Raw genomic sequence first — 72,089 nt, 5'->3', positions numbered from 1 at the left:
AATAAAAGCCATACAAGACCAGGAGACAAGGATAAATCACCTTGAGGTAGAATTATCCTCTATGGCTAACAAAATATCTGATTTGCAGGATGTTTCTCTCAAAACACATGATGGAGTTAAGATTGTTAAAGCCAATCAAGAACAAGATTCCAAATCCCTTGGCTTTTTGATTGATAATGCCATAAGGGGGGAAGAAATTCTCAATCATCTGGCTTTACAACAACACGAATTCATCATTAGAAGTCAACCGCAACAGCCAGTTTTGATCGCCGCACCAACGAAAGGCAGAGGCCGAGGATGTGGTCAACAATCCCAAGTTGGTTTCGCTCAATTTGCAAATCCGAGTCTTGGATCAAGCTCATCGAATGTGGCCGAAACTCGAGGATGGCTCAAATGCTCAAAAGGAACCTTAACACCGCAAAAAATCTGGACATCCGAAAATGTGCCGAGTATGGTGAAAAGATGGCCAAAAGCTGATCAAGCTCAATGGATTTCAGACAAGAATAAAGAAGAAGAAGCAAAAAGGAAGCAAACCGAAATGTGGTATGAGCTCAGAGACTATACCAACAATAATGGTGAAAGTTTGGGACTCCAAAGAAGCTTTGAAGAATGCATAATTTGGTGGGAAGCCGGAGCTCTTCCGGGCACCAATATTAAAGAGGCCTTTGGACACTACATGGCAGGGAATGTGACTAAGAGATTTGAATGTGAAAAATTCAAGAACGATATCTGCAAGATGAGAGAACATATCAAGGATATATTGAAAGCTGACATGGGAGTCAAGAAACCCAGAAGGTAATCAAGCATAAATTACTCAAGAATATGATGTTTTGAATCTCTATGATTTTGGCAACAATAATATTTCCTCTAAATCGACTAATATGAATAAATATTTCCCATGGTCTGATCTAAGTCTGTTTTGATTTATTTTTTTGGCTATCATGTAATTAGTTCGTGAATTAAAAGACAAGAATTGTTAAACGCATGCAAAAAATTTGAAAAGATAAAAATTGATTAAAAATTAATCAAGGATGCGTATAGGACTTGTCTAAATTAATTCACAAGTATTTTCTTTTTCCCTAGAATTATTTTTGTCAAACTCATCTTGGCTTTGTCAAAATAAAATTGAGCAAAATGAAAATATTATTCAAAGACTTAAAGCCAATGTTTGAGTATAGGTTATGGCATTATCAAAAGGGGGGAAATTGTTAGGAATAAATTGTAATAGATTTTGATAAGCCATATTGTAAAATCGTAGATCCCCAATTTTATTTTATTAGACTAGTCGAGTCATAGACCAAGAAAGGGAAAAAATAAATTCATTAGTTGAGGAAATGGATGAAGAAGAGATAAAGCCAAAAATCAAGAATTTGCCTAGTGAAAATGGCAAACAGAAGAGGAAGATGTATGCGTATGAGACTCAAGAAGAAATCCCTCAAGAAAATCCCTCAAGAAATCCCGAAGAAGAAAGAACGTGACTTGAAGTTTGCATGAAGCTATTTTGAAGATCAAACATCTATGGAAAGAAAGGAGTACACCAAGTGAAACCAGAAGATGATTAAAAGGTTGTACGGACAAGATGGTAGAAGCTTGAAATATTATGTGCAAGGTCACAGGTTCGAATCTCACATCCCACATATTTTTAAGAAGCCAAGTTTAATTCCATCAGTTAAAGTATGAGACGATGGTTTGGCCGAAGGGATGCAATTTGCAAAGTCAAATAGGGATGCAAATTGACTAAGGGATGAAGTTTCCCAAATTGGTATCCCGAAAATTGACATAGGGATGCAATTTCATCTGAAGGGTTGAAGTTCAAATTGATATCTCGAAGGGAAGGCAATTTCAATTTGAAGGGATGAGATCTACAAGGGCTTCAATTCTCAATTGGAGATATAAATTGAAAGGGATGAGATTGCAAGTCCAAAGGATGAAATTTCAATTGACAAATCTAGCAAGGGATAGAGATTTCATTTTCCAAAATAGCAAGGGATGAAGTTTCACAAGGGAAGAGAAGAGATTTCCCAAGTCAATTGAAGAGATGAAGTCTGGAAGCAGTCTACAGACCCAGACACGTGAAGTACAGAAGAAGTTGCAGAAGCAAAAATACTAGTCTAACTAGTAACTAGTAAGGGATTATATTGGAGATTATATTTTGAAGATAAAAATCCCAAGAGGCGTAGATTCATGGGACGCCATTTTTGCGAAAACCTCAAGCTTAACTTGCAGAGAAATCTCTGACATATCTGCAACGTTATCTTATCTTCTGATAAAAGGCTATACAGCTAGGAGAAATTCAAAAATGAGAACGTTTCTCTCCAACGAAAATATTCTCATTACCAGCTATAAATAGATGAAGATTGAAGTAGTGGAAAGCAGGGGTGAAAGAAGAAAAGAAGAAGAGAAAGCAAAGAGCAAAGAACAGAGCTAAACAGAGCATACAAAAATCAAAGAAAGCTTTCCATCTCAGGAGCTTAAATTGATATATCTTTTGTGAGATAAACACTCAGAGTGATACAGAGCTTAGAAAAGAAATATCCATGAGTGTTAAAATCTTCATCAACTTCAAGAGACTCAGCGCACCATTACTTTGCAAACCGCATCTCTATGACTTTGCAAACCGCATCTCTAACTTCATCTCCAATCTCTATGATTTCCTCTGATTTCGAAACTGATCTTGAAACCTCTGCTCCAACCGCATTAACTTAGTCTCGAATCTCTATTATTTAATTGATGATTTCGAAACTGATCTTGAAACCTCTGCTCCAACATAGTCTAGAATCTCTATTATTTAATTGATGATTTCGAAATTGATCTTGAAACCTCTGCTCCAACCGCATTAACTTAGTCTCGAATCTCTATTATTTAATTGATGATTTCGAAACTGATCTTGAAACCTCTGCTCCAACTTAGTCTCGAATCTCTATTATTTAATTGATGATTTCGAAACTGATCTTGAAACCTCTGCTCCAACCGCATCAACTTAGTCTCGAATCTCTATTATTTAATTGATGATTTCGAAACTGATCTTGAAACCTCTGCTCCAACCGCATCTCTTACCTTGTCTCCAAGTTCTATTATTTAATTGATTTTGAAACCTCTGCTCCAACTTCATCTCTTCCTTAACTTCATATCTTCCTTATTTTCGAAACCTGTATTGAAACTTCATCTCTTGGAATTGATTTAGGGCTTCTTTATAAAATTATAAAGAGTGAGTTTTAAACCTGAGACCTTACAATTTATACATTAAGCTTTCATCCATCTCGGCAGTACAAATTATTTGTAAATCTTGCATTCCTCTTGATGTACTTCTTTCTTTCCATAGATGCTTGAACTTTAAGATAACTTCATGAAATTTGGTTTGCTTCTCGTTTCTTCGTATGAGATTCATCAGTATGACTTCTTCTTTGATTTGGGTGTGTGGGCTATTTTAGTATACATATCATACACATACATCTTCTTCTTCGTATTTTTCCCTTTCTTCATATTTGTTATGTGTTTTACATGCTTGTCTGTTAATTCACATACTAGTTACAAGGTAAGATATTAAAAACAAATATAGACCACTTTAGGAAATTAACATAACTTGTACGATCATAATAAGGGAAAATACTTCAAAATTTCGAAACAGTAGTTTTACAGAATGTTTCAAAAAATAAGATCAGATTACCTCTTTTGCCTCTTATCACTTCTTTCGTTCTTCAAAACATCTTTGATGTGTTCACTCATCTTGTACACATCATTCTTAATACGTTCACAGAAGAATTCTTTGTTGACATGTCCGGCGAGGTAATTTTCATATGCTTCTTTCAGAGTTGATCCCGATATAACTCCAGCTTCAATCCATTCTATGCACTCATTGAAGCTTCTACCGTGACCAAGAGAATTTCCTTTGGTTCCAGTGAGTTTTTGTAACTCAAACCACATATCCATCTTCTTTCTCTTTCTCTGTTCTTCCTTATTATTTTCACTTACCCAGTGAGCTACTTCAGCTGGGGATTGCTTCTTGATCATGGCAGGTGAGTTCTCTTTGGTCCACACGATAGATGGTATATCAGTATTGGAGCAAGTGAACCAATAATCAGCTTTTCCTTTGGATGAACCTGCACCTAATCCAGAATTAGAAAATTGAGCAAAACCTAAAGCACTTGGAGATGTTTGGCGTCCACGGCCTCAGCCTCGGCCACTTGGGGGCGTAACTTGTGTTTGCCCAATGAAATATTCTTGTTGTTGAGCGTCCATATGACTGAGATATTCTTCCCTCCTTTTGGCTTTATCAGCTTTTCCTTTGGATGAACCTGCACCTAATCCAGAATTAGAAAATTGAGCAAAACCTAAAGCACTTGGAGATGTTTGGCGTCCACGGCCTCGGCCTCGGCCACTTGGTGGTGTAACTTGTGTTTGCCCAATGAAATATTCTTGTTGTTGAGCTTCCATATGACTGAGATATTCTTCCCTCCTTTTGGCTTTATCAGCAAGATAATTAAGAATACGGGCATCTCGGTCTTGGTTGGCTTTCACATGCTTGATTCCGTCATTAACCACGTCAGAAGTATTCTGCAAAGTTTCCAACTTCTGAGTCATAGAAGATAGCTCAACTTCTAGTTGATTGATTTTCCGTTCTTGTTCTTGTATGGCCTTCAGTTGCCTGATATGTCTTTCATAATTTATCTTCTCGGCTTCCTCCTTCTGTTTCTTCAAGTTTTTGATCACTTCAACTAAACTGGCAGTGATATTAGCCTTCAAACGATCTTCAGTTCTTTCAATCTTGGATTCCAAAGAAACATGCTTTTCAAACATTTGCGTGAAATTTGACCTTGTGTTGTCAAATTCTTGCATTGCCAAATGTCCTTGATCTCTCAAAGTAGTTCTGATCTTGTGGCAGATTGTATCTGCAGATTCGGATATTTTGGCAAATAAGGTTGTCAAAAGATCATTTTCATCTTCTTTAGGCCGATGGTGTGTTGTCCAGTTCAGATTATGTAAAGATCTGAGAAACTTCCTTCTTGAATCTGCTAGAACTGGAGTTTCCACAAGTTGTAGGCTTCTTCCTTCAGATGATTCGGCCATAGTGTAATTTTCTCGACAACTGGCTTCTTTTCCAAGATTTTCTCCTTCTGTATTGACTTCCTCTTCTCCTTGATAATTGTCAATATCTTGGGAAAAGCTGGGTGTAACACCCCGTGTTACGGCCTTCAATCCCGGATTAATTATTTAATTAATCCCGTTAATAATAATTAAATATGATTTAATTCGGTTAGGTTTCCTTTAATTAATTAATAAGGTCCACCACGAACCATGGACCCTTGCCTAAATTAGAGTCTTAAGCCTATTAGGAATAAAGAAAGTAAACCCTTTACTATTCAGATTCTAATTAGGAATCCTAGACCTAGTTATCTATTAGAAATAAAGGAAGTAGGCCTTTTACTATTCAGACTACGATTAGGATTCCCTTTAATTAATTAATATGGTCCACTATGGACCATGGACCCTTATCCCTAAAATAAGCCCTTAGTCCTATAAGGAATAGAATTAGTAAACCCATACCATTCAGACCCTAATTAGGAGTCTTAAATATATAAATAGGGATATAGGAGGCACCTAGATCTTTGACCACCATAATCTCTCACCACAGAAGAAGTTTCAAGAATCCCCTTAGGAGAAATAAAGAAAGAAGAAAGCTTAAAGAAAGACCCTTCATAGCCAAGGAATTAATTAAGGCTAAGAGGTAACCCATGTCTCAACAAAACCTACTTTCATAGCTATGATTTTCCCCCGTACGATTTCCCCATATTATTGTGTATTGATGATTGGTGATATTATTATTGATGATTGATGGGATAATTCCATGGGTGATCTTGATATTAGGAGATTCTTGATAATTATGGTGTTCTTGATGATTATGTGGAGTTCTTGATGTTTATATGTCGTTCTTGATAATTGTATGGCTTTCTTGATGCTTATGTGTTATTTGTACCGAATCTTGTAATTAGAAGATGAACCGTATTCTTGTTGATGCAAAAGTAATTAGAACCCTAGGTTGATGTTCTTGTTGGCGTTCTTGATGCAAGTGTGATGTTCTTGATGCTTATGTGATATTCTTACCGAATCTTGTAATTAGAAGACGAATCGTATTCTTTTTGGTATAAAAGTGATTAGAACCCTAGGTTGTATCGTATGATATTATTCTTGGTGTATCGGGTGGGAAATCGCATGTTTGGGTGTCGATTATGTTTAGAAAAGCATGATAGGTTATGTGCCGTACGTTTCTCGTATTTGATCCGTTAATTGTCTACGTGTTGATCGTTAATTGCGTTGTAAAGTGTCTAAGCATGGTTTCGGGTTCAACAATGGTTCCCGGCGCGTTTTTCTGTGATGAAAGAGTCAGTGGGGTAGGTGGGGGTAGGGGACCCGCCAGCTACCCGCGGCCTTCTTGGGCAACGCCGACAGCGGGCAGCCGGCGGGCGGGCGGCTGCCCGCCGGGCACCCGCTGCCCGGATTTGCTACCGCCGGCGGGTGATCCCTCACCCACCGGCTACCCGCTGGTTTGGACCCCACCTTGGGATTTTGGCTTCCCAGTTTGATGTTTCCCCGACCCCCGTGGCGTCCCAGCGGACTCCGTCTATCGTGCCTATGTCTAGTTGGATATTTTGGGTACCGTTCGTAGGTTGTATGAGTCTTATATATTGCATGCTAGTTGAATTGGTATCCCGTTGACCTAGGTGGAAGAAGCATGAACCCCTTAGGATTATTCTTAGTATGTGAAGGATCACGCATAGGTTTTGTTATACATTTTCTCCCCCTTCCCAATGTGTTAATGTGGGTTGCCTGTGCTTGCTATGTGTTATGTGTGGATGATACCCCAATTCGGTTGCGATCGGATTGGTTATTCCTGAGCTGCGGTTCAGAAGCTGGCTGCGGTCAGATTTACACTCTTGGGCTGCGGTCCACCGTTTGGTTGCGATCAAACGTTTCTACATGAGCTGCGGTTCATACTTTCCTGGCTACGGTCAGATGACATACTCTTGGGCAGCGGTCCACTGTTTGGTTGCGATCAAACATTATGATGAGCTGCGGTTCATCGGTCGGTTGCGATCGACCCCTCCGTGTTGCGATACGGGGCAGGGTGCTGCGGGGCCGTGTCAGAGCTATATGCGCTGACCCTCATGTATGGGCAGGCGATTGGTCCTGTGGCATCAACAAAGTGTGCTATGTGATGAGATATGGATGAGTTGTGATTATGAGTATCCTGGGGGATGTGACTATGGGATTTATGCTGGGGATTGTTTATGTTGGGTTATGATTATTAATTGTGCTCAGCTTTATCTGCGTTGCCTGTTGTGGATTGTATACGCTTGTTATAACTGTTGCTTGTGTCTAGCCTTATCTGTCGAGTCATTCCCGGTTTTAAAAGCTAGAGTTCGTAGGATATATCTTCATGCTCAAAATGGTTTTCGTATATCTATATATATCTCTATATGTATTGTATTTCAACACGTTGGAGTGGGTTACCAGCATCTCTCGCTGAACAGATATATTTGGCTTTCAGGCACAGAAGAATAAGTCACTGGAGCGCGCTAGAACTTGGAACGTAGAAGTAGATAGTTTCCCTTTCGGCCTGCGTGCCATGCTTATGCATTTACATTATTGAGGATATTAGTTAGTTAGCCTGTGCACCTGAGTTCTCTAGCTCAGGTGTGGCATGACACCCCGTACTCTTGTATTATGTTTTGGGATTTAATGAGATTTCACCTTTATTTTATAAGTTTTAAATGTCTTGAAAATCTGGGGTGTTACAGTTGGTATCAGAGCCTAAGTTTGACCCTAGGATAAGACTCTTAAGACCGGACTTTAGGACATTAGGCTTGAACTCTAGGTATTAAGGAACATAGGATTCAAGAATCTTAGGACGCGCAGTGAGATTGTGAAACCTACACATAACCTCCCCTCGCTTTATCCCTCTCTAAAAGAACTCCCCCTACGCTTACCACACCAAGGTAAGGGTGCAGCACACTGACTCATCATTACAGTAAATATTGACCCTGAATACCAGCAGCATGGCGCCAATAAGAAGACAGTCAAGGATCCCACACTCCTCGAAGAATGAATCCGAACCTTCAACAAAATCCTCGGGTTAGGAGAATGCCCAGAGGAACGCCACGTAGAGATAGCCTCGTTCTACTTCAAGACACGAGGTTGATCTTTGATAGGTCCACAAAGAACTTATGAGCAACAACTGGGGGTTCAACTAAGAGTACCTAGGGGCATGGCTACAAGGACGACTCCACCCCGCACCCATGGACCGCATGAACCGAGTACTCCGACCCCACCTGGATGACTTCATCATTGTATTCACTGACGACATCCTAGGCTACTCCTGAAACAAGGAAGGACATGAAAGGCACCTCCGCATAACCTTACAAACTCTAAGAGAGCATCAGCTATACGCTAAGTTCTCCAAATGCGAATTCTGGAAAGACAGCGTGACCTTCCTGGGCCACGTAATAACCAAAGAAGGAATTAAGGTGGACCCCACCAAAGCCCAGGCCGTTAAGGAATGGTCCACACCGAACTCACTTTCAGAGGTCCGAAGCTTCTTGGGCTTGGCTGACTACTACAGGAGGTTTGTACCCGACTTTACCAAGATAGCCCAAACCTCTCATTAAACTCATGAAAAAGGAGACCCCTTTCCGATGGGACGATAACTGCGTCGCAGCCTTTCAGGAATTGAAGGATAAGTTAACCACGGCACCCGTACTAGCCATCCCCTCCGGGGTGGAAGGGTTCGAGGTCTTCAGTGACGCGTCCAAAAAGGCGTTGGGGTGCGTGCTAATGCAAAAAGGCAAGGTAATAGCATACGCATCTAGGCAACTCAAAACCCACGAAGAAAATACCCCACCCACGACCTCGAGCTAGCCGCCATCGTATTCGCACTGAAAATTTGGAGGCATTACCTATACGGAGTGCAATGCAAGATTTACACAGACACATAGAAGTATCATACAACTAGAGCCTCCCGGCAATAAGGGCCTTACCTTGGAACAAGGACCTTGATGGTTTTAAGGCACCGTAAGAAGTACATGTAACACACAAAATCGCCAAAACACCATGCGACGTCAAAAGGCAGTCAATGAAATGCATTCCAAAGAAGAGAAACGCATCACCAAGCACTTGGTCACCAAAGGATTGAACAAAGAATGAGCGACAAGCCAAACTCCAAGAAAAACCAAGAAGGCCTGTCATCAATCAAGCAAGGAAAAGACAAAGTTGGCTTATAACCAACTTCCCGGTGAAGGTGACAAGGTTGCTAAATTGGAAACCGGACCCGACCTACTGAACGGAAAGAAAATGCGAGAGTCTTGACTCATCTATAACTCGTACTTAAGGATCAATAAAATTGTACGATGGGTCATCCTATGTATTCGAGTACCTTTTTATTGTGCACATGGGCATGGGGCTTGTCGGGACTTGAATCGGTGCATTCTTGGGATTTTTCCCGAAGAAATTCACTCTTCCTAGTCACCTTCCCGCGGGTCCCCAACGGGACCTTGGCGGGACCTTGACGGGTCCCTGACAGGAGCTTGGCAGGCGGACGACCGCCCACCTCGCGCCCACTGGTACAATGTGCTGATTTCTTAACCCCTCGTTTTATTGATTCGTGGCGCACTCGTGTGCCTCGATTGATGAACGCGAGTCTTGGGTAAGGAACCATGGGTCACCCAAACATGGTGTCATCGGTAAAAGACCTTGACACGCAAGACACCGTCGGAAAAGCACAACCAATTGCATTACACGTGGAGTTGAAGTTGGATTCTACAATGCAACCGACTAGGGATTATTGGCATAAAGGATTGTGCAGACCAAGGAGACGAGTTGGGAACTCGTGCTAAGGACTCACAAAGGCCTTAAAATTCAAAATGCTAAGGATAGATTGGGACTCCTCCAAACCATGGATATCGTTCAAGCAAATCAGAGGACTCCTTACAAGTTGTATGGAATCAAGAACGACGTAGCCCGTGGTGCTAGGCAAAAAGTAAAGAGCACATTTGTGCCAAGATCTCAAGGGTCATTAAGGACCCACAAGGAAATGAGATGACTCGTAAAATCACCGAGTCATTCCACAACAAGGTTAGGTAACCAACTGCGCTTCAAAAAGAAAAGGAGCATGCAAGGACACCTTCACCATTAAAAGTAACACAAAAAGACACAACTAGTCGAACCTTGGGGAAGACATGAAGTCTTACTAAGAATTTCATCCACTAAAGAGGAGATGAAATTCAATAAGAAGGGAAAATCAACCCAAAGTTTATAGACTCCCAAGAAACCTTGGGAAGAATTGGGAAGTGCGCCCTAAGAGATTGGCTTGGTTGACCAAACTTGGTCAAGACCTTGGACGCATTAAAGAAGTAAGTGTTAAATCATCACGGGAGATTCCCTCAGGATAGGGGAGAAGGATGAAACCTTAGCCTGGGAAGAAAGGTCTAACAAGGATCTTAAAGTCAAGAAAGTGCCAACACCAAGGAAGAAGGATCATCAGTTCGTCAATACGTCGTGATCAAAGCATCAAACCAGAATAGTCACTTGAAGATCGAGAACCCTTAACCCATCCTAGCCGAATTCCCTTCCCTCCCTCGGAAAATCGGCCCCCTCCTTATTTCAAAACCCTTTCTACCCTTCAACCACACTCTTGATCCCCTACTTTAACGATTCCATACAAGGTGGCAACCTCACACCCTAAGTTGCAAGCTTGAAAACTTTGATCCTAATTCCTAAATTCACTTGTCCTCAGGTTTGAAACCCACTCTCTTAGCACTATAAACCTAATCATTCCCAAAAACCTAGCACACATAAACATACAATTATACAGTTTCCCCGTAGAATGCTTTCGCTATAGGACCACCGTACTACTTTGGACTCGTTACCCCCGCAATGATTTCCAAGCTTCGGGGACGAAGCTTCTCGTAAGGAGGGGAGAGTGTAACACCCCGTGTTACGGCCTTCAATCCCGGATTAATTATTTAATTAATCCCGTTAATAATAATTAAATATGATTTAATTCGGTTAGGTTTCCTTTAATTAATTAATAAGGTCCACCACGAAACATGGACCCTTGCCTAAATTAGAGTCTTAAGCCTATTAGGAATAAAGAAAGTAAACCCTTTACTATTCAGATTCTAATTAGGAATCCTAGACCTAGTTATCTATTAGGAATAAAGGAAGTAGGCCTTTTACTATTCAGACTACGATTAGGATTCCCTTTAATTAATTAATATGGTCCACTATGGACCATGGACCCTTATCCCTAAAATAAGCCCTTAGTCCTATAAGGAATAGAATTAGTCAACCCATACCATTCAGACCCTAATTAGGAGTCTTAAATATATATATAGGGATATAGGAGGCACCTAGATCTTTGACCACCATAATATCTCACCACACAAGAAGTTCCAAGAATCCCCTTAGGAGAAATCAAGAAAGAAGAAAGCTTAAAGAAAGACCCTTCATAGCCAAGGAATTAATTAGGGCTAAGAGGTAACCCATGTCTCAACAAAACCTACTTTCATAGCTATGATTTCCCCCGTAGGATTTCCCCATATTATTGTGTATTGATGATTGGTGATATTATTATTGATGATTGATGGGATAATTCCATGGGTGATCTTGATATTGGGAGATTCTTGATAATTATGGTGTTCTTGATGATTATGTGGAGTTGTTGATGTTTATATGTCGTTCTTGATAATTGTATGGCATTCTTGATGCTTATGTGTTATTTGTACCAAATCTTGTAATTAGAAGACGAACCGTATTCTTGTTGATGCAAAAGTAATTAGAACCCTAGGTTGATGTTCTTGTTGGCGTTCTTGATGCTCGTGTGATGTTCTTGATGCTTATGTGATATTCTTACCGAATCTTGTAATTAGAAGACGAATCGTATTCTTGTTGGTATAAAAGTGATTAGAACCCTAGGTTGTATCGTATGATATTATTCTTGGTGTATCGGGTGGGAAATCGCATGTTTGGATGTCGATTATGTTTAGAAAAGCATGATAGGTTATGTGCCGTACGTTTCTCGTATTTGATCCGTTAATTGTCTACGTGTTGATCTTTAATTGCGTTGTAATGTGTCTAAGCATGGTTTCGGGTTCAACAATGGTTCCCGGGGCGTTTTTCTGTGATGAAAGAGTCAGTGGGGGGTAGGTGGGGGTAGGGGACCCGCCAGCTACCCGCGGCCTTCTTGGGCAACGCCGGCAGCGGGCAGCCGGCGGGCGGGCGGCTGCCCGCCGGGCACCCGCTGCCCGGATTTGCTATCGCCGGCGGGTGATCCCTCACCCACCGGCTACTCGCTGGTTTGGACCCCACCTTGGGATTTTGGCTTCCCCGTTTGATGTTTCCCCGACCCCCGTGGCGTCCCAGCGGACTCCGTCTATCGTGCCTATGTCTAGTTGGATATTTCGGGTACCGTTCGTAGGTTGTATGAGTCTTATATATTGCATGCTAGTTGAATTGGTATCCCGTTGACCTAGGTGGAAGAAGCATGAACCCCTTAGGATTATTCTTAGTATGTAAAGGATCACGCATAGGTTTTGTTATACGTTTTCTCCCCCTTCCCAATGTGTTAATGTGGGTTGCCTGTGCCTGCTATGTGTTATGTGTGGATGATACCCCAATTCGGTTGCGATCGGATTGGTTATTCCTGAGCTGCGGTTCAGAAGCTGGCTGCGGTCAGATTTACACTCTTAGGCTGCGGTCCACCGTTTGGTTGCGATCAAACGTTTCTACATGAGCTGCGGTTCATACTTTCCTGGCTGCGGTCAGATGACATACTCTTGGGCTGCGGTCCACTGTTTGGTTGCGATCAAACATTATGATGAGCTGCGGTTCATCGGTCGGTTGCGATCGACCCCTCCGTGTTACGATACGGGGCAGGGTGCTGCGGGGCCGTGTCAGAGCTATATGCGCTGACCCTCATGTATGGGCATGCGATTAGTCCTGTGGCGCCAACAAAGTGTGCTATGTGATGAGATATGGATGAGTTGTGATTATGAGTATCTTGGGGGATGTGACTATGGGATTTATGCTGGGGATTCTTTATGTTGGGTTATGATTATTAATTGTGCTCAGCTTTATCTGCCTTGCCTATTGTGGATTGTATACGCTTGTTATAACTGTTGCTTGTGTCTAGCCTTATCTGTCGAGTCATTCCCGGTTTTAAAAGCTAGAGTTCGTAGGATAAATCTTCATGCTCAAAATGGTTTTCGTATATCTATATATATATCTCTATATGTATTGTATTTCAACGCGTTGGAGTGGGTTACCAGCATCTCTCGCTGAACAGATATATTTGGCTTTCAGGCACAGAAGAATAAGTCACTGGAGCGCACTAGAACTTGGAACGTAGAAGTAGATAGTTTCCCTTTCGGCCTGCGTGCCATGCTTATGCATTTACATTATTGAGGATATTAGTTAGTTAGCCTGTGCACCTGAGTTCTCTAGCTCAGGTGTGGCATGACACCCCGTACTCTTGTATTATGTTTTGGTATTTAATGAGATTTCACCTTTATTTTATAAGTTTTAAATGTCTTGAAAATCTGGGGTGTTACACTGGGATTTAAGAGAATGGGTTGCTCAGACAAAGGTCCGTATTCTAGTGGGGATTGGAAGATTGTAGTAGCTTTGACAGTGACATTTTGTACTGCCACTTCAATTAATTATTCCCCCCCCCCAATTAATTCTCTATTTTCAATCAGAACTTCTTCTCTTACTGGTTCTCCCATCTCTTCTATATTCTCATCTCCAACATCTGCTCTAATTTCTTCTCTTACCACGTCAACATCATCTTTGGCAGAGTCATTCAATTCGGCTTGTGGACCATCATTATTCAAAACTTGGTCATTATTTAATTCAACATTTGTCTGTGTTTCGGCTTCAGTGACATGAATATTGACCAAATTTAAATCACCAATCACAGTAGTAGATTGGTCATCACCAACATTATATGACACCGGTGCACATACAGATATAATATCTTCTTCATTCCTTTCTCTTAATGCATCAAGAAGATTATCAGCAATATTAAGAGAAGGTTCACCTGGATTGTGATGAGTGTCCACAATGGATCTTTGTAGCACAATCTGCAACTAAGTTTCATTGATCTTTTCCAATTGAGCCGGTGAGATTTGAGTTACGTTTTCTTCGGCCATAGCTGCAACAACTTTGCCTCTTGCATTTTTCTCTTCAAGTTTTAATATGTAAACTTGATCGATGTTCATTTTGAGTGCCTCATGTATAGAGTCTGTTCTGCACCACTCCAAGGCAAATTCTTCACTTTCTATCAATTCTGAAGTGGTCTTTTGAATGAATGAATGATATTTTTCAGTTCTCCAATTTATCCATTCTTGGACTCTGTACTTCTCGTTCAGCAAATGTGGATCATCTTGGATAGTGTTGAACACTACCGGTCTGGCACTTGCTTCTCCTGTTGATTGACTTGAAATTATTCTTTGCAGCTCGTTGGAAACTCGCACTTCAACTCCTGCTAGTTCCATCCGTGTTGTGTCATCAATGGGTTCAGTTGGCAATCCCGGATGACACATATTTTGAGCTTCGTTCTCAATCACACCTTGGAACGGTATAACTGCCATGGCTGTGCTCGTGGCTTCTTGATCTCTGATGGTTGGATTACTAGACCCCATAAAATTACTTGCAGTTGAGGCGGCCCTGTTGCTTCTCATTTGAGATCCTCTTGATTGAGGTGTTTTTGTGCTTGCAGAAGTTCCTCCTTTGGATTCCTTTCTCTTCTGACTTTTCTTCTCATAGTCTGGTGAATACTTCCAGAATAAATACCTATAGATTCCAACACTTTTGTGCTTTCTCAAGGGTATTTTCTTCTTCCTCAAAATTTCTCCAATGACAAGTCAATAGCCTACACCTTGAAGAAATTGATCTCCTTCGAGTGAACTTCCAATTGGCTTTGCGGCGAGAATAAATCCTATGATTTTTGTGAAAATATAGTTCACCCAATTGAACTTGATTCCACTCATGATTCCATTCATCAAGCAGATATATGGAGAAGAATAGTTATCCAAAGTTCCCAATTTGTTGTCCAGAGCTTTGTAAATAACATCCACTAGCATCTCATATTCATGCTTCAAAAGTCTCTTCTTATCACATGTATTTGGTATTACTGGTGCTTTTGGTCCTCGAATTTCATCCCAGAAATCTTGAAGATCATAGTGATGATTGTCTGCCAAGATTTGAGAATTTGTAAAATTGAAACAGCTTTTGATGTCTTCTTCTGAAATTTCAACTTGTGTTCCGGCAACAGTAGATAGAATTCGGCCATTGTTCACATTTGCATGGAGGTAGAATTCGGCCATTGTTCACGTTTGCATGGAGGTAGAATTCTACTACATCTTCTTTGAATGGTCCAAAATATTTGTAGGTGAGAAAATCATACAGTCCACAGTCTTTTAGTGCTTGGGTGATTTTTGCGGCTTGAACTTTATCTTGTGCTCCATTCATGAAGTATTCTTCGTTGAGAACCATTCCTACCGTGAGTTGTTTCACAAGCACGGTCAAATCCATGGATTGTTCTATTTGCGCCATTGTGATTGATTCGGACAGATTGAGTCGGTTGGTAGAGAGATTTAGGCTTTCTGAGTGATCTGAGATTTTCTTTTGGTAGAGAAGATGAATAGTTTTGTATGAGAGAGGGTTTTAGAGGGTTTTTTCGAGAGAGAGAGGGTATGGACGATTAAGTCCTTTTGTGTAAGGGTTCTAAAGGTGACTCTTTAAGGATAGATGTGTCCTTTTAAGTGAGGGTGGGTTAGGAGAGAGAAAAAACAATCATTATTTGGACACCATCATTTAATGCTCACAAATTTTTAGAAATCCTTTAAGCACGTAAGAGATTTCTGAAGAGACACATAAGGTGGACATTGAGTAGGAGAGGAGGTTTAGGATTTGATTTTGAGAGGAGATTAGGTTGGAGAGTCGGTATTGGAGGAGGATTCTCGAACGAATAGGTTAGTTCTCTCACAAAATAAATAATATAATATAAAATATCTCCATCTTTCAGAAATTGAATTTTCTTTAAAAACAAATAGCAACCACACGATAAATAAAATAAATTTAAACACTTTGGTGGTATCAAATGTCTTTTGGGATTTAGTTACCAAAAACAATTAGGAAACAAACACATTTATACATTTGTATATATATATATATATATACACACGCACACGACAATACATATATAAACAACACAACTTTTTGGTAAATAATTAAATTTGTAACTTCTTCCCAAAAAAACAAATTTTAGAAACCAAAAATAACTTGATACCAATTTTGAAAAACCTTTTCGTATGGCAATTTCCAAAATAACACAAATAATAATTAAACACATATAGCACATGCGATTTACGTAACAAATATTGATCATGCCACAAAATATTTTAAAAACATCTTAAGAACAATTAGGCATGTAAATAAATTATTCAAGAGGATTAATACACATATACGAAAATTTACTTGTATTTCAAGTAACGATTTAAACCATCATGCGGTTAACCTCAAAAATTCCGAAAATTGCATATTTATCAAACATCACATGCAAATATATAAACAAATAGATAACACATATTGCAAAATTATTCACATAATTTTCAATTAAAAACATGAACAAACAACACTAAATAAATCAAATTGAGCATACATATCAATTAAAATACAAAAAATAAGTCCAGTGATACTTAGCTCAATTCGATCATTCCCAATTCGTGCCTTAAGGTAGCATATCTCGTTTCGCATAAAGGCTTTATGAGAATGTCTGCAACTTGATTCTCCGTAGGGATATACTCGATTTTTAGATCTTTCTTTTCATCATGATCCGTTATGAAGTGATGTCGAATGTCGATTTGTTTGGTTCTTGAGTGAAGCACCGGATTGTGAGTGATCGCGATTGCACTAGTATTATCACAATAAATACTAACGTCATCACAATTTACTCCGTAATCTTTCAATTGTTGCTTCATCCATAATATTTGAGCACAACAACTCGCTGTATCAATGTATTCGGCCTCGGCGGTACTAGTTGCGATGGAATTTTGCTTTTTGCTAAACCAAGAAACAAGCCTTCCCCCCAAGAATTGGCATGTTTATTTTACAACCTGCAAAATCCGCATCTGAAAGACCCGTTAGAATAAAATATGTACCTTTAGGATACCATAATCCTACATTGACCGTTCCTTTTAGATATCTTATGATCTTCTTTGTTGCGGTGAGGTGGCTTTCTTTTAGATTTGCTTGGAATCTCGCACACACTCCTACAGCATAAGATATGTCTGGCCGGCTAGCAGTTAGGTATAGAAGTGAACCAATCATTCCTCTATATTTTGTTTGATCGACATCTTTTCCATCTTCGTCCTTGTCTAGCCTCAATGATGTACTCATAGGAATTTTGATCGATGATTTCCCATCAAGGCTAAATTTCTTGATCAAGTCGCGGGTGTACTTGGCTTGATTGATGAAAATTCCTTCTTTCATTTGTTTGACTTGTAAGCCCAAGAAGTAATTTAGTTCACCCATCATGCTCATTTCAAATCTTTTCTGCATAAGCTTAGAAAACTTCTCACACAAAGAATTGTTAGTGCTTCCAAATATAATATCATCAACATATATTTGCACTAATAAAATATGTTCACCATCTTGAATTCTAAATAAAGTTTTGTCAACATGGCCTTTGGTGAATCCACAGCTTATCAAGAACATTGACAAGTTATCATACCAAGCTCTTGTTGCTCGTTTTAACCCGTACAATGCCTTTTTAAGTTTGTAGACTTTGTCACCATCGCCTTTTACCTCAAAACCTGGGGGTTGTTCGACATAAACTTCTTCTTCAAGTAATCTATTCAAGAATGCGCTCTTGACGTCCATTTGATAGACGGTGAAGTCCTTGTGTGCGACATATGCTAGGAAAATTCTTATTGCTTCAAGTCTTTCTACGGGTGCAAAGGTTTCATCAAAATCTATTCCTTCTTCTTGCGAATATCCCTTTGCAACGAGCCTTGCTTTATTCCTAACAATTACGCCGTCTTCGTTGGCTTTGTTCCGGAAGACCCATTTTGTTCCTACAACATTATGATCACATGGTCTTGGAACAAGTTCCCAAACCTCATTTCTTTTGAATTGATCAAGCTCCTCTTGCATGGCGTCAATCCAGCTTGGATCACTTAAAGCTTCGTCCACTTCCTTTGGTTCGATTTGAGATAAATAGCACATGAAAAATGCTTCCATGGTTGAGGATCTTGTCTTCACTCCATCGCGTACATTTCCAATGACTAAATCTGGAGGGTGATTTTTGAGGCATCTTAAATCTGGTTCAAATGGGTGCATGATACTGGATGGGTTCGCTGGTTGAGAATTGGAGTGATCTGTTCGAATTTCAGCTTTAATTCCTTGGTCTCCAACTTGATCTTCAACCTCATCTCTAATTGGCTCTCCAACTGGATCTCCAACCTCATCTCTAATTGGATCTCCAACCTCATCTCTATTAATATTATAATTAATTGTGCCACATGCACTTTCTGGATGAGAGATGGGATTTTCTAGAGAATTGGTTTCCAGCTCATCTAAACCCTGCAAAACATCTTCACACGTATCATTAATATCACCAAAATCAATTTGACACTTGTTACCATTTTATATGTCTTCCACGTCCAGTGTCATATTTTTGACGTGCGATTTTTATCAAACACCACGTGTATGGACTTTTCAACCACCATTGTTCTTTTGTTTGATATTCTGAATGCTTTGCTGGTAGTCGAATATCCTAGAAAAATTCCTTCATCTGCACACTCATCAAAAGCTTTTAGATGCAATTTATCATTAATATGAATAAAACATTTGCATCCAAAAATATGAAAATAATTAATATTTGGTTTTCTCCCTTTGTATAATTCATATGGCGTCTTTTTGTACTGCTTGTGAATCATGCTTCTATTTTGTGTGTAGCAAGCAGTGTTGATAGCTTCCTGTGACACCCCAAAAATCCACACTCCAATCCATGAATTAATTGAGTAATTAATTCTAATTCTTTTGAGGAATTGATTCCTAAAATCCTGATTTTTAATACTCAAGGACTAGTATTTGACTAGTCAACCTTTAAGTTGTGTTGTACCTTGTGCTTTGAGGGGAGTTCCCTTGTTCCTTACACTTTCTAAGGGTTAGTAAGGGTAGCCTTGTCTTTTCACCAAGAGTTAGTATTGTATCCTAACCTAGTAGACTTCTTCATTTCATTCCTTACAATTCCTAGAAAAATAACTCTACCTTCTCTCTAGAATAGAAGTGTAGCTTATTCTCCAAACCAAGTTGAGACCCTTGTCAAGATTCCAAGTTTTTCTTCCAAAATTCAACCTTTCACCTATTTGGGCATCTAGAAGGGTAAGATCTAAGCTTGTCTAGTCTTTTTGGTTCTATCTTAGTTGTCTTTTTCTTAAAGGTAGGATCTTTATTATCTTTTGGTTTGATCTTGAAGTGGGTTTGAGAAGTGAGCCTAGTGGAGAGCTTGTTGTGGTGTAAGAGAAGTCTTTTGGTCTTCAAAAGGTAACCCAGGCTCTACAAAACCTATTTCGCTTACCTATATGTGATTTCTTGGATTCTACTTGTTCTTTGCTATGAAATGTGAGGGTTTTATGCATTTATCTTGTGATATTGCATATCTAGAGCTTGTGTTTAGGGTTCCTTTGTGCCATTGCTTGGCATTTTCCTTGGTTCAAGTCATTTTGTTGTGTTTGGTGAGATTTGGAATGTTTTGGACTTGAATTTGTGTTTGGAGAAGAAAATCCCCGAAGGGATTTGTTGTGGAACAGGTATGTTCCCGCGGGCGGAACGGCGGGCGGGGCACCACACGCCGGCCTAACCGCGGGTACACAGCCTTGTGGGATATTGATCCCGCGGGTGGAACCACGGGTGGCGGGCAGGTCCACCCGCGGGTACATGGTTGTGGTGATGTTCGGATTTGTTCCCCGTGATTTGGTTGTCATGGTGTTTGATCTTTTGGCTTCCCGATGTTCTTTTGTGGAACTATTTGAGTGTCTTCTTGATGTTTCGTAGGTCCAGAACTATATGGTAGGTATCCATGTAGGGTCTTTGGTGTCTTAATTCGTGCAAAGTGTTCAACATTGTGCTTCGTTGGACCAAGAGGTGTCTTGTGTGTTCCTCGGAACTATCTTGAGTTTCCCCGTTGTTAAGCATGCTAGTTCGTCGTCTTAATACTAGCGTGTGTGTGGTTTGTACCTTCCGTTTGGTTGATGATAACTTGTGTTATTCATCGTTGTGGTTGTGGGCTGTGACCCGTTCCTTGATTGAGTGTGTTTCATACATTCCTTGCAATCCGTTGATTAATTCGTGTGAGTGGTGGTGCGCGTGTGGCTCTACCTGGATTGCACGATTAGTGGTATGGGACGTGATGTGATTATGGAGGTGTGGCCTGAGTGATGGGTCCACGTGATTGGGGGATAACATTGTGTTATCCGGGCATGTGTTGTCGTGATTGGTGGTGGTTCGTTGGTGGTTATAGGTGGGGGACGACGGTCCCAGCGAAATAAGGTTGGACTTGGCTGTACAGGGGATCCTGGAGGTAATGGTTGGAAAGAAGGTACAAGGTTGGGGGTAGCCATAAGGTTGGAACAGGGCATAAGGAAGGCATACCAAACTCGTGATGGGTGATGTTGCGAGGGCTTGTAAAGCCGGCGTTGTGTGATCTTCTCTCGTGACGAGTGTAGTCACGGAGGCTTGTGGTGTTTTGGCATGTGTTGCCATTGGGTGAGTCTTTATCCTTGTGTGTGGTTAACCTTTGTGGTTGGGATGTGTTCCGGGTGTTATCCTTGTGAGTGGTGAGTCTTGTGTTGTCTTTTGATCTTGGCTTTCGACTTATATATATGTATTCCATTTCGAAAATGGTTTTTATGTCTTATATCTACCTATTTATGATACTTAATGGTATTGGTGGGTTACCAGCATTATTCGCTGACCGGGCGTCGTCCCAATGTTTATCTTTGTATCTTTCAGGTGGTGTTTAGACGAGAGCGATGTCTAGAGCCTGGTAGCTTAGCACCGTTGTGTTTTTGTGGCCTGTGCGCCAATGTTTTTAGACTGCTTTAGATTGATGTATTGGGATAGTATTATACACTTGCAGATTGTTGCCTTAGCGTTACCTAGTGTGGTATACGTGGCATAACACCCCTTTTTGGATTTCTTTTATCCAGTTTTCGTTTATCTTCCGCTGTGCTAATATTGTTGTTAATCTGCTTGTGTTAGGGCTTCAATTGGGCCTTGTTTTTTTTTGGGGGGGGGGGGGGGTGTTACAGTTGGTATCAGAGCCTAGGTTTTGAGCCTAGGAAGTGTTAAGTGTAGACTTTCTAAGTGGTTAAGTGTGTTTTGAGACCTCTAAGCGACCTTAAGAAACTAAGTGTTAGGCTTAGGACTCTAGGTTGTGCCGTGAGATTTGTGTTGCTTTCTGTCTTGCTTGTTTGCTCTTTTTGGTAATCTCGCTGTTGTTGTAGAAGTTTGCGATCCCTCCTCGTCCCCGCGCTGGCACCCCAGAGACCCCGACCAACGAGCAGCTCGCTCAGAATCTCGATCAGCTGACGCAGACGATGTAGTCGCTCAGTAAAGCCTTCCTGAACAACAATCAAGCTGTGCTGCCTTCGCCTCCTGCTGGGCATCGCGATGTAGGTCATTTGGTGTCAGGGCATCGGCCGCCATCCTTCGCTGGTGAGGAAGACCCTGTAGTCCTTGAAGAGTGGCTACGGGTGTTTGATAAGATCTTCACCGTGGTGGGCTGTCCTGAAGAGAGGAGAGTAGAACTGGCAACGTTATACTTTTGCCAAGAAGCTGATCTGTGGTGGGTTCATGAAGGTCCGACCTTCCTTGAAGAGCCTGGGTTTGATTGGACCGCGCTCAAGGACAGAATGCGCGAATGCTTCTACCCAGCGCATGTGCGAGCCGCCATGTTTGATGAGTTCCTTCATCTGCATCAACGAGCTCTATCTGTGGTTGAGTACCACAAGAAGTTCTTAGAGCTGGCGCGCTTCGCGAGGATGTTGGTGCCTAAAGAGCTTGCCAAGGTTGAGCGTTTCGTTGCCGGTCTGAATTATGAGGCACGAAAAGCGTTGACGGTGAGTAGGCCCAGTTCCCTTAAGGATGCGTATCTGTGTGCCGCGGATCTGTTTCGTGTTCAGCAGCTTCAGAGGGGTTCGTTGGAGTTGGCCAGGAAGAGAGTTGAGAATGGAGGTTCTTCTAACTTCAAGAAGCCCCGACCGAGTTTTCCGGCTAGAGTTGTGTCATCTTCTTCTCAAGGACCAGTTAGGTTGGAGCCCCAGGTTCAAGCTAAGTCGGTTGGTTGTCGCAAGTGTGGGAAAGTGCACGCGGGCCAAGATTGCTATGGCCAGGCGTTTAAGTGTTTTCGCTGTGGGGTTGCTGGTCATAGAGTCGCAGAGTGTCCCCAGCTTGCCGGTCAGAGAGCGCTGCCGCCACCACCGAGAGCCGGAGGAGCACCAGGAGGGAGTTCAGGTCGCGGAGCTGTCGGAGCTAGGCCGTCTGGGAGGGTCTTCGTGATGGCGCGTTCGCAGGCGGAGTCGGAGGGTCTGGTGGAGGAAGAGTGAGTAGGTAACCCTTGTTTTCGAGCCTATCCTTGTTTCCCGAGTGTGCTGTGTCCTTTGTTGCCTTGAATGCTATCTTGTGTTTCGTAGTTGTCTTTGTTTGGCAATCCTCGGCATGCTTTCCTTGTTAGTATTTTGTTGGATGCTTAGTATAGACTCTTTTTTTGCTAAGTGCTTTCTCTAGTTGGCTTCTAAATATTGTCTTGTGGTAGCAATCTATCCTTGAGTTATCTTGTGCGTAGCTCAATTCTTCCACCCTTGTACTTGGTTGCTCTTGCAACAATTCCTTGTGCATTTCCTAAATTTTTTCCAAGTATTCTTTGATTTGGAAAATAGCAAATCCATACCAAAAACCTCTCCTTGTGTAGCTTAAAAGCCAAGCTTAATGTTTGAATGTAACTTCGGAGTTTTGAACCCGAGCCTAATCTTTGTCAACCCAACCTCTAAACCACTTGAGCCAATTGCCTTTCTTGAAACTTAACCAATTTTAATTCCACCTAAACCTTAAATTCCCACTTTGTTCAAAATCCCCAAATTTAAACATCTTTTTCCCCAATCTCACCAAAATCCCTAATTTCTTTTCCCAAATTCTCTTCTCTTTTTCCTTCTCCCTACCCGTGAACCACCCCGACCCCATCCCCAACCCGTAGCATCCCTTCCACCCGTCGTCGGCCACCACCGAACCGCCACCCGCAGCCGTCGCCATTCGCCCGAGCCTCGCCGCACCACCGCCGTCGCCGATCTGCTGTGCCGTATCGCGGAGAACAGCGCCTGCGAGAGAGAGAGAGAGAGAGAGAGAGAGAGAGAGAGTGCAGCGAGAGTGTGAGTGTGAAGAAGAAGTTGTGGGCTTTGTTTGTTGAGCTTTGGATCATCTCCTACCATGCCTAGAAGGTCAAGTTTGGCTAGGAAAGCGGAATGGGTGGATGCCCACTACCTTGTGCTTGAAGGTAAAGCTTTTGATCCGGAATCTTTTTCAAGTTCCTTGTTGGATTTGCTTAAGTTTCAAGGTTTGTTGGATGGGTTTCTCGCCATAAGGGCCGAGACTTACCCGAGTTTGGTGAAAGAGTTTTATCGTCACATGGTTGTGACAAAGGAGGGCGATAAGTTGGGGATCACCTCTAAGGTGAGAGGTGTGAAAGTTGTGTTGTCTGAGAAGAGGTTGGCTCAGTTGTTGAGTTTGTCTGCTACCGGAGTGGCTCAATACAGTGGTCATTCTTGGATTAGTACGGATACCATGGGGTACCATGACTATTTGACCTATATGTTTGGTCGTACGAGTGGTTTCACTCAGGCTTCGAGGCCGGAAAGGAAGTGGCTGTCTGTGGAACAAAGGATCTTGGTGATGTTGGTGTCAGATTGTTTGTTGCCTAATAACAACAAGAGCAGTTTGTTGGGTAAGTTAGAGTGCATCTTTGCTTTCTATCTGAAGAATATGGTTAAGTTCAATCTGCCTGCTCTGATGATGCAACACATGGTGTTTTGCCGGGATCACAACTGGAAGAGTTTGCCGTATGGAATGGTGCTGAGTTGGATCTTGGTTAAGAAAGGTGTTAGTGTGGATGGCTGTCTCCCGAAGGTTGTGGGAAAGATGGTGTTGGATACCACCAATCTCCAGAGTTATAATCTGTTTCAGGTGGGTAGTGGTGAGTACATCACGCTTGAAGAGGTTGCAAGGAAAGCACCTGTGAAACGGGCAGAGTTAGCTGCCGAGCTTGGAGTCCATGCCGGGAAGTTGAGCCTTGCAGTCCAGAGTTTGGGTGGTGACGAAGAAGTTGAGGAGGAAGCGGATCAGGAAGAAGAAGTAGGAGCACCAGAGACCGCCGAAGCTGAAGTAAGTGAATCAGACAGTGAGGAAAGTCAGAGAAGGAAGGAAGCTCGCACCAAGAGTGAGCAAGACGTCGTCTCTTTGCTTCGTCAGCAGAACAGTTTGTTCGCCGAGGGCTTTGCTTTTGTGAAGGCGCAGTTCGTCGCAGTGCATCAGAGGCTGGACCAGATTGAAGCAAGTTCAAGCCACAGAGACGAAGACGAGGAAGAGTCTGAAAAGGCCGAGGAGTCGGAGAGTGAGGAGTTCTAGTTTGTGTTGCGGTAACCCCGTTCGCTTCTTTCTTGTTGTTTCTTTCTTGGCCGTTGTTAGCTTGGTGTTAGGTTGTCGTGTGCTTTGTGTGTTTGCTTGTTTTGCTTGTTGCCTTGTTGTTTAGCTAGTGTGTTAGTTGGTGTTTGGAGTTAGTTGTTGAGTTCTTGGTTGTTGTCTAGAAGTTGGTTGTTGAGTTGAGGTTAGAGTTCTTGATGCTCAATCTATCCGCTCTTTTAACTCTTGACCAATCCTTGAATTCGTAATGTCTTCTTCTTTGCTTTGGATCCCTTGTGAGTACTTTTGGAGTTTTTGACCAAAAGGACTATTCTTGGATTTCTTGTCACAATTTCGTTTCCTTGTTACCATTCGCTTTTAATTCGTTGTACCCAAGTTTCGGGGACGAAACTTCTTTGAAGGGGGAGAGGATGTGACACCCCAAAAATCCACACTCCAATCCATGAATTAATTGAGTAATTAATTCTAATTCTTTTGGGGAATTGATTCCTAAAATCCTGATTTTTAATACTCAAGGACTAGTATTTGACTAGTCAACCTTTAAGTTGTGTTGTACCTTGTGCTTTGAGGGGAGTTCCCTTGTTCCTTACACTTTCTAAGGGTTAGTAAGGGTAACCTTGTCTTTTCACCAAGAGTTAGTATTGTATCCTAACCTAGAAGACTTCTTCATTTCATTCATTACAATTCCTAGAAAAATATCTCTACCTTATCTCTAGAATAGAAGTATAGCTTATTCTCCAAGCCAAGTTGAGACCCTTGTCAAGATTCCAAGTTTTGCTTCCAAGATTCAACCTTTCAACTATTTGGGCATCTAGAAGGGTAAGATCTAAGCTTGTCTAGTCTTTTTGGTTCCATCTTAGTTGTCTTTTTCTTAAAGGTAGGATCTTTATGATCTTTTGGTTTGATCTTGAAGTGGGTTTGAGAAGTGAGCCTAGTGGAGAGCTTGTTGTGGTGTAAGAGAAGTCTTTTGGCCTTCAAGAGATAACCCATCCTCTACAAAACCTATTTTTCTTACCTATATGCAATTTCTTGGATTCTACTTGTTCTTTGCTATGAAATGTGAGGGTTTTATGCATTTATCTTGTGATATAGCATATCTAGAGCTTGTGTTTAGGGTTCCTTTGTGCCATTACTTGGCATTTTCCTTGGTTCAAGTCATTTTGTTGTGTTTGGTGAGATTTGGCATGTTTTGGACTTGAATTTGTGTTCGGAGAAGAAAATCCCCGAAGGGATTTGTTGTGGAATAGGTATGTTCCCGCGGGCGGGGCACCACCCGCTGGCCTACCCACGGGTACACAGCCTTTTGGGATATTGTTCCCGCGGGCGGGACAACGGGTGGGGCACTACCCGTGGTTGGACCCACGGGTACATGGTTGTGGTGATGTTGGGATTTGTTCCCCGTGATTTGGTTGTCGTGGTGTTTGATCTTTTGGCTTCCCGATGTTCTTTTTTGGAACTATTTAAGTGTCTTCTTGATGTTTCGTAGGTCTAGAACTATATGGTAGGTATCCATGTAGGGTCTTTGGTGTCTTGATAAGTGTTCAACATTGTGCTTCGTTGGACCAAGAGGTGTCTTGTGTGTTCCTCAGAACTATCTTGAGTTTCCCCGTTGCTAAGCATGCTAGTTCGTCGTCTTAATACTAGCGTGTGTGTGGTTTGTACCTTCCGTTTGGTTGATGATAACTTGTGTTATTCATCGTTGTGGTTGTGGGCTATGACCCGTTCCTTGATTGAGTGTGTTTCATACCTCCTTGCAATCCGTTGATTGATTTGTGTGAGTGGTGGTGCGTGTGTTGCTCTACCTAGATTGCACGATTAGTGGTATGGGACACTAGTCACCAAGGTATTGCAGCGGTCCTCGTGGTGGCCGTGACGTGATTATGAAGTTGTGGCCTGAGTGATGGGTCCACGTGATTGGGGGATAACATTGTGTTATCCGGGCATGTGTTGCCGTGATTGGTGGTGGTTCGTTGGTGGTTATAGGTGGGGGACGACGGTCCCGGCGGAATAAGGTTGGACTTGGCTGTACAGGGGATGTTGGAGGTAATGGTTGGAAAGAAGGTACAAGGTTGGGGTAGCCATAAGGTTGGAACAGGGCATAAGGAAGGCATACCAAACTCGTGATGGGTGATGTTGCGAGGGCTTGTAAAGCCGACGTTGTGTGATCTTCTCTCGTGACGTGTGTAGTCACGGAGGCTTGTGGTGTTTTGGCATGTGTTGCCATTGGGTGAGTCTTTATCCTTGTGTGTGGTTAACCTTTGTGGTTGGGATGTGTTCCCAGTGTTATCCTTGTGAGTGGTGAGTCTTGTGTTGTCTTTTGATCTTGGCTTTTGACTTATATATATATGTATTCCGTTTCGAAAATGGTTTTTATATCTTATATCTACCTATTTATGATACTTAACGGTATTGGTGGGTTACCAGCATTATTCGTTGACCGGGCGTCGTCCCAATGTTTATCTATGTATCTTTCAGGTGGTGTTTAGACGAGAGCGATGTCTAGAGCCTGGTAGCTTAGCACCGTTGTGTTTTTGTGGCCTGTGCGCCAATGTTTTTAGACTGCTTCAGATTGATGTATTGGGATAGTATTATACACTTGCAGATTGTTGCCTTAGCGTTACCTAGTGTGGTATACGTGGCATAACACCCCTTTTTGGATTTCTTTTATCCAGTTTCCGTTTATCTTCCGTTGTGCTAGTTTTGTTGTAAATCTGCTTGTGTTAGGGCTTCAATTGGGCCTTGTTTTTGGGTGGTGTTACACTTCCACCCAATATCCTTTCAGAAACCCGGATGCACTAATCATCACTCGTGCGGCTTCTTTAAGTGTCCGGTTTCTTCTTTCGGCTACGCCATTTTGTTGCGGCATTCTTGCGGCAAATAATTGATGAGAAATTCCTTGTACATCGCAAAATGATTGAATCATGCTATTCACGAACTCGGTTCCACGATCGGTTCGGATTTTTTATATTTTCATATCCTTCTCATTTTGTAGTTGCTTCAATAACTTTGGTAGCAGTTGCTCAACTTCGCTTTTCTTCTTGATAAGCACGGTCCAAGTGTACCTGGAAAAATCATCAACAGCAACAAGAGTATATTTCTTACCACTTACACTTATTGGATCAACCGGTCCAAACAAGTCCATGTGTAGTAAGCTTAGCGGTCTTGACGTTGACTCTTGCGTCTTTGATTTGAACGACGATTTAATTTGTTTTCCACGTTGGCATGCGTCGCACACTTGGTCCTTCTTGAAGACAATATTTGGTAAACCTTCAACAAGATTTTGCTTTGCAAGTTCATTGATTGTCTTGAAGTTTAGATGGTTGAGCTTCCTATGCCATTCACAATTTTCTTCATTTGAATTTCTGGCCATTAAGCATACCGACTCTTTGCTTGAGCTCCAATCAACAACGTACATATTTTTCTTCCTTGCTCCAGTGAGTACTACTTCCTTTGTTGTTTCATTTTTGATTAGGCATTTATCGTTGGAAAATTCCACAAGATAGCCTTTATCACAAAATTGACTAGTACTCAGCAAGTTGACTTTCAATACTTCTACGTACGATACATCTTCAATTTTTCATTCCATTTCATTCAATCGTACCAACTCCTTTGGTAATTCCATAATTTTGATTTCCTCCAAAAATCACTTTTGGACCATCGATTTTCTTCAAATTCACTAGATAAGATTTATTTCTCGTCATGTGGCGGGAACAGCCACTATCGATGTACCAAACATCCTAGAAAAAAGATTAATTATTTTTAGGTACCCATTCTTGTTTGGGTCCTTTGTTGTTAGTGATTTTTGGTAGCCAAAACCACTTAGATCTTATTGATTTAAGATAAGGTGGTTTGTAACCATTTGAGACTTGATAATCATAATTGACTTTAGAAAATATTTTTGGTGCTCGGTTTTGAAAATTATTTTTACACTTTGGCACCTGGAAAGTAGATTGTTGTTTTAGCCTATGAAAAGCATTAAACCTGGACTTGGTCCATGGTTTATAATCACACAACCAATCTTGCTCAGTGGGATATAATCTCCCAGCCCCAATCCTTGGAAAACTTCCCTCTTTCCTATGAGGTCTTTTTGCACTTAACTCATTGGCATATCTTTTATGTTTATTGAAACTTTGTTGCTTAGCCGTGATATTATAATGATTCGGGCTAACAATATTCAATTTCGTATTTTGTTGATAGCCAAGTCCTCGTTTCATTGTGCTATCCTGACTTTTCACAAATTTTACTACTTGCACTTTATTATTTAAAGTAGCAGTAAGATTAATCAGTTTTGGAGGGGTTTGAGAACATGTGGAGTCATAACTAATTCCGGTCTTATCTCCTGATGGCTTTTGCATGTTTACCATTTTATCCATTATTTTGGATGAATTAGTAAACGTAGCAATGGTAGCTCTTAGATTATGTTCTCTAACCTCTCTAGCTTTACACTCTTCTTGAAGACAAATAGTTTTACTCTTCAAGTTACTCACTTCAAGTAAAGCATCTTGAAATTTTTTATTCATATCTTCTTTTTCAAGAATTAGAATATTATTGCGCTCCTTGAGTTGAGAATGAGTGGCTAAGATCTCTTGCCAATCTCGCATTAGATTGCCAATATATTCACGAGAAAATGAAGTACTAACTAAAGTAAAAGTATAACACCCCGTGTTACAGCCCATAAACCAATTAATTAACTACCCAGAAAGAAAGATTAAAACCTCATTAATTAGGAAAGGCCCCACCATAAGCCCATGAACCCTTATCGCTAAATCCAACCCTTAGTCCCATAAGAAATAGAATTAGCCAATTATATAAATAGAGACATAGGAGGCACCTAGAACTCACACCACAAATAACCTCTCACCACACAAGAAGTTCCAAGAATTTCCTTAGGAGAAATCAAGAGAGAAGAAAGCTTAAAGAAAGACCCTTCATAGCCAAGGAAATTAATTAAGGCTAAAAGGTAACCCATGTCTCAACAAAACCTATTTTCTTCGCTATAATCTCCCTCATTGGCCTCCCTCTATATTCTCGTGTCCTGATGAATTCTTCTATGATATTTGTGTTATGATCTTGGTGATTAATGAGATGATTTATATGTCTTCTTGATAATCTTGATGATCTCGATGTTGGAAAGGAGTTCTTGATTTGATATGATGATTCTTGACGAATCTTGATATTTCTTGATGTTAAAGATGAAGTATGTTCTTGATGATTTGGGAGGGATTAGAGACCTAGGTTGGATTGGGAATTTGTATTGTGATGTCCTTGATTTATATTTGGGTGGGAATTCGCATGTTCGGGTGTTGTTTATATTTAGAAGTCGTGATAGGATGAGTTATATGTGATCCTTGCTTCTGATCCGTTATTTGACTACATGGTGTCGTTAATTGTGTTTAAAAGTGTCTAAGCATGGTTCAGGGTTCCACAAGGGATCCCGGGACGAAATATTGATGAATGAGTCAGTGGGGGTTAGGTGGGGGTAGGGGTACCCGCCACCTACCCTCTGCCCGAAGATCACCGCCGGGCAGCGGGCAGGCGTCCGCCCGCCGGCAACCCGCTGCTGGGGAATGATCTTCGACGGGCAGCCGGCGGGTGATCCCTCACCCACCGGCTACACGCTGGTTCAGGACCGACCCTGGGTCCCCGGCTTCCCCGTTTGATGTTCCCCATTCCCCGTGGCGTCCCAACGGACCCCGTCTATCGTGCCTGAGTCTAGTCTGATGTTTCGGGTACCGTTCGTAGGTTAGGTGAATCTTAGGAATTGCATGCTAGTTGAATTAATAGCCCGTCGACCTAGGTGGAAGTCGTATGAACCCCTTAATTATATGTCTCCCCTTCCTAATGTGCTATTATGTGCTCTAATGTGTTACGTGATGCATGATTCCCCAATTTGGTTGCGATCAGATTGGCTATACGGGCAGTTGGATGGGTTGAGAACCATACCAGCTGTTAACCAGGCCGGTTGCGATCGGTCAGGTATATAAATATTATATAGGGCTGCGGTCCACTGATGATTACTTATGAGCTGCGGTTCATTCTCCTGGTTGCGGTCAGTGCTTCACTTCTTGGGCTGTGGTCCACATGGGCCTCGGTGCTATGACCCACCGGACCTGAACGCGCCAGGACGGTGTGTACGGCCAATTAGCCGAGGAAGGTTGTAGTCCACCGATCCGAGTAATCGAGGCGGTGTGTAGGGCTACGGCTGGCTGCGACCCACCTAGCGATGGGATGACGGTGTGTAGGGCCATAGTCTCCGAGGATCTTCGCCCACCGACTGAGTATAGCTCCGCAGTGTGTCGGGCTTGATCCGCTGTGATTCACCGGCGTATCCATCGGCTGTGTGTAGGGTCGTAAGTCCCCCCTTGAAAAGGGGATCGTGGTCCACCGACTGGGTGCGTCAGCGGTGTGTAGGATCGTGGTCCAATGTTGAGTTCGTCAAAGGTCTAAAAGGGTTGGTTGTGATCAACTCCCCTCGTACCGCGGTACTGAGGTAGGGTGCTGCGGGGTCGTGTTAATGCTATATGCATTGACCCTCATGTTCGGGGCATGCGATTGGTCCCATGGCGCCATCGATGATGATGTGATATGAATGGTGATTCTATGATGATGTGATATGAATGGTGATTGGATGATGATGTGTTTGGAATTGGAAAGTGATCAGTGACCTGGGATGTGTATTCCTTAAGATGTTATCTCTGCTTAACTATTTATTGTTATTTGATGTGCTTGTCCCTACTTGCTGAGTCTATTCCCGGTTTTAAAACTAGTGTCTCTTAAGTATATATTCTTCCTGCTTCAAAATGGTTTTCGTATATCTATATATATCTCTATATGTAATGTATTTCAACGCGTTGGAGTGGGTTACCAGCATCTCTCGCTGAACAGATATATTTGGCTTTCAGGCACAGATGAGTAGACATTGGAGTGCGCTAGAGATTTGGAGCGTAGAGCAGATAGTTTCCCTTTCGGCCTGCGTGCCATGCTTATGTATTTACATTATTGAGAATTTTAGTTAGTTAGCCTGTGCACCTAAGTTCTCTAGCTTAGGTGTGGCATAGCACCCCGTACTCTTGTGTTATATTTTGGGATTCAACGAGGATTTACCCTTATTATATAAGTTTTAAAAGTTGAAAAATTTCGGGGTGTTACAAAAAGAATTAGATGTTACCTCTTCTTCCTCTGTTCCAAGAGCCATAAGACAATCTTCACTCAACTCATTTGCTTTTGTTGGTCCCGATAGGGTGGTGAAAGTCTAGAGGGGGGGGGGGGGTGAATAGACTTTCAAGCTTTTTCAAAATAAATAACTCTTTGGTAACTTCAACTCTAAATATCAAGTAAATAGAGTAAGTTTAAACTGCACAGCGGAATAGGTAGTATGTAAGGAGTTATGCCCAATTAATGAATTAAATACGCATGTAAGATAGAATAAAGTAACAGAGGTATCTCGAATATATAAAAGAGATGGTGCACTCAATATATAAAAGTAATATTCAAGATTATAAATAAATATCGTATCACGTCGACCGTGTAATGAATGTTACATGCAACACGTCAAACTTGCTTAGAATAATTCAATATTTATGCTCGAGAAGTTTTAGTCACATGCATACGTGAAAACACACTAAACCCGAACGATTAAGATTGACTGTGAATAGTAAACGGGTTAGTCGGATAAGATAAATAGAAATAGAGCAAATTATGTAAATTCATCTAATAGAATTTATTTCTAGGATAAGTTTTTATATTCATGTCTTCATAAATATTTTTCCGTTCTGATCAAATGTTTTCTAGGCAATTTTGGATTCTTGTGACATGTGGGTAGACTTAGAATAAATTCCTTCGAATTTGTCCAATTTCTGATCATCTTGCTTCTTTGCCACATTATGTTTCTTTGACTTGAGCATCGTGCTCCTTGACTTGAACATTGTGCTTTTCTGATTTGGTCACATTGTGCTCCTTTGTACACATCGTGCTTGTTCACATTGTGCTCCTGTAGAACATTTTACTCCTTTAGAACATTGTGCTCCTTTTGAACATTGTGCTCCTTAGCACACTTTGTGCTCCTTTTGAACATTGTGCTCCTTAGTATTAGGACTCTATCATCATTAGTATTCGTTACCTATTATTATTAGTAATTAGTATTCGTTACCTATTATTATTAGTATTCGTCTTGTAATAGGTTTACTATTCACTACTATATATACTCCTGTACAGACTCATTGTTATTCATTCAGATATATCGTATCCTCATCTGGTATCAGCAGGTTTCTCTCTCCTCTCTCTAATGGCGCACCTCGGATCTGATGACGACTCTGTTGGTAGTTCTGGACGGACCGTTTCCGAGGCGGCGCTTGTTGCACCGCTGCAGTCGGGGATGTCTTTCTCTTCGGCGCATCACTTCGTCTCCATCAAGTTGACATCCCGCAATTTTTTGTTTTGGCGTACTCAGCTTCTTCCGTTCTTGGATGGCCAAGGGTTGTTGGGTTTTGTCGATGGTACTTCGGTATGTCCGCCGATCACCGCGCTTGCCGTGCCGCCTGCCGAGGGAGCTGTTCCTGCCGTGCCTTCGTCGGCTTCGTCAACTGCTGCTCGGAGTGCATGGCTCCGTCAAGATAAGGCCGTGCTCTCCTTATTAATCTCATCCTTGTCCAACGAGATGATGCACCTCGCAATCGGTAAGTCCACATCTCGGCATTTGTGGTTGGCAATCGAACAGGTTCTTGGTTCGACTACACGGGCTCGTGCCCTCCTGTTGGTGGGCGAGTTGCAAGGATTACGGTAGTGGGATGCTTCGATCCCAGACTATCTTGGCCCTGTGCAGGTGCTTATCGAGGATATAGCGCTTGCCGGCCGTCCGGTGACGCTAGAGGATCAGAATATGTATATATTCCGAGGCTTGCGGTCCGAATATCGTCCTTTGGTGGCGTCGCTCACAAGGGGTGTTCCGGTGTCTCTGCCCGAGCTATCCGATTTTCTTGTTTCGCAGGCTTTTATATGTGCCGATGATGCTGGTGATGTTGTTGCTGCTCCGGTCGCCATGGCGGCTCAGCGAGGTGGAGGCCGTTCGGGCGGGCAGTAGCGTGGAGGCGGCAACCGCGGCCGTGGTCGTGGCGGTGCCGGGGCTGTCCAGTGCCAGATCTGCTCCAGCGAGGGCCATTCAGCCGCTTCGTGCTTTCGCCGGTACGATGGAGCTCCGGGGCAGAGAGCGCATGTTGCGTATCCTGTGGATGATGCAGCTTCGGTTAGCACTCAGCAATGGTTTCCCGACACTGGTGCGTCGAACCATGCCACCCCAGATCCGTCTTTGATGTCCTCGACGGTCTCTTATAACGGTCCGGATCATCTTCGTGTTGGTGACGGTAAGTGTTTACCTATTATTGGTACTGGTTCGTCTTCGGTAGCCTCTTCTAAAACACTGTTTCGGTTGTCTGATGTTCTTTTTGTTCCTGGGCTTCTGCATCTTTATTATCTGTGCAACGGTTTGCCCGTGATAATAATGTATTCTTTGAATTTCACCCTGATTGTTTCTTTGTGAAGGATCGTTCAACCAGGGAAGTTCTGTATAGAGGGCAGGCTTCGGGGGGTCTCTATTCTTGGCCTGTTTCTCGTTCGAATCCCGCTGCATTAGTGGCTTCGCGTGTCTCCTTTGACATTTGGCGTGGTCGGTTGGGTCATCCTCATCCTCGTGTCTTGCGGCAGATTTTGAATTCGTGTTCCATTGATTATAGTTTTAGTAATAGTTTGGTGTCGTGTCGTGCTTGTATGCTTAGGAAATCATCTCGGTTTCCCTTGCCTCGTATCAATACTAATACGTCGCATGTTTTAGAGCTTATTTATACTGATATTTGGGGCCCAGCGCCTTTTCTTTCTGTCAATGGTTTTCGTTATTTTGTTTTGTTTGTTGATGACTACACACGCTATGTATGATTTTATCCTATGCGATTAAAAACTTATGTGTATGCTATCTTCGAGCAGTTTCGGTCACTAGTTGAGCGTTCATATGGTCGTAAGATTGTCTTTATACAATCTGATTTAGGGGGAGAGTATAAACGGTTGCACCGTACTTTTGTCTCTTTGGGTATCAATCATAGGCAATCTTGTGCCTATACCCATGAGCAGAATGGTAGAGTTGAGCGTCGGCATCGTCACGTTGTGGAAACGGGTCTGGCTCTCTTGGCTCAGGCTTCAGTTCCACAGCGATATTGGGATTATGCCTTTGAGACTGCGGTCTATCTCATCAATAAAATGCCTACTCGAGTTCTAGACAATGTTAGTCCTCATTATCGTTTGCATCATTCTAATCCTTCTTATTCCTTCTTGCGTGTGTTTGGCTGTCTCTGTTATCCTCTGTTGCGCCCGTACAATCGTAACAAGTTGGAGTATCGGTCATCCCCGTGTGTGTTTCTTGGTTATCCGTCTTCGTTTTGTGGCTATCGTTGTTTAGATCCTGCTACTAACAAGGTATTCATTTGTCGCCATGTACGGTTTGATGGGACCGTATATCCGTTTGCTTCTTCTATGCCTTCTTAGGTCTCTAGCTCTCGCTCGGTTGAGCCGTGGGGTGTTGGTGTCGTTCGGGTTGGTGTTGGCTCCGATGTTTGTCCCACTGGACCTGATCCTCATCCGGAGTTGGACGCGGATTCCGGGGCTGCCGCAGCTGGTTCAGATTCTCGCACCGTGACTGCTACGGCACCGGAAGGGGCGGTCTCGGGTGCTCCTACTGCGCCCAAGCGAGGCCGCCGTACGGCGAAGCCTGTTCAACCTCGGTCTCATGTCATGGCAACCCGTTCTCAAGGACCGACGCAGCATGTGGCTCTTATGACTGTTCCTGAACCGACTTGTTATTCTCAGGCAGTTCGATATCCGGAGTGGCGTGAGGCCATGGATCTTGAGTTTAATGCCTTGCTCTAGAATCACACTTGGCATCTGGTTTGTCGTACACCTGGCATGAATGTTGTGGGGTGCAAATGGGTGTTCAGAACGAAGCGCATGGCCGATGGCACTATTGAGCGGCACAAGGCTCGATTGGTCGCAAAGGGTTTCAATCAAGTCGCTGGGCAAGACTTTTTTGAGACTTTCAGTCCTGTTGTCAAACCCACCACCGTGCGGCTTCTTCTCTCTTTAGCCGTTTCTCGCGATTGGGTCATTCGGCAGTTGGATGTTCACAACGCCTTCCTCAATGGTAATCTTGCAGTGACAGTTTACATGAGACAGCCGCCCGGTTATGAAGACCAGTCACGGCCGGATGATGTGTGTTTGTTACAGAGGTCACTCTATGGTCTTAAGCAGGCTCCTCGAGCGTGGTTCAATAGGTTGCATGCTTTCTTGGTGTCGGTTGGTTTTTCACCCTCCAAGACTGATGTTTCTTTATTCATCTATACTCATGCCTCTATTTGTTTATATTTGCTTGTCTATGTTGATGATATCCTTGTTATGGGTCTGATGCTTCGTGTGTTACTCGGCTTCTTACTGACTTAGCCTTGGAGTTTAAGATTCGTGACATGGGTGCTCCGTCTTTTTTTCTTGGCATTGAGACGGTCTCCAAGGATGGTGGTTTGTTTCTTTCTCAGCCGCGATACATGCGAGATATTTTGAGCCGTGCAGGTATGGTGGACTGTAAACCGTTGGCTACTCCGGTTCCTGTGTCCCGACCTTCTTCTGATTCTGTGGTTCCCTATGCGGATCCCACGCAGTATCGCAGTCTTGCTGGGGCTCTACAGTATCTTACTGTTACTCGTCCGGATCTCTCTTTTGCTGTGAATCGGGTCTGTCAGCATATGCACTCTCCAACCATTGAGCATTGGGCTATGCTCAAGCCTGTTCTGCGGTATATAAAAGGAACTCTGCACTTTGGTCTTTTTATTCGTCCTTCCTCCTCTGTTGCGGTTCATGCCTTTTCGGATTCGGACTGGGCTGGTGATCCAGCTGACAGGAAGTCTACTAGTGGTTTTGCATTTTTTCTTGGTGGCAATATGATTTCTTGGTCTTGTCGGAAGCAACGCACGGTTGCTTGTTCGTCTACAGAGGCTGAATACAAGGCTCTGGCTGATGTGTCTGCGGAGGTCACCTGGTTGGTTTCTCTGTTGCACGAGCTTGGAGTGTCATTGGCTGCTCCTCCCACTCTCTGGTGTGATAATTTGGGAGTGACTTATCTCTGTTCCAACCCGTTGTTCCATGCTCATACGAAGCATGTGGAAATTGATTACCACTTTGTTCGTGACAAAGTGGCGAAGAAGGAGTTGCAGGTTAGCTTCATTTCCACAAAGGATCAGCTCGCTGATGTGTTCACTAAAGCTCTCCCTGGTCTGCGTTTCTCTACTCTATGTGGCAAGCTCAATGTTGTTGCTAGTCCACCTTGTGCTTGAGGGGGAGTATTAGGACTCTATCATCATTAGTATTCGTTACCTATTATTATTAGTAATTAGTATTCGTTACCTATTATTATTAGTATTCGTCTTGTAATAGGTTTACTATTCACTACTATATATACTCCTGTACATACTCATTATTATTCGTTCAGATATATCGTATCCTCATCCTTAGCACACATTGTGCTTGTCAGCACACATCGTGCTCCTTAGCATATCGTGCTCTTTTGGACATTGTGCTTGTCCAAAAACTTGATTTGTAAAAATTAAATCCTTGGGGGGAATCGATCTCGGGTGTAATCATTTTGAGTAAGGACTTCTACCATTTCGCCATTACGCTCATCCAATCATTCTTTGCAACGCCATTCCTTTATGCTTCTTTCTCGGATGAATACTCGTAGGACCAAAATTAATTTCTCAAATTAATTTTGTTCTTCCAATGGTAGATTCCTTTTGACTCGCTATTCTGATTTATGATGCTTGTACTCAAAGACCTAAAAACTATGGGGATCTAAAGTACATTTGGCTTGATCAAAACTTACAAAAAAATATTCCTATCAATTTTCCCCCTTTTTGATGACGCCAAAACCTATACTCAGTCATTTGGCTTGTCTTTTAAAAAAAATTATTTTTCAAAAGATTTTATTAACATACACATAGCCAAGATGAGTTTAACATTTGATTTTGACTCTAAGAAAGGTATTTTTAGCAACTAAAATTCCTATTCCCATTTTTGGACTTTGGAATAATGAATTTTTGCATTTTTCCAATTTATGCGATTTTTCCAAACTAAGCTAAAAATGTTACCTTTTAAGACAAATAAAATATCAATAAATAACAAGGAAAACTAGTAGCATCATAAACAGATAATTCGAATCATTCCAAATTGTTCCAAATTGTTCATGGGTTCATGTTCTCGTAGACCATACAAAAACAAATGTGACAATCATACAAATCATCTAATTACTTTGTTTCTCCTCTCTTTAAGCACATGATTTATATGATTTTGAACATCAATGAAATTGTCACTAATGGCATAATTGTTGCATACCTGCCCAACTGAATAGTAGTGGAATGCTTCAATGATGTTGCTTCCGGGCAGTATACTTTCTTCATACCATATGATGCACTCTTCTAGACTTCTTCCATTTTGTAGCTCGGCATCATTGACCTTGATATTGTCCTTTAGAACCATGATCATCAAAGCTCTACCATAGCTTTGGATTCTCCTGAAATTCTCATTCGAAACCCACAAATTTTGATCACTTGGACCACTCTTCTTCATTCCCTTTGGTAGATCATTCAAAGTCACCAACTTTGGCATTTCAACTCTACCATCTCTTGGTGTGGATTCCAAATAGAGAGCTACACGGTTATACCAATTAATTTGCTCAACATTTCCACCCGCACAAACAATGTCACGAAAAGAACGGTTAGTGGTATTTGCGCTGCTTGATCCTCCTGGACTGCCAGCCTCACCACCACCGAACCAATATTCCAATCCTCCCCTTCTAGCAACATTTCTGCCAGCAGATCTGCCTCCTCCATGTCTACTACTGCTTGTGCCAACATTTCGGGTGGCCATGGCAGTCATCATCATCTCAAGCATGCCTTCCAAATGACTGAATCTCTCTTCCCCCTTTTTGGCGTAATCAAGAAGTGTATGAACCGATTCACGAAGAGATGAAATAGATTCGGAAATATTTTCATATGATCCCCGAAGGTAGCCTACTTTGGTGTTGACGGAGATGAGATCCGTGTGGACATCACTAATCTGCTTCTCATGTTGATGAACAACATTGAGAATTCCTTGGCTTTGACTCATGGCAATTGCTTCATTTGCCTTTCCAGAATTCTGGAGGATTTGAGAGAGTTGGATGTAGAACTCATTGAGTTGCCCCTTGACGTTTGCATTCCATCCTCCAACTTGTCTCTCAAGTGCTTGGTGGGTGTCGATCAAATGTTGTTGACTCCTCCGATTTTCATCAAAAGATGTTTCGATTTTTCCACCTTGATTATTGACAACATGATCCAAATGAGTGTAGATGCCTTGAAACATGCTTTCCATTCGGTCAACAAGGCTTAGTACAACTTTCTCCAGATTTTCCAATTTTTCCTTTGAGGTTGTGCCATCAATGTCTTGCTCTTCTCGGGTTGTGGGAACACACCTTGCTCCTTCTTGAGCAGAATTGACTTCAAGCATGTGAGATTGTGCTTGATTTTCCACTTGATATCCTTCTCTTTCCGGTGTGTGTAACACGTGCGTGTCACCTTGTGCACTTTCTAGATGAATGGATTGAATTTCCTTCGTGTGTTGGCTAACTTGCATGGCATTTTGATCTTGACTTATTTCAGTGAAATTCAAAACACTCACATCATATAAGCCACTGTCCATTAAATGTGCACCACATGTGACATTTACTTCTTCAACATTCCTTATAACAAATTCATCAATATCAACTAGGAAATCATCTTCCGTAGGCATATCTCCTTGGACTCTGCCATCAAGAGTAGTCTCGGCCAACTTAGCTTTCAATTTATTCGCAAATATCCCATTCACCATAGACATCAAAGTTGCATGGCCAACATCAAAATTACCAATCCAATTCAAGGAAAATAATTCTTCTTCTTGCATACTCGGTCCCTTTGTCATCAAATCTTGATAAGAACCAAGTCTCCATTTTCTCCAATTTAGGACTCTTCGGTATTCATTCACTAATACCAAATCAAGTCCATCAACTTGATAAATCTCCTCATTCATCATTGACTCTATTTCGGCAATTTGGGAAAAAGAATTCAATAAACTTTGGCTTGTATTGGGATTGTGACTTATGGTTGGATTTTGGATTGTGTTTTGATTTTGACTTGTGTTTGGATTTTGGCTTGTGTTTGGATTTTGGCTTGAGGTAGGGTTTTCATGGGATTGAGTTGAGGGTTGAGAAGATAAACAAAGAATTTCTACAACTGGCCTTTTCCTAGCAGGAATGCCTCTCGGTTTCCTTTTTCTCTTGGAGCTCAAATCAGTTGATTCTTCATGATCCTTAAACAAAATTCGATTACTTCCAAAAGGCTTTCTTGATCTCATTGGTAACCCTTTCATTTTTATAATTTCTCCATTAAGCAACCCGAACACTAGGATGCGATTGAACTTGCCATTCCTAATTTTCGCACCTTTCACAAAATGTGCAATCCGGCTCAAGATAAGCTTACTCCAGTCACCCCTAACACCATTCATCACAGCATGCAAATATCCAATTCTCACGAGTGATATATCCTCCATACTATTCAATTTGCACAATACACATTTATAGAGAATTCTAACTAGCATCTCATACTCAAACTTCAAATCAGATTTTTGACCGGAAAGATTTAGTTCGAGAGATGCATTCTCATTCCGAATTTCTGTCCAAATTTCCGTGTGATCATATGTGTGAACATCTAAGTCCAACAGTGGTTGTTCTGGACTAGATATAGGCAGTCCAAAGGTTGTGTGCAATTCTTGTTCATCAATGGTGATGAGAGTTCCATTCACGGTGGACGCAATGGTCCATCCAACAACCTTGGCATTCACATAAAAATCTGCTACATCTTCATCATAAAATCTTGAGTATGGATAAGAACATAACCTCATGAGATTACTTTGTTGAAGTGCATGGATGATTCTTTGTGCAAGATGAGAGTTCTCGACTTCTTTGAGAAATCCTTGAGGGTCAAAACTTCCTCCGGCCTTGATTCCAACTGCTAGCTTCGTTAGGTTGAGTTGTGTAGAGTGTTTTTCATTCGGTTGAGAGCTTGAATCTCCAATGGTAGCCATAATGTGCTTGGTATTTTTAGAGATTGAGGGATTGAAGATTTTGAAAGAGATGAAGATTGAGTGTTTCGGCTATGGAAGATGAAAGGATTTTGAGAGTTTTGAGTGTAATGGTGGCTCTTCCAACCGGTTGGGTGGAAGGAAGGTGTCTTTACACAAATATCCTCACAATTAAATGTTGTCTTTTAAATAAGTGAGGGGTATTTTTGATATTCCAATAGCTTCCAACCTTTGACCTAACTGATAGTTAGTTTAGGTTATATATTCTCCATCCAATTTGTCTGCTGATGTGGCACCAAAAATTTAGATACTCGGACTGATTTTACCTGAAATAAAATTCATAGAGCACTAAATTTGTTTCGAAAATAATATGTATATATCTACACATTTTATGTAGATGGAAGAAAGAGAAATCTATTCTTTCTAGACTATTTATTATGCACAACTACCATAAAAAGGTGTTCTTATTTAAGGAAACTTATCGTCATACCATCTTGTCGCTCTTAAATGGTAAGATTGTGTAGATCTAAATGATTTTTTATTTGTGCATATATGTATGTACATACACGGTTGAAATAGAGATACATGCAATTGAGATAGGTAGACTTAAATGTTAAGATGTGACAACTTTTGCATGTGTGACACATAGGCATGAAATAAAATCATATAAAGTATCAAAATTTCAGATGAAAATTGAACTTATAATTTAAATAGAGTTTAGAGACTTAGCTCAATTAAATCATGCCCATCTCGTGTCTTAATTTCGAAAATCTTGATTCACACAGAGGCTTTGTGAGAATATCAGCTAATTGATTCTCGGTCGGGATGTATTCGATTGATAATTCCTTCTTTTCAACATGATCCCGGATAAAATGATGTCTCACATCAATGTGTTTTGTTCTTGAATGTAACACGGGATTGTGAGTGATAGCTATGGCACTTGTATTGTCACACAATATGTTGACATTTTCACAATTCACGCCATAATCTTTCAGCTGTTGTTTCATCCAAAGAATTTGCGCGCAACAACTCCCAGCAGCTATATATTCAGCTTCGGCTGTACTCGTGGCTATGGAGTTTTGCTTTTTGCTAAACCATGATACCAATCTTCCCCCTAAGAACTGGCATGTCCCTGAGGTACTTTTTCGATCGATTTTACATCCTGCAAAATCTGCATCTGAGAAACCAGTTAGTGTAAAATTACCTTCTTTGGGATACCATAATCCCACATTGACTGTTCCTTTTAGGTATCAGATGATTTTCTTGGTAGCAAGAAAATGACTTTCTTTTGGCTTTGACTAGAACCTGGCACATACTCCCACTGAATAATATATATCTGGTCGGCTTGCAGTGAGGTATAGTAATGATCGAATCATTCCTCGATATTTTGTTTCGTCAACGTCCTTGCCTTCATCTTCTTTATCCAATCTTAAAGATGTGCTCATCGGGATCTTGATTGAGGATTTTCCATCTTGACTGAATTTCTTTATAAGATCTTTCGTGTATTTGGCCTGATTGATGAATATTACTACATTGAGTTGCTTTACTTGTAATCCAAGAAAGTAGTTCAACTCTCCCATCATGCTCATCTCGAACTTATTCTGCATTAGCTTGGAAAATTTCTCACATAAAGTTTTATTAGTACTACCAAATATAATATCATCGACATAAATTTGTACCAATAAAATGTGATCATTTTCTTGAATTCTAAACAAGGTTTTATCAACAAGGCCTTTTGTAAAGCCATAGTTAATTAGGAACGTTGATAGAGTGTCATACCAAGCTCTCGGTGTTTGTTTTAACCCATATAACGCCTTCTTTAATCTGTAGACCTTATTAATATCACCTTTTACCTCGAAACCAGGAGGTTGCTACACGTAGACTTCTTCTTCAAGTAAGCCGTTCAAAAATGCACTTTTCATGTCCATTTGATAGACAGTGAAATTCCTGTACGCGGCATATGCTAGATATATTCTGATGGCTTCCAGTCTTGCAACGGGTGCAAACGTTTCATCGAAATCTATGCCTTCTTCTTGTGAATATCATTTTGCCACTAAACGTGCTTTATTTCGTATGACAATTCCATCCTCATTTGCTTTATTCCGAAAGACCCATTTTGTTCCAATTACATTGTAATTTTCAGGTCTTGGAACTAATTCCCATACGTCACTTCTTTTAAATTGATCGAGCTCTTCTTGCATTTCATTAATCCAATCTGGATCACTTAGAGCTTCTTCAATGCTTGTGGGCTCCACCTGAGAAAGAAAACAAGAAAATAAAGTATGTATATTTGAGGACCTTGTTTTTACTCCTTCTCGTGGATCTCCAATCACTAGCTCTGGAGGGTGATTTTTGAGCCATCTCAAGTCAGGTTGTTGGTTGCATGGGCTTTCCACGTTTCCTTGCTCAGTAGGTAAGTTGGAGGTAGACACATTTTGCTCATCAGATTGATCTCCAACTTGTGTTTCAACTTGATAATTTTGACTTTCCACGTGCGGATCTTCATTGACTTCCACGTGTCCTTCACTATTGCAATCAATGTCCAATTGCTCCATACCCTGTATAATTTGATCTTTGAAAGATATGTCAGTATCATTAAATGACTTTTCAACTTGACAACTTTCCTGATCATTTTTGTTGCTCTGGGTTTTCTTCTTGTGAGCTTCATCAAATGTAACATGAATTGATTCTTCTACCACCATTGATTTCTTGTTCAATATTCTGAATGCTTTGCTAGTAGATGAATATCCCAAAAATATTCCTTCATCTGCACGCTCATCAAAAGTCTTTAGATATGTTTTACCATTATTAAGAATAAAACATTTGATGCCAAACGTATGAAAATAATTAAGTTTAGGTTTTCTCCCTTTCCATAATTCGTACGGAGTCTTATTGTAAGACTTGTGTATCAAGCTTCGATTTTGCGTATAGCAAGCGGTGTTGATTGCTTCAGCCCAATATCTTTTAGGTAGCTCGGCTGACGTAATCATCACTCATGCGGCTTCTTTTAGCGTTCTATTTCTTCTTTCGGCTACACCATTTTGTTGCGGTGTATGTGCGGCAGATAATTGATGTAGAATTCCTTGATAGAATTGCAGTAGGCTTTAATTACTTGATTCACGAAATCTGTTCCTCGATCAGTTCGGATTTTTGCAATTTTCAAGTCTTTCTCGTTTTGTAGTAGCTTGAGTAGTTCTGGCAGCTTTTGCTCTACTTCATTTTTCTTTTTGAGAAATATCGTCCATGTGTACCTTGAAAAATCATCAACAACAACTAGTGTATATTTCTTACCACTTAGACTTACTGAGTCTACTGGACCGAAAAGATCCATGTGTAGTAGACTTAGAGGTCTTGTTGTAGATTCTTGAGCTTTGGATTTCAAAGATGACTTGATTTGCTTTCCTCTTTGGCAAGCATCACATATTTGATTTTTCTTGTAGACAATGTCGGGTAAACCTTCAACGAGTTTGTTTCTTGCTAGCTTGTTGATTGTCTTGAAGTTTAGATGATTCAATTCTTGTGTCATTCCCAACTTGTTGCGTGTGAGTTGTTTGCTAGTAGACACACTGATTCTTTTGTTGTGTTCCAATCCACAAAATACGTATTTTTCTTCCTTATTCCTTCGAGCACCACTTCTCATGAGGAATTATTCTTCACTTGGCACTTGTCTTTGAAGAACTCAACTAGATATCCTTTGTCACAAAATTGACTTGTACTCAACAAGTTGAATTTTAGACCTTCAACAAAGGATACATCTTCGATTTTCAAACCATTTCGAAAAATTATACCAATTCCTTTTGTTATGCCCTATCGTTCATTTCAACCGAATACGACTTTTGTTCCTTCGATATTTTTAAGATTCACAAGACTAGATTTATTTCCAGTCATGTGTCTAGAACATCCACTATCGAAGTGCCAAACTTCCTGCAAACAAATCAAACATTTTTAGGTACCCAACTGGATTTGGGTCCTTGGGTGTTAGTCATTTTTGGTACCCAAATCCACCTTGTACTCACTGATCTAAATTTAGGTGATTGGTAACCATTAAACACATTATAATCATATTTAATTTTTGAAAATAACTTTTGTGCCGGTTTTTGAAAATTTACTCGATTCTTTGGCACGTGGGAAGAAGATTGTTTGGGCCTAGGATAGGCATTAAATCTGGACTTAGTCCATGGTTTAATATAACGAACCCAACCTTGTTTTGAGGGATAAAATCTCCCTGCCTCAATTCTTGGATTCCTTCCCATTTTCCTATGAGGGCTTTGTGCACTAGACTCATTGGTGTGTTTCCATTTAGGAACAAACTTTTGCCTTTTTGTATACTGTTTAGGCGAAATAATGTTTCTTTGGGGCTTCGGCCTAACAGTATTAATTTTGACATTCGTTTGGTAACCAATTCCTTGTCTCACTGTGCTTTCTTGACCTTTTACAAATTTTACTACTTGGACTTTATTATTTAAAGTAGTAGTAGAATTGTCCAAGTTCTTGGAGGCTTGAGAACACTATGGATCATAACCGAATCCCGTTTTATCACTTGAGGGTTTTTGCATATTTACCATTTTGTCCATTATTTTGGATGAATGTGTAAATTTTGCTATAACCACTCTAATGTTGTGTTCTCTCACTTCCCTTGATTTACACTCTTCTTGAAGACAAATAATTTTATCTTTCAAGTCTTTCACTTCAAGTAGAGCATTTTACAATTTCTCATTTATTTGATCTTTTTCGAGAATCAAAAGACAATTGCGCTCTTTGAGTTGAGAGTGAGTGTCCATTACGGTTTGACATTCTTCCATTAACTGAAAGAAGGACTCTCTAGAAAATGAAGAATTGACAGAATCATAAGAGTGAGATGTTACCTCATTTTCTTCATTTCCATTTGCCATAAGACACATGTCCTCGTAAGGTGAGTTGTTGGAGATGCTCATGCAAAACATTGCATTGTCATCCTTTGAGGTGTCACTTTCATCACTTGAAGATTCTTCTGACTCACTTATTTCAAGTGGGTCACTAATAAGGGCTTTTCTTCTCTCCTTTGTGAACCTTTTATCTTTGGGCTTGAATTCTTCCTGTTGAGAGTTAGAAACATTTGTATATTGACTTTTACTTACCTTAGGGTGTGGACAACTTGCTGCAAAGTGTCCAGGCTTTCTACAATTGTAGCATAAATTCGATTCTTCCTCAACAATTTATTTCTTCGAATTCTTTGTTGCGTTCCACGATTTCCCTTGTGGATTTTTCTTGTAGTTGCTTCTCTTCATGAATTTCCTAAATTTTTTGACAAAGAGAGCAAATTGATCATTAGGCAATAATTCAACATTTTGTACTGACCTTGAGGTTGATGGTTGCTCGGCTACAAGTGCGTTGTTCTTTTCTTCATGATCTTCCTCAAATCTTGATTTAATCTCAAATTCATAAGCTTTTAAATCACTAAAGAGCTTATCGGTCAATAGGGTTTTTAAATCCCTATGATCTCTCATGGCCGTGACCTTCATGTCCCATGTAGATGGTAGACCACGTAGAATTTTGAGTGAAATTTCTTTTTGATTAATATCTTTTCCAAGATTATTAATCTCTCCTAAGATTTTGGCAAATCTTGTTTCCATGTCGGTAATATTCTCGCCGTTTAGCATTTTGAAATCCTCGAATTTCTTTAATGCTATAGTGAGCTTATTATCCTTTTCTTGCTCGTCTCCTTCACCAATTTGAATGAGCGTTTCCCAAACTTCCTTCGCGGATTGACACTTTCGAACTTTTGGAAATATCGTGTCATCGATAGATTTAAACAAAATACCCTTGGCAATATTGTCCAAGTTATTTCTTGTTCTATCTTCACGAGACCATTCCTCTTTTGGTTTTGGAATGTATTGTGGAGTGTCACTTGTTTATACGGATGAGGTGTTGACTTGCAAAATCTCAATAGGAGCACTTGTAACTACTTCCCACATTTCATCGTGTAATGCAGATAAATGTACCTGCATGCGAATTTTCCAATCATCAAATTTCTCTAAGGAAAACAATAAATTTTGGGCAAGAGCCATATCTCTTTTCATCATCTTGATTTTTCGAGATCTGTCTAGCAGTCAAAGTTGACTCAAATAGAAAACCTCTCTGATGCCAATTGTTGGTCCCGATAGGGTGGTGAAAGTCTAGAGGGCGGGGGGGGGGGGGGGGGGAGGGTGAATAGAATTTCAAGTTTTTTCAAAATAAATAACTCTTTGGTAACTTCAACTCTAAATATCAAGTAAATAGAGTAAGTTTAAACTGCACAGCGGAATAGGTAGTATGTAAAGAGTTATGCCCAATTAATGAATTAAATACACATGTAAGATAGAATAAAGTAACAGAGGCATCTCGAATATATAAAGGAGATGGTGCACTCAATATATAAAAGTAATATTCAAGATTATAAATAAATATCGTATCACGGCGACCGTGTAATGAATGTTACATGCAACACGTCAAACTTGCTTAGAATAATTCAATATTTAAGCTCGAAAAGTTTGAGTCACATGCATACGTGAAAACACACTAAACCCGAACGATTAAGATTGACTGTGAATAGTAAACGGGTTAGTCGGATAAGATAAATAGATAGAGCAAATTATGTAAGTGCAGTATGTAAATGAGAGAGGCAATTTATAGTGGTTCGGAAGTGGCGTAATCTTCCTAGTCCACTTTTCTCCTTTCGCGTCTAGGAGAAATTCACTATTTTTCACACACAGTTACAATAGTGAATAAGTGCTACACAAGCACTTCTTCCGGATGTTTTGCACACAGCTACACCCAACTCCAAGTGTCTCGCACACAGCTACACTTAACTCCGAGTATTTCGCACATAGCTATACTCAACGCCAACTAAGTGTCTTGCACACAGCTACACTAAGCAACTACGAGTGTTTTGCACACAGCTACACTCACTAGAGTATTTTGCACACAGCTATACTCTTTTTACAATTACAAATACAAAGGTAATTGTATCTCTCTCCAACTAGATTTTTGAGACTATTCAGACTAAGTCTCTAAGAATATTTGAGCACTTGCACTTTTAAATTTTCGTGTGTATTGCACTTCTGTCTCGTGTCTATCTTGTACACCTCTGCTTCTGTCTTCAAGTCTTCATGGCTTTTTATAGGCAATCAAATATATCCGTTGGAGTGGGATAATTTGATATTTGAAATTTGAATCTTCATAGCCTGATATTGTTGACAATAGTAGGTCTTTAATTTTGATTTGATTGTCAACTTGCCTGACAAATAATATTTTATCACAACTTGATTTTCTAGTTGTTTCTTAAAATATTATTTTTCTTGTCTTTTTGAATATCCAACAATTTTGGATTCTTGTGGCATGTGGGTAGACTTAGAATAAATTCCTTCGAATTTGTCCAATTTCTGATCATCTTGCTTCTTTGCCACATTGTGTTTCTTTGACTTGAGCATCGTGCTCCTTGACTTGAACATTGTGCTTTTCTGATTTGGTCAGATTGTGCTCCTTTAGACACATCGTGCTTGTTCACATTGTGCTCCTGTAGAACATTTTGCTCCTTTTGAACATTGTGCTCCTTTTGAACATTGTGCTCCTTAGCACATTGTGCTCTTTTGGACATTGTGCTTGTCCGAAAACTTGATTTGGAAAAATTAAGTCCTTAGGGGAAGGGGGGGGGGGGGAATTGATCTCGGGTGTGATCGTTTTAAATAAGGACTTCTACCATTTTGCCGTTAATCTCATCCAATTATTCTTTGCAACGCCATTCCTTTATGCTTCTTTCTCGGATGAATACTCGTAGGACCAAAATTAATTTCTCAAATTAATTTTGTTCTTCCTATGGTAGATTCCTTTTGACTCGCTATTCTGATTTATGATGCTTGTACTCAAAGACCTAAAAACTAAGGGGATCTAAAGTACATTTGGCTTCATCAAAACTTACAAAAAAATATTCCTATCAGATTTTCATGCTAGCGCCGTATCATTATCCGAGCTTGAGCTTTCGTCGCTTGATGATTCATCAGATTCATCATCTTCATTCGGCTCATTGCTAAGTAGCGCCTTTCTTTTGTCACGTTTGAATCTTCGATCTTTATTATCGAATTTAATCGGTGTAGATTCAACGTTTTTGCCTTGATATTTGCTAACGATCGGATGCGGACAATTTATTTTGAAATGTCGGGGTTTGCGGCAGTTGTAGCATAGATCGTTTATTTCATCATCTTTTTCTTCATTCGGCTTCCATGAGGCATTTTGATTTCCACGAGAGAAATTTTGATTTCTTCGTGATGAATATTTGTTGTCTCCTTTTCGCATGAATTTCCTGAATTTTTTAACAAAGAAGGCAAACTGTTCATCAGTCATAAAATCAATATTATCTACTAACCTGGAGGTTGACAGTTGTTCGGCCATTAGAGCTGGATTTCGAACTTCATAATCTTCATCATTTTTGGCCTTCATTTCGAATTCATATGCTTTAAGATCACTAAACAATTTGTCAGTTGACAATGTTCGTAGATCTCGGTGATCTCGCATGGCTGTAACCTTCATGTCCCATGCGGATGGTAAGCCTCGTAGAATTTTGAGATTAATTTCTTTTTGGCTAATTTCTTTGCCAAGATCATTAATCTCTCCTAGAATTTTAATCATTCTTGCTTCCATATCAACAATGCTTTCACTTGATAGCATTTTAAAATCTTCAAACTTCTTCATGGCTATCGTGAGCTTGTTGTCATTTTCTTGTTCATCGCCTTCACCTATCTTGATGAGTGTATCCCAAATTTCCTTCGCGGTTGTGCATTTTCGAATTTTTGGGAATATTGTATCATCAACGGTTTTGAATAGAATATCTTTGGCAATGTTGTCAAGATTATTTCTTTTTCTATCGCCTGATGACCATTCCAGTTTCGGCTTTGGTACATATTGTTGAGCATCGGATGATAGAAGAAATGCCGTATTGACTTTCAATATTTCTATCGGTCCATTAGAAATGACTTCCCACATTTCATCGTGTAAGGCCGATAAATGAACCTGCATACCAACTTTGCAAACCGCATCTCTTACTTCATCTCCAATCTCTATTATTTAATTGATGATATCTTTATTATTTAATTGATGATTTCGAAACTGATCTTGAAACCTCTGCTCCAACTTAGTCTCGAAACCTCTTTTGAAACCTCTTACATTGTCTCCAAGTTCTATTATTTAATTGATTTCGAAACCTCTGCTCCAACTTCATCTCTTCCTTATTTTCAAAACCTCTATTGAAACTTCATCTCCTACGTCATCTATTGGAATCGATCTTCATCTCTTCCTTATTTTCAAAACCTCTATTGAAACTTCATCTCATACGTCATCTATTGGAATCGATTTAAGGCTTTGTTTATAAAATTATAAAGAGTGAGTTTAGAACCCGAAACCTTACGATTTATACATTAAGCTTTCATCCATCTCAGCTGTACAGATTATTGGTAAATCTAGCATTCCTCTTGATGTATTTCTTTCTTTCCATAGATGCTTGAACTTCAAGATAACTTCATGAAATTTGGTTTGCTTCTCGTTTCTTCGTATGAGATTCATCAGTATGACTTCTTCTTTGATTTGGGCGTGTGGGTTATTTTAGTATACATATCATACACATACATCTTCTTCTTCATATTTTTCCCTTTCTTCATATTTGTTAATTTTCCTTTCATGGTCTATGACACGCCTAGACTTAACAAATAAAATTGGTCAATTACAATATATTCCTAACAGGTACTGTACACACACATGGCAACACATGCCTCCCAAGAATCACATGAACCTTACACAAAGGCCACAGCTCCATAATCACGTCACGACCACCACGAGGACCGCTGCAATACCTTGGTGACTAGTGTCCCATACCACTAATCGTGCAATCCTGGTAAAGCCACACACGCATCACATCTCAACAAGAATCAATCAACGGATCACAACGAAGGTATGAAACATACTCAACCAAGGAATTGGTCACAGCCCAACAACAACAACGATGAATAAAGCAAGTTATCATCAACCAATCGGAAGGTACAAACAACACACACGCTAGCATTTAGATACCAAACTAGCATGCCTATCAACGGAGAAACTCAAGTTAGTTCCGAGGAACACACAAGACACTTCACGGTTCAACGAAACACAATGTTGAACACTTAGCACGATTCAAGACACCAAATACCTACATGGATACCTACCACATAGTTCTAGACATACGAAACATCAAGAAGACGCTCAAATAGTTCCACAAAAGAACAACGGGAAGTCAAAAGACCAAATACCGAGTCAAATGAATCACGGGGAACAAATCCCATCACAACTCCACTTATGTACCCGGGGGTGGACCCACGGGTAGTGCCACCCGTGGTTCCGCCCGCGGGAACACATTCCCACAGGGCTTGTACCCGCGGGTAGGGCGACGGGTGGTGCCCCGCCCGCGGGGACATGTCCTGTACCACAAAACACCACATCGCGGATTTTCATCTCCAAACACAAATTCAAGTCCAAAACATGCCAAATCTCACCCAATACAACAAAATGACTTGAATCATGGAAAATGGCAAGCAATGGCACACAAGAACCCTAAACACAAGCTCTAGATATGCATTTTCACAAGACAAATGCATAAACACTCACATTTCATAGCAAAAGCACAAGTAGAATCCAAGAAATCACATATAGGTAAGGAAAATAGATTTTGTAGAGCATGAGTTACCTCTTGTAGACTAAAAGACCTCACTTAACACTTCAACAAGTTCCCCACAAGGCTTACTTTCCAAACCCACTTCACGATCAAACCAAAAGATCATAAAGATCTTACCTTTAAGAAAAAGACATCTAAGATGGAACCAAAAACACAAGATGGACTTAGATCTTACCCTCCTAGATGCTCAAATAGGTGAAAGCTTGAATCTTGGAAGCAAATGTTGGAATCTTGACAAGGTCTCAACTTAGCTTGGAGGAAAAGCTACTCACCTTTCTAGAGAGAAGGTAGAGCTAATATTTTAGAAAGTGTAAAGGATGAAATTAAGATGTCTTCTAGGTTAGGTTACAATACTAACACTTGGTGAAAAGTCAAAAATACCCTTACTAACATTTAGAAAGTGTAAGGAACAAGGGAACTCCCCTCAAAGCTCAAGGTACAACATAACTTTGAAGTTGACTATTCAAATACTAGTCCTTGAGTATTAAAAATCAGGATTTTAGGAATGAATTCCTCAATTGCAATAGGATTAATTACTCAATTAATCCATGGATTGAATGTGGATTTTTGGGGTGTCACATCCTCTCCCCCTTCAAAGAAGTTTCGTCCCTGAAGCTTGGGTACGACGAATTGGAAACAAATGGTGGTAGGAAACAACATTGTGACAAGAGGTTCAAGAACGAATCCTTTTGGTCAAAACTCAAAAGATTCTATAAGGATTCCAAACAAGAAAGGAGGCATAACAATTCAAGAATTGTCAAGAACTTAACAAGGAGTAGATTGAGCATCACGAACTCGTGTCTTAGCACCATCATCAACTTCTACTCAGACACTAAGGACAAGACAATCAACACAAAACACCCGCTACTACTACGAAGCTAACTAAGCCACAAGGCTACAATCAAAACAAGCACAAATGCAACAACAAGCAACCAACAACGGCAACAACAGCTAGGGAGGGTACAACTACTAGGAAAAGGTGAACAAGGTAGCCACAGCTGCACAAGGAAGGACTCGCTCTCCGACTCCTTAGACTCTTCCTCGGCTTCTCCTCTATGACTCAAGCTGGCTTCGATCTGGTCTACCCGGTTGTGCACAGCGACGAACTGCGTCTTCAAAGAGCGAAGCACCTAAACCAACTACCCAAACTACAGGCTAACAACCACGGCAAACAAGAGGTAACGGCTAAATGCACAACTGAGCAAACGACAAAACACAACCACAGGTGGCCACAACACAACGGTAACAACAAACGAGGGAAGGAAAACGAGCTTACACCAATCAATGATTTAACAGGCAAGAAAAAAAAAGTCAAACAACTAGGCACAACCAATAAGCGAAAACGATAGAACAGCCAAAAAAAACGAGGGAAAGAAAACGAGCAAACCCAATAAAACGGTTGGCTTGCGAAATGGGTGACAAAACTTAAGAGATGAGTTGCAAACGAAGTCTAAGCAATAAAGGTACTTGACAACTAACCAAAGTTAGAGAAACCAAAGGTTCAAATTAAGATAGTAGGATTGATTGGCTAGGACACAACGAAGTTCAACACAAAACCGTCGGTTAACAAAACAAGAGACAAGACTTAGAGATAGGTTGAGGGTTCACAAAGGTAAGACAAGAAAGAAAGATAAGGTGGTAGGTAAAAGATTCAACGGGAAAGAAAGCTAATTTCACACCGAGCCTAACTCCTGCTCAAAACTAGCCAACGATCTACTCAAAACGAGACGGCTCAGCTAATGAACAAGCCACAAACAAAAACTGACACCAAAAGAACTCTAAACTAGATCAGTCGGGATCACAGAACTGTGGTTGCATCTTCAACTGATCTCTGCTGGCTTCTTCAACCAAAGGAAACAAGGTACTCTCACTACACAACTTGAGATCGGCATCTGCTTGAACTTGATCCGTCACTTCCGAAAAAGGCTACAACTGCTAGATCTAAAAGACGAGTTGGATGTCCATCTCTCCAGCTCTAGGGTGAACTTGATGCAGGCTACCGACTTAACACTTGCTCTAGCACACAACCCGCTACTCCTCACAAGGAAACGCTTGAAAACTTCAAAGGTTCGGTTCGGAGGTAAGGTCCGAAACAGGAACGGTAACACCGGAGAAGGGTAACTAGGGGAAATGAAGGCTCATAAAAAGAGATTCGGTTCAACGGAAAAGATTACAGTGAGGGGTTTTAAGGTTCAAAAACTAAAGGACCACATTACTTAGAAGTAGGATCAAAGTCATCAAAGTTGCAACTTAGGAAATAAGGTTGCCACCTCGCACAACAACGTTAGAAGCGGGAAATACTAGAACGAGGTTCAATTCAAAGGGAAAGATCAAGGTGAGAGTTTAGGTTCAACAATTTGAGGACCATGTTGATTAAGAAGCTGAGAATTGTAAACGATGTTACAAATTAGGGAGTAAGGAATCAAACAGGGTTTAAAGGAGTTGAAAAGAATTTTCCCACGGAGGGTATCTGGTTTAAGCTCAAGGATAGCAATAATTAGGAAGGGAATCAAAATTCTCAAAGTCACAACTTAGGAAAGATGAGATCGTAACCTTGAACAGAGTCAAATCAAGAGATGAACAAGAACGAGGTTTGAAAGAGTTGAAAGGATTTCCAAATGAAGGGTACCAGATTTGGGCTCAAGAATAACGTGGGTTAAGAAGAAAATCAAGGTTTTCAAGATTACAACTTAGGAAAATGAGGTTGTCATCTTGTATAGAATCAAATTATGAAGGAAACAAGGATGACGCTCGAAGAGATATGGAAGATTTCTCAGAAAGAGACAATTGGTTTGACAAGAAGATGATAGAAAGACGGCTAAAAGAGTGTTAAGGATTCTCTTCCTCGACTCGGACGCAGCTTAACTCTTAGATCTTGCCAGATTCCTTCATAAGCTGAAGTCACTGCTGCTTGCACAAGATTATGGGAAAGAAAACAAGAACAAGGTTCGGAAGAAAAGGAATAACTTGGCAAAAAGGGTGATTGGGTTTGTCTAAGGGGAAGAAAAGATTACCGAGGGTCAGGGGTGGATTAAGAACAAGCTAACGCTTGAAACTAACACGCAAAGAAGGGAACAAAGACGAAGGGAGGTGAAACAAAAGGTACAAGAGCTTACTTCAACGGTTCTCACTTGCATCTACCTCACGACTGTGGGTCTCACACTACCAGCTCGTTTTGAGTCCACTGAAGTCTTCCTCTTAACCTTGTTGTTCCGGATGGACTGTGGAGCCTTGCCTCTCGTAGAGTTGTCTCTTTGAAAGCTTCTTGTTGATCCAACACTAGTAGCCGTCAAACTCCTAACCACACATGAAATTCTTTCATCAAGCTTCCTCTTACTGTTCTCCCGGATCCATTTTTGAACTTGCTGAACTCGGTAGTGGTCGGCTGCACAACGGTAGGCCTCCTTGACTTGGGCACGATTGAACCGCTCGCGTAACTTAACCTTCAGGTATTCCCAACTGAACTCCGGATCTTGTCTACAAGCTGGTCCTTCAAGCATCCACCACGAGTCCGCTTCTTGCCGAAGGTAGAACGTAGCCAACTCCACTTTGCGATTCTCCGGACACACCACAACTTCGAAGATCTTGCCAAGCATCCAGATCCACTCGTCCAGCACTGCGGAATCTTCTTCACCGGCAAAGGTCGGGGGACGGAAACTTGCGACTTGACGTACTAAGTCCCGACTCTCATTCTGAAGAGGGCGATTGTTGAGGAGGGCGTTGCTCAGTGTCTGGGTGATCTGCGTCAGTTGATGGAGGCTTAGAGCTAACTCTTCTTTGGTGGCTGCTTCTGAAAACCTTGCACGATGTCTCGATGGTGCCATCGTCGACTTCTACAGCAACAGCACGATACGGGAGGAAACTTAGGGACCGCACCCTTACCTGGTGCTTTAACTAAAGAGAACCAAAGCTAAAAGGAAACAAAGCACAGATAACACAACAGAAAACGACACAAGAACTCACAACCTCACCGCGCATCCTAGAGTCCTAAGCCTAACACTTAGATTCTTAAGGTCGCTTAAGGGTCTCAAAGCACACTTAACCACTTAGAAAGTCTAGACTTAACTCTTCCTAGGCTCAAACCTAGGCTCAGATACCAACTGTAACACCCCCCCAAACATGTTATAAATAAAAATGCCTTAACACATGCAGATCACACACGAAATACTAGCACAGCGGAAGATAAAAGGATAACTGGATAAAACAAATCCAAATAGGGTGTTATGCCACGTCTACCAACAATGGTAAACGCTACGTCGGTCAAATCTGCAATGTGTACACATCTATCCCAAAGTCAACAAACTAACGCTACATCGACACACATGCCATAAAGCAAGGATAAAGGTACTAGACTACCGGCCACTAAACGTCGCGCTCGTCTAGACATCACCTGAAAGAACACAGATATAAACATGGGACGACGCCCGGTCAGCGATAATGCTGGTAACCCACCAATACCTGTTATGTATCATACATAGGTAGGGTATATATACAAAATCATTTCTAAATGGAATATATATATATAAGTGTAAAGCCAAGAGTAAAAGCCGACATAAGACTCCACACTCTCACAATCAACACGGGAACACATCCCAAGACCACAAGAACAACACGACAAGGATAAAGATACAACACACGGCAACACATGCCTTTGTGACTACACACGTCACAAGAGAGAACAAACAACCACGGGTACACAAGCCCTCGTGACATCACACATCACGAGCTTAAATGCCATCCTTATGACCGGTTCCAACCTTATGGCTACCCCAAACCTTATATCTAGTTCCAACCTTTACCTCCAGGACCCCTGTACTCCAATTCCAACATTATTCCCCCGGGAATCGTCATTCCCCCTCCAACAGTCCTCCAACAAAGCCACCGATTTCAAAGTACACGAGGTATCGTACACATACATGGCAACACATGCCTCCCAAGAATCACGTGAACCTTACACAAAGACCACAGCTCCATAATCACGTCACGGCCACCACGAGGACCGCTGCAATACCTTGGTGACTAGTGTCCCATACCACTAATCGTTCTATCCAGGTAAAGCCACACACCCATCACACCACAACAAGAATCAATCAACAGATCACAACGAAGGTATGAAACATACTCAACCAAGGAATGGGTCACAACCCAATAACAACAACGATGAATAACGCAAGTTATCATCAACCAATTGGAAGGTACAAACAACACACACGCTAGCATTTAGATACCAAACTAGCATCCTTATCAACGGAGAAACTCAAGTTAGTTCCGAGGAACACACAAGACACTTCACGGTTCAACGAAACACAATGTTGAACACTTAGCACGATTCAAGACACCAAATACCTACACGGATACCTATCATATAGTTCTAGACATACGAAACATCAAGAAGACGCTCAAATAGTTCCACAAAAGAAAAACGGGAAGTCAAAATACCAAATACCGAGTCAAATGAATCACGGGGAACAAATCCCAACACAACTCCACTTATGTTCCCGCGGGTGGACCCACGCATAGTGCCCCACCCGTGGTTCCGCCCGCGGGAACACATTCCCACAAGGCTTGTACCCACGGGTAGGGCGACGGGTGGTGCCCCGCCCGCCGTTCTGCCCGCGGGAACATGTCCTGTACTACAAAACACCACTTCGCGGATTTTCATCTCCAAACACAAATTCAAGTCCAAAACATGCCAAATCTCACCCAATACAACAAAATGACTTGAATCATGGAAAATGGCAAGCAATGGCACACAAGAACCATAAACACAAGCTCTAGATATGCATTTTCACAAGACAAATGCATAAAGACTCACATTTCATAGCAAAAGCACAAGTAGAATCCAAGAAATCACATATAGGTAAGCAAAATAGATTTTGTAGAGCGTGGGTTACCTCTTGTATACTAAAAGACTTCACTTAACACATCAACAAGCTCCCCACAAAGCTTAATTTCCAAACCCACTTCAAGATCAAACCAAAAGATCATAAAGATCTTACCTTTAAGAAAAAAGACATCTAAGATAGAACCAAAAACACAAGATGGACTTAGAGCTTACCCTCCTAGATGCTTAAATAGGTGAAAGCTTGAATCTTGGAAGCAAATCTTGGAATCTTGACAAGGTCTCAACTTAGCTTGGAGGAAAAGCTACTCACCTTTCTAGAGAGAAGGTAGAGCTAATATTTTAGAAAGTGTAAAGGATGAAATGAAGATGTCTTCTAGGTTAGGTTACAATACTATCACTTGGTGAAAAGTCAAGAATACCCTTACTAACATTTAGAAAGTGTAAGGAACAAGGGAACTCCCCTCAAAGCTCAAGGTACAACATAACTTTGAAGTTGACTAGTCAAATACTAGTCCTTGATTATTAAAAATCAGGATTTTAGGAATGAATTCCTCAATTGCAATAGGATTAATGTCTCAATTAATCCATGGATTGAATGTGGATTTTTGTGGTGTCACACACAAAGGCACAATCGATCAATAAAACGAGATGTCAAGAAAATATACCGTACCAGTGGGCGCGAGGTGGGCGGTCGACAGCCTGTCAAGTCCCCACTGGAACGTGGCAGTGGGCACGTGGTGGGTGGTCGACCTCCTGCCAAAGCCCCACTGGAACGTGACTGTGAAGAAGGAATCGCTTCGGGAAAGCCCCGAGAATGCACAATTTCGAGTCCAAGGAATTCCATATGTATTATTTTTCAACGCGTTGGAGTGGGTTACCAGCATATCTCGCTGAACAGATATATTTGGCTTTCAGGCACAGACGAGTAGATCACTGGAGCGCGCTAGAAGCTTGGGGCGTAGTTTAGATAGCTTTCCCTGTTGGCCTGCGTGCCGTGATTTTGTATTGATACTGATTGAGGTTTTAGAATTTAGCCTGTGCACCTGAGTTCTCTAGCTCGGGTGTGGCATAGCACCCCGTACTCTTTGTATCGTATTTTGGGATTTAATGAGATTCTACCTTTATTATATAAGTTTTAAAAGTCTTGAAAATCTGGGGTGTTACATCAACATCTATCCAAGAATACATAAGTCTAAAAACAACCCAAACCGGCTCACAGGCCGTTCAACAAGGGACAGGTACTATTCTATCGGCACTAGACATCGCGCTCGACTAGACATCACCTGTAGAAACACAAAGATAAACATGGGATGACGTCCGGTCAGCGAATAATGCTGGTTACCCACCAATACCATTAAGTATCATACAAAGATATGGTATATATACAAAAGTCATTTTCGAGACGGAATACATATATATATATATATATATATATATATATATATATATATATATATATATATATATAAGTTCAAAATCGAGAGAAGTAGTCAACACAAGACTCAACACTCTCACAAGCAACACGGGAACACATCTCAAGACAACAAACACCACATGACTCACAAAAGAGTCAAGGCACAATCTATCATCACCCAATAGACCGCAACCCGACAAGTACAACGCGAAAGAACAAGACACGCTCAACCGGCAATACATGCCAAAGCCACAACTGCCTTTCTGACCACACACGTCACAAGATAAGATCACACAACACTGGCTACAATAGCCCTCGCGACATCACCCATCACGAGTTTGTATGCCTGCCTTATGCGCTGTTCCAACCTTATGGCTACCCCCAACCTTGTATCTTCTTTCCAACCATTATCTCCAGGACCCCAGTACTTCTTAGTCCAACCTTTTCCCTCCTGGGACCGTCGTCCCCCACCAACAAACCACCAACAAGATCACGAATTTCATAATACATGAGGGTACCGTACACACACACACGGCGACACACGCCTTCCCAAGAAAATACGTGAACCTGACACACAGGTCACAACTCCATATTCACGTCACGGCCACCACGAGGACCGCTGCAATACCTTGGTGACTTGTGTCCCATACCACTAATCGTGCAATCCAGGTAAAGCCACACACACCTCACCTCAACAAGAGTCAATCAATGGATCACAATGAAGGTATGAAACATACTCAATCAAGGAATGGGTCACAGCCCAACAACAACAACGATGAATAACACAAGTTATCATCAACCAATCGGAAGGTACAAACAACTCACACGCTAGCATTTAGACACCGAACTAGCATGCATATCAACGAGGAAACCAAAGATAGTTCCGAGGAACACACAAGACACCTCACGGTCCAACGAAACACAATGTTGAAAACTTAGCACGATTCAAGACACCAAATACTTACATGGCTTCCTACCATATAGTTCTAGACATACGAAACATCAAGAAGACACTCAAATAGTTCCACAAAAGAACATCGGGAAGTCAAAAGACCAAATACCGAGTCAAAAGAATCAAGGGGGAACAAACCCCCCACTCATCTCAACATGTTCCCTGCGGGTGGACCCACGGGTGGTGCACCCCCCCCCCCCCGTGGTTCCGCCAGCGTGAACATCTCCCACGAGGTCCTGTACCTGCGGGTGGGGCGACGGGTGGTGCCCCGCCCGTCGTTCCGCCCGCGGGTACACGTCTTGTACCAAAACCATCCCTTTGGGGATTTTCATCTCCAAACACAAATTCAAGTCCAAAACATGCCAAATCTCACCCAACACAACAAAATGACTTGAATCATGGAAAATGCCAAGTAATGGCACAAAGGAACCCTAAACACAAGCTTTAGATATGCATTTTCACAAGACAAATGCATAAACACTCATACTTAATTGCAAAGCACAAGTAGAATCCAAGAAATCAGATATAGGTAAGCAAAATAGGTTTTGTAGAGCATGGGTTACCTCTTGTAGACCAAAAGACTTCACTTTACTGCTCAACAAGCTCCTTACAAGGCTTACTTTCCAAACCCACTTCAAGATCAAACCAAAAGATCATAAAGATCCTACCTTTAAGCAAAAGACAACTAAGATGGAACCTGATGGGGTAAGGACCCCGGCCCAAGAGATAGGGGCCCAAAGAAAATAGAAGTGGGCCAGCGTCGAGAGGAGCCCAAAGAGCAATCGGGCCGAGTCCAGGAGTCGACCGAGGCCCAAGCCCAGGAAAAGACTCGGCTCGAGGAGCCGTTGAGGGCATTAAAGGGGTTCCTTTAAAAGAGAGCTGTTGAAGCATTAAAGGCAGGACCCGGTCGGGCTGTTACAAGCCTAGGAGAGCCGTTGGTCGACCGAGTAATGGCGTCCAACGGCTCCATATCTTGATTAGCCTTGAAGTCGGCCATTAAGGGCCTTCAAGTCGGCAGAGGAGGAGCCACTATATAAAGGCTCCTCCATTCTTGTAAAAGGTAGACATTTTCGGACACCGGGAGAGGGGAAAAATAACAAAGAAATTCCGAGCACTAGCATTACCTCTGAGTTAGACGTACATTTTATTGAGAGGTGTATCCTCCGACCAAAGGTTGTGTTGGACCTCCTTGGGCCCGAAAACCCTAAAACCATCACTGGCACCGTCTGTGGGGATCGAAACGAAGAGTCACGTATCCTCTTGAGTGAGGCGAGTCCGAGGAACGACAGTTAGAACCTCAGTCGAATTAGGAAAACTCCAGACATGGCAGGAAGCGAGGAACAGTCGAGCCGTCATGACAACGGACGGGAGGCCGACCTGAGAAGCCAGCTGAATCGGAGAAGCGCTCGGAGCCAAGAAAACGAGACGACACCGCCGCCGACGCCGCAGATAAACCGGCAATTGCCTCAGGTGCTGCTCACCCCGGAGCAGTTACGCGCAATCGGACGCGCCTGCGCCGAAGCAAGCCTAGGAGTGAGAGAACAGTCCGTCACCCGCCAGCCGCAACGCGAGTTGCAACCACCTCAGAGGCCCGACAACCGGCAATTGAGCCGACGGGCTGAAAGCCAACAGGTACAATCCGTTCATTCCCGGCTGGGTCCCAGCGTTGGGCGTCGGTCGGCAAGAGAACGATTAGGCCGGAAGGAGCCCGGTCGTGCCCCACTAGCCGCCCGCGATCGACAAGCTGCACGAGAGAAAAGCCGAACCAAAAGAGCCAGGACTGAGATTCGTCACGTGGAGCAACCCCGTCCAACCGGCTGAGTCTGAAGTCGGCGAGAGCACGGAATCCACGGGAAATCGCACCCGGGAGAGGGTCGAAGTGGCAAACTTAGTACAGGAGGTGCGAAATCTGAAAGAACGGATGGAGGGAAAAGCCAAATCCCCAGGACGTACGTTACTGACCGCCTTACCATTCTCAGACGAGGTTATGGCTTTTAAGATACCGAGTGACTTCAAGTTCCCGGAACAAGCCACGTTCGATGGAACCGGCGATCCCCGTGAGCATTTGTTGAGCTATCAGGCTAAGATGCAGGTTTTGGGGGTACGAGATCCGGTCATGTGTCGCGCTTTCTTACCCACGTTGAAGGGGTCGGCACAAAGGTGGCTGGTGGCGCAGCCCTCAGGGTCGATTCACAACTTTGAAGAGCTGGCAGACCGCTTCATGAGCCATTACGCCGCTAATATCAAGCCACAAAAGGACCTAACTCACTTGGGTGACATCCGTCAAGACGAAGGCGAATCTTTGAAAACCTATCTGGCCCGCTGGCAGAGAGAAATCCAATCCATAGAGGAGGTCGAGGACCAGACGGCACTCACCTTCTTCATCGAGTCGCTGCGGTCCGGCCAGCTGTACCGAAACTTGAGGGACAATCGTCCGGCCACCTACGCAGAAGCCATTCATATGGCCAACAAGAGGGCCAATACGGAGTAGGCTATGAAGTACAAGCGACAGCGCGAAGTCGGCGGATCCGCCAGCGGAAAGAGAACGCGAGCGGAAGCCAAAGAAAGGCGCCCGGACGTGGCTCGGCGACCCGAAGTTAGACGGCCGTACGACCGACCAGTGGTCCACGCCTATCGGCCGATTCCCGAGCGTCCGGCCCACGAGGTACAAGCGGTTGCCCCGCCTCCGCCTCCGCCGACCGACGATCGCGCGACAAACGAAGAGATGGGTAAGAACTCTAAGTATTGTCGTTATCATAAATCTTATACTCACAGTACGGAGGAGTGCTTCTACCTGAAGAAGATCATGGAGGGTATCATCCAGCAAGGAACCCCGCCTCCTAACCAATGGAGGCGGAGGCCGGGCAGTCGAGGGGATGAGGAACCCGTCGCCGTTGCCGAAAGCAGTCGAGGCAAGCAGCCGGTTCCCGAAGAGGAGGAGGCTCAGTGGCGCCAGAAACCGGTTATCAACATGATAGTCGGCGGGCCGGAAGGTGGTGATTCAGCGAACACCAGAAAAGCTTGGGCTCGGCAGTTGTACGTCGGGACAGTGTTCGGGCGTGAGGAGAACTCTAAAAAGGTGTGTCGAGAGCCCATCGTGTTCACCGACAGAGACTTACTAGCCGAAGAAATACCGCATCGAGATGCGTTGGTTATAGCCATGGACGTCAACGGCATCGTCGTTCGGCGAATCCTGGTGGACACCGGGAGCAGCGTCAACGTGCTATATCTAGAAACCTTCACCAAAATGGGGCTGACCCGAGAACAGCTGAACCCCATCAAAACTCCCCTCGCCGGCTTCACAGGGGACTCGGTGGAGGCGGAGGGGTCAATCACACTTCCAGTTGAGATTGGGACGTACCCGGACGTACAGAGACTTAGCATGAAATTTATTGTGGTAAACCTGGCCTGCTCGCATAACGCTATACTCGGCCGACCGGGTCTTGAGGATTTAGGGGCTTTGATCTCAATTGAGCATCTCTGCCTGAAATTCCGCACACCAAATGGAGTAGGTACGGTGCGCTGTGACCGAAAGGTCGCCCGCGACTGCTATCTGTAGGCATGCAGAGGGATGGGCAAACGCGAGATGCAGATCCATGAGATCACTGAGAGGCCCCCGAAGAAGACGATACTACCTCGCCCAGAGCCTGCTGTCCAGTTGGAGGAAGTCAAGATCGACTCTACGCAACCGGACCGACGGGTCCGAATTGGAGTCGGCCTCTCTGAGACATTGAAAAAAGAAATTGTGAAGGTGCTCCGGGAGCACCGGACGGTTTTCGCCTGGGGCCCCGAGGACATGCCTGGCCTCGACCGATCAATCATATCGCACAGACTCGCCGTGGATCCGGAGCACCGACCGGTCGTACAGAAGAAACGATACCTGGCCAACGACCGGAGGGAATTTGTGAAGAAGGAAGTTGGCACGCTACTAGCGGCCGGGCACGTCTGCGAGGTTAAGTACCCGGAGTGGTTGGCAAATGTGGTCCTCGTACCCAAGCCCCGACGTGGCGAATGTGCGTGGATTACACCGATCTTAATAAGGCTTGTCCGAAAGACCCGTTTCCCCTACCTCGGATTGACCAGTTAGTCGACGAAACGGCCGGGTCGGCGCTACTGAGTTTCATGGACGCCTTCAGAGGGTACCACCAAATATTTATGCACCCGGCGGATGAGGAGAAGACCGCCTTCCTGACACCGGACGGAGTTTACTGTTACCGAGTCATGCCCTTCGGACTTAAAAATGTCGGGGCTACGTACACCCGAATGGTCGCCCGGTTGTTCCAACACCTGCTTGGGAAATCGATGGCTGCGTATGTCGATGATATGCTCGTCAAGAGCCGGGAAGAGGACAAGCATGCGGAGGACCTGGCCGACTGCTTTAAGGTAATGATGAAATACAACCTTCGACTGAACCCCAAAAAGTGCGCGTTCGCCGTCCAAGGTGGCAAATTCTTGGGCTACATGGTCACCAAACGAGGCATCGAGCCTAATCCGGAGAAAGTACAGGCCATCATCGACATGCAGCCTCCTACAACCGTTAGGGACCTACAACGGTTGAATGGCCGATTGGCCGCCCTTAGCCGCTTCTTGAGCAAAGCGGCGGATAAGACCGTGCCTTTCTTCGAAGCCATGAAGAAGAAAGAGGGATTCGCTTGGACTGCCGAATGCCAACAATCGTTCGAGGAGTTGAAACAGTACCTCTCAACGCCCCCAGTGCTGTCTACCCCCCAGGTGGGCGAGCCCTTATTCTTGTACCTCGCCGCCTCAGCCAAAGCAGTGAGTTCGGTGTTGGTCCGAGAGGAGGACCGAGTCCAGCACCCCGTTTATTACGTAAGTCGCTCGCTGAAGGCCGCTGAGACGCGGTACACCGTTCTGGAAAAGATTGTGTATGCGTTGGTAGTCACCGTGCGCAAGCTGGCACCCTATTTCCAAGCCCATACCGTTCGAGTTTTGACAAACCAGCCGCTCGAAGCGTGCTAAGAAACCCCTTGTCCTCCGGTCGACTTGTAAAATGGGCCGTAGAGTTGACTCAGTATGGGATTGAGTACCAACCCCAGCCTTCCATTAAGGGTCAAGCCTTGGCCGACTTCCTGGTCGAATGCACGGCAAGTGAGGAAGAAAAGGAACACGCCTCGGAGAGCTGCCCAGGCGAGTGGTGGGAAATGCACGTGGACAGTGCATCGAGTCGACAGCACTGTGGAGGCGGTGTCATGCTCATCACTCCGGAAGGATTCCGGCTATATTACGCTCTGAGATACTTGTTCTCGACATCAAATAATGAGGCCGAGTACGAAGCGGTATTAAACTGTCTCCGACTCGCCAAGGCCCTGGGAGTCGAGCGGCTGCGAATCAAGACTGACTCCAGACTGGTAGTCGGACAGTTCTCGGGTACGTGTGAAACTAAGAATGCAAGGATGGTACTATACAAAAAGCATGCGGTCGAGATGTTAAAAGGGTTCGGGGCTTACGAGATAGAGTACATACCCCGAGCGGACAACATGGAAGCCGACCTATTGTCCAAAATTGCCCTGGAAGGGGTACCGGACCACCTGATAAAAATTTGCCAGAAGGAGGAGCTAAATCAGCCGAGTGTTGAAGAGGCACCACTGGAAGTCCAGCGAGTAGATATCGAGGAATGGGATCGAGGGAAAAATCCCGAAATGTTCTGGATAGAGGATATCCGGCGATTCATAGAAAAAGGCGAGTTACCGGAAGACCCGGGAGTCGCCGCGAGAGTTCGGCGGAAAGCCCCTTCCTTCCAGATCATCGACGGACAGCTATACAAACAGTCGTTCGGAGGACCCTTACTAAAGTGCCTGCTTAGACCCGAGGCCGAGAAAATAATGGACGAAGCTCATAGAGGCATTTGTGCTGCGCACCAGGGCGCCCACACGCTCGCCCGGAAGTTAGTCGTTCAAGGGTATTATTGGCCGACCATGATGCGAGACTGCATCGAATGGATGTCCAGGTGCGGCGTTTGTCAAGCATTCGCCAGGAAAGACACCCGCGGCCACCTTTTATACACCGGTCGCCACTGCCATCCCCTTCGCCAAGTGGGGAATAGACTTGTTGGGGCCATTGCCCGTCGCCCGGGAGGTCTGAAGTTTTGCGTTGTGGCTATCGACTATTTCACCAAATGGGTCGAGGCAGAACCATTGGCTACCATCACTGAGTACCAATGTCGACGTTTTCTGGGGAAAAGGGTGATATGTCGCTTCGGCCTGCCCGAGCACATCGTCAGCGACAACGGGCGACAGTTTGACTGCCAGGCCTTCGCCGACTTCTGCCGCCGACACGATATCAAGCATACCAAGGTATCGGTGGCGTACCCACAAGCCAATGGGCAGGTCGAGAATGTGAATCGAACGTTGGTCGATGGGATCTGGAAGAAGCTCGAAGACATCCGAGGAAGTTGGGCGGACGAGCTTGACCGAGTCCTATGGGCTTATCGCACTACCCAGCGGCGAGCGACGGGGGAGAGCCCGTTCTCGCTCGCATACGGCTTCGAGGCCAAGGTTCCAGTCGAAGTAGTCGAGCCCACCCACCGGGTTCGCACCTATTCGGATGCAGCGAACGAAGAGAATCTGCGGATCGAGACAAATTTCCTAGAAGAAAGGAGAGAAGCCGCGAGTGCACGGATGGTTGAGTACCAGCAGGCGGTGAAAAGATATCGCGACCAGAGGACTCGCCCGCGAACCTTCCAGGTTGGCGACCTCGTGTTACGCGATCGACAAGCCAGTCAGCCCACCGAAGGGGGCAAGTTTGCGGTTAAGAGGGAGGGGCCATACCGTATTGCAGTGGTGGTCCAAGCCGGAACCTATAAGTTGGAGACTATGGAAGGCAAGCCCATAGATCGCATATGGAATGTCACTCATTTGAAAAGGTTCTATCAGTAGAAAAGGATAGGCCGTGTACGGGCTCGAGGATTCCAAAAATCTAAATAAAGCACATGGGTTACCGCAAATCGCCCCAGGGACTCGGCGAGTATTGAAAGAAACGACGGGGCATTGATCCTAAACTGTTTCTGAGATAGAAAAAGCCTAACGGGTCGCCTCGACCGAGGGACTCGGCAAGAAAAGATAGGAAACAAGGGCCCAGACCCTTAGACGTTTTCGAGAAAAAGCCTACAGGAGTCGCCTCGACTGAGGGACTCGGCGAGTATTGAGAGAAACGACGGGGCACTGACCCTAAACTGTTTCTGAGATAGAAAAAGCCTAATGGGTCGCCTCGACCGAGGGACTCGGTAAGAAAGATAGGAAACAAGGGCCCAGACCCTTAGACGTTTCCGAGAAAAAGCCTACAGGAGTCGCCTCGACTGAGGGACTCGGCGAGTATTGAAAGAAACGACGGGGCACTGACCCTAAACTGTTTCTGAGATAGAAAAAGCCTAATGGTTCGCCTTGACCGAGGGACTCGGCAAGAAAAGATAGGAAACAAGGGCCCAGACACATAGACGTTTCCGAGAAAAAGCCTACAGGAGTCGCCTCGACTGAGGGATCGGCGAGTATTGGAGAGAAACGACGGGGCACTGACCCTAAACTGTTTCTGAGATAGAAAAAGCCTAATGGGTCGCCTCGACCGAGGGACTCGGAAGGAAAAAGATAGGAAACAAGGGCCCAGACCCTTAGACGTTTCAGAGAAAAAGCCTACAGGAGTCGCCTCGACTGAGGGACTCGGCGAGTATAGAGAGAAACGACGGGGCACTGACCCTAAACTGTTTCTGAGATAGAAAAAGCCTAATGGGTCGCCTCGACCGAGGGACTCGGCAAGGAAAGATAGGAAACAAGGGCCCAGACCCTTAGACGTTTCCTAGGAAAAGCCTACAGGAGTCGCCTCGACTGAGGGACTCGGCGAGTATTGAAAGAAACGATGGGGCACTGACCCTAAACTGTTTCTGTGATAGAAAAAGCCTAATGGGTCGCCTTGACCGAGGGACTCGGCAAGAAAAGATAGGAAACAAGGGCCCAGACCCTTAGACATTTCCGAGAAAAAGCCTACAGGAGTCGCCTCGACTGAGGGACTCGGCGAGTATTGAGAGAAATGACGGGGCACTGACCCTAAACTGTTTCTGAGATAGAAAAAGCCTAATGGGTCGCCTCGACCGAGGGACTCGGCAAGAAAAGATAGGAAACAAGGGCCCAGACCCTTAGACGTTTCCGAGAAAAAGCCTACTGGAGTCGCCTCGACTGAGGGACTCGGCGAGTATTGAAAGAAACGACGGGGCACTGACCCTAAACTGTTTCTGAGATAGAAAAAGCCTAATGGTTCGCCTTGACCGAGGGACTCGGCAAGAAAAGATAGGAAACAAGGGCCCAGACCCTTAGACGTTTCCGAGAAAAAGCCTACAGGAGTCGCCTCGACTGAGGGATCGGCGAGTATTGAGAGAAACGACGGGGCACTGACCCTAAACTGTTTCTGAGATAGAAAAAGCCTAATGGGTCGCCTCGACCGAGGGACTCGGAAGGAAAAGATAGGAAACAAGGGCCCAGACCCTTAGACGTTTCCAGAGAAAAAGCCTACAGGAGTCGCCTCGACTGAGGGACTCGGCGAGTATAGAGAGAAACGACGGGGCACTGACCCTAAACTGTTTCTGAGATAGAAAAAGCCTAATGGGTCGCCTCGACCGAGGGACTCGGCAAGAAAAGATAGGAAACAAGGGCCCAGACCCTTAGACGTTTCCTAGGAAAAGCCTACAGGAGTCGCCTCGACTGAGGGACTCGGCGAGTATTGAAAGAAACGATGGGGCACTGACCCTAAACTGTTTCTGTGATAGAAAAAGCCTAATGGGTCGCCTTGACCGAGGGACTCGGCAAGAAAAGATAGGAAACAAGGGCCCAGACCCTTAGACATTTCCGAGAAAAAGCCTACAGGAGTCGCCTCGACTGAGGGACTCGGCGAGTATTGAGAGAAACGACGGGGCACTGACCCTAAACTGTTTCTGAGATAGAAAAAGCCTAATGGGTCGCCTCGACCGAGGGACTCGGCAAGAAAAGATAGGAAACAAGGGCCCAGACCCTTAGACGTTTCCAGAGAAAAAGCCTACAGGAGTCGCCTCGACTGAGGGACTCGGCGAGTATTGAAAGAAACGACGGGGCACTGACCCTAAACTGTTTCTGAGATAGAAAAAGCCTAATGGGTCGCCTCGACCGAGGGACTCGGCAAGAAAAGATAGGAAACAAGGGCCCAGACCCTTAGACGTTTCCGAGAAAAAGCCTACAGGAGTCGCCTCGACTGAGGGACTCGGCGAGTATTGAAAGAAACGACGGGGCACTGACCCTAAACTGTTTCTGAGATAGAAAAAGCCTAATGGTTCGCCTTGACCGAGGGACTCGGCAAGAAAAGATAGGAAACAAGGGCCCAGACCCTTAGACGTTTCCGAGAAAAAGCCTACAGGAGTCGCCTCGACTGAGGGATCGGCGAGTATTGAGAGAAACGACGGGGCACTGACCCTAAACTGTTTCTGAGATAGAAAAAGCCTAATGGGTCGCCTCGACCGAGGGACTCGGAAGGAAAAGATAGGAAACAAGGGCCCAGACCCTTAGACGTTTCCAGAGAAAAAGCCTACAGGAGTCGCCTCGACTGAGGGACTCGGCGAGTATAGAGAGAAACGACGGGGCACTGACCCTAAACTGTTTCTGAGATAGAAAAAGCCTAATGGGTCGCCTCGACCGAGGGACTCGGCAAGAAAAGATAGGAAACAAGGGCCCAGACCCTTAGACGTTTCCTAGGAAAAGCCTACAGGAGTCGCCTCGACTGAGGGACTCGGCGAGTATTGAAAGAAACGATGGGGCACTGACCCTAAACTGTTTCTGTGATAGAAAAAGCCTAATGGGTCGCCTTGACCGAGGGACTCGGCAAGAAAAGATAGGAAACAAGGGCCCAGACCCTTAGACATTTCCGAGAAAAAGCCTACAGGAGTCGCCTCGACTGAGGGACTCGGCGAGTATTGAGAGAAATGACGGGGCACTGACCCTAAACTGTTTCTGAGATAGAAAAAGCCTAATGGGTCGCCTCGACCGAGGGACTCGGCAAGAAAAGATAGGAAACAAGGGCCCAGACCCTTAGACGTTTCCGAGAAAAAGCCTACTGGAGTCGCCTCGACTGAGGGACTCGGCGAGTATTGAAAGAAAGACGGGGCACTGACCCTAAACTGTTTCTGAGATAGAAAAAGCCTAATGGTTCGCCTTGACCGAGGGACTCGGCAAGAAAAGATAGGAAACAAGGGCCCAGACCCTTAGACGTTTCCGAGAAAAAGCCTACAGGAGTCGCCTCGACTGAGGGATCGGCGAGTATTGAGAGAAACGACGGGGCACTGACCCTAAACTGTTTCTGAGATAGAAAAAGCCTAATGGGTCGCCTCGACCGAGGGACTCGGAAGGAAAAAGATAGGAAACAAGGGCCAGACCCTTAGACGTTTCAGAGAAAAAGCCTACAGGAGTCGCCTCGACTGAGGGACTCGGCGAGTATAGAGAGAAACGACGGGGCACTGACCCTAAACTGTTTCTGAGATAGAAAAAGCCTAATGGGTCGCCTCGACCGAGGGACTCGGCAAGAAAAGATAGGAAACAAGGGCCCAGACCCTTAGACGTTTCCTAGGAAAAGCCTACAGGAGTCGCCTCGACTGAGGGACTCGGCGAGTATTGAAAGAAACGATGGGGCACTGACCCTAAACTGTTTCTGTGATAGAAAAAGCCTAATGGGTCGCCTTGACCGAGGGACTCGGCAAGAAAAGATAGGAAACAAGGGCCCAGACCCTTAGACATTTCCGAGAAAAAGCCTACAGGAGTCGCCTCGACTGAGGGACTCGGCGAGTATTGAGAGAAACGACGGGGCACTGACCCTAAACTGTTTCTGAGATAGAAAAAGCCTAATGGGTCGCCTCGACCGAGGGACTCGGCAAGAAAAGATAGGAAACAAGGGCCCAGACCCTTAGACGTTTCCTAGGAAAAAGCCTACAGGAGTCGCCTCGACTGAGGGACTCGGCGAGTATTGAAAGAAACGATGGGGCACTGACCCTAAACTGTTTCTGAGATAGAAAAAGCCTAATGGGTCGCCTTGACCGAGGGACTCGGCAAGAAAAGATAGGAAACAAGGGCCCAGACCCTTAGACGTTTCCGAGAAAAAGCCTACAGGAGTCGCCTCGACTGAGGGACTCGGCGAGTATTGAAAGAAACGACGGGGCACTGACCCTAAACTGTTTCTGAGATAGAAAAAGCCTAATGGGTCGCCTCGACCGAGGGACTCGGCAAGAAAAGATAGGAAACAAGGGCCCAGACCCTTAGACGTTTCCGAGAAAAAGCCTACAGGAGTCGCCTCGACTGAGGGACTCGGCGAGTATTGAGAGAAACGACGGGGCACTGACCCTAAACTGTTTCTGAGATAGAAAAAGCCTAATGGGTCGCCTCGACCGAGGGACTCGGCAAGGAAAAGATAGGAAACAAGGGCCCAGACCCTTAGACGTTTCCGAGAAAAAGCCTACAGGAGTCGCCTCGACTGAGGGACTCGGCGAGTATTGAGAGAAACGACGGGGCACTGACCCTAAACTGTTTCTGAGATAGAAAAAGCCTAATGGGTCGCCTCGACCGAGGGACTCGGCAAGAAAAGATAGGAAACAAGGGCCCAGACCCTTAGACGTTTCCTAGGAAAAGCCTACAGGAGTCGCCTCGACTGAGGGACTCGGCGAGTATTGAAAGAAACGATGGGGCACTGACCCTAAACTGTTTCTGTGATAGAAAAAGCCTAATGGGTCGCCTTGACCGAGGGACTCGGCAAGAAAAGATAGGAAACAAGGGCCCAGACCCTTAGACATTTCCGAGAAAAAGCCTACAGGAGTCGCCTCGACTGAGGGACTCGGCGAGTATTGAGAGAAATGACGGGGCACTGACCCTAAACTGTTTCTGAGATAGAAAAAGCCTAATGGGTCGCCTCGACCGAGGGACTCGGCAAGAAAAGATAGGAAACAAGGGCCCAGACCTTAGACGTTTCCGAGAAAAAGCCTACTGGAGTCGCCTCGACTGAGGGACTCGGCGAGTATTGAAAGAAACGACGGGGCACTGACCCTAAACTGTTTCTGAGATAGAAAAAGCCTAATGGTTCGCCTTGACCGAGGGACTCGGCAAGAAAAGATAGGAAACAAGGGCCCAGACCCTTAGACGTTTCCGAGAAAAAGCCTACAGGAGTCGCCTCGACTGAGGGACTCGGCGAGTATTGAGAGAAACGACGGGGCACTGAC

At 43.3% G+C, this 72,089-nt stretch overlaps 2 protein-coding genes across 2 annotated transcripts; both read left to right on the top strand.

Moving 5' to 3' along the window:
• The first annotated feature begins 36,251 nt into the window (after window positions 1–36,251).
• LOC109149039 (uncharacterized mitochondrial protein AtMg00810-like) lies at window positions 36,252–53,767 on the top strand. The gene is made up of 2 exons (XM_019296664.1): window positions 36,252–36,877; window positions 53,500–53,767. The coding sequence occupies exons 1-2, from the start codon at window positions 36,252–36,254 to the stop codon at window positions 53,765–53,767; spliced, it is 894 nt and encodes a 297-aa protein (XP_019152209.1).
• An 8,077-nt stretch (window positions 53,768–61,844) lies between these two features.
• Window positions 61,845–62,348, top strand: LOC109149038. The gene has a single exon (XM_019296663.1). It carries the CDS (start codon window positions 61,845–61,847, stop codon window positions 62,346–62,348), a length of 504 nt encoding a protein of 167 aa, XP_019152208.1.
• The last annotated feature ends 9,741 nt before the right edge of the window (window positions 62,349–72,089 follow it).

Source organism: Ipomoea nil, unplaced genomic scaffold (genome assembly GCF_001879475.1).
Source record: "Ipomoea nil cultivar Tokyo-kokei standard unplaced genomic scaffold, Asagao_1.1 scaffold2149, whole genome shotgun sequence".
NCBI lineage: Eukaryota > Viridiplantae > Streptophyta > Magnoliopsida > Solanales > Convolvulaceae > Ipomoea > Ipomoea nil.
This window is presented reverse-complemented; position numbering and strand designations above follow the sequence as displayed.

What these genes read in the sequence shown, in the direction of transcription:
- LOC109149038 (XM_019296663.1), top strand. Translation starts at nt 61,845, where the DNA reads ATGGCTTTTAAGATACCGAGTGACTTCAAGTTCCCGGAACAAGCCACG.
- LOC109149039 (XM_019296664.1), top strand. Translation starts at nt 36,252, where the DNA reads ATGGGTGCTCCGTCTTTTTTTCTTGGCATTGAGACGGTCTCCAAGGAT. An exon ending in GCTGCTCCTCCCACTCTCTG is followed by an intron (nt 36,878 to 53,499) that starts GTGTGATAATTT and finishes CTTCAACCAAAG; the next exon opens with GAAACAAGGTACTCTCACTA.